The 51,102-nt window shown below is 52.0% G+C and overlaps 1 protein-coding gene across 3 annotated transcripts; it reads right to left on the bottom strand.

The window, feature by feature from the left end:
* Positions 1-1,023: 1,023 nt before the first annotated feature.
* RAP1A (RAP1A, member of RAS oncogene family) lies at positions 1,024-49,492 on the bottom strand. 3 transcript variants are annotated; one of them, XM_064174007.1, is made up of 10 exons: positions 49,399-49,492; positions 48,699-48,793; positions 24,947-25,017; positions 18,788-18,871; positions 16,133-16,201; positions 14,113-14,169; positions 12,177-12,317; positions 8,986-9,129; positions 4,728-4,843; positions 1,024-3,064 (listed from the first exon to the last, which is right to left on the bottom strand). In XM_064174007.1, the coding sequence occupies exons 4-9, from the start codon at positions 18,842-18,844 to the stop codon at positions 4,757-4,759; spliced, it is 555 nt and encodes a 184-aa protein (XP_064030077.1). In that variant the 5' UTR covers positions 18,845-18,871; positions 24,947-25,017; positions 48,699-48,793; positions 49,399-49,492; the 3' UTR covers positions 1,024-3,064; positions 4,728-4,756. The 3 variants fall into 3 exon arrangements, with proteins under 3 accessions (XP_064030077.1, XP_064030079.1, XP_064030078.1); XM_064174009.1 differs by lacking the exon at positions 24,947-25,017; XM_064174008.1 differs by lacking the exon at positions 48,699-48,793 and having other exon boundaries at positions 49,399-49,490.
* Between the last annotated feature and the right edge of the window lie 1,610 nt (positions 49,493-51,102).

The following is a 51,102-nucleotide window of genomic DNA, read 5'->3' as shown; positions in this document are numbered from 1 at the left end:
TGCGATCGATGCCACCACCCAGCGCCGCCCCGGCCCCAGCCCCTGATGCTCTCCCACACTCCCATCTAGCGGCAGCCGGGCTCAGAAGTCTCCGCTGCCCTTCCACGTCTTGCTCCATCACTTACACCAAGTTTACTCCTCGTTTCAGAAGCCAGGCTGCCCTTCCGCCTCTCCCCCCAGCCAGCTGGGCAGGAGACAGGCGAGCAGAGCAGAGGTTCCCCGGGGAGGAGCTCGGGGTGCAGCCCCCAGCGGGGGCCCCTCAGACACCCACACCTCTGCTTGCTGCTGAGCAGGCTCTGAGGTGCTCCAGGCAGTCCCCGCTGCAGGCAGGACTTAGCTTCCCCCCCCCGCGGCAAGGGCTGGACGGGGAGGCTCTGCAGAGCAGCTCTGCTGGCAGGGGGGAAGCTCCTGGAGGCAGAGAAGGGTTTTGGTCGGAAAAGACCTTTCAGATCACCCAGTCCAACCCTTCCCTAACTCTACCAAGGCTGGTGCTAAGCCATGGCTCTCAGCACCACAGCTCTGAGGGACGGAAACACTTCTAGGGAGGGGGATTCAATCATTCAATCACCTTCCTGGGGACTCAGCCACCTTCCTGGGAGCCTGTCTCAGCCTTTTGAGAACCCTTTTGATGGAGATTTTCTTCTAATGCCCAACCTAAACCTCCCCTGGTGCAACTTGAGGCCACTTCCTCTTGTCCTGTCACTTGCTACGAGGGTGATGAGACCAAACCCCACCTGGCTCTAACCTTTCAGGGTGCTGTAGAGAGCAATGATGTCTCCCCTCAGCCTCTTCTCCAGGCTAACCAACCCCAGCTCTCTCAGCTGCTCCTCCTCAGCCCTGTTCTCCAGACCCTTCCCCAGCTTCATTTCCCTTCTCTGAACCCACTTCAGCCCCTCAGTGTCTTCCCTGGGGTGAAGGCAAGATCCTTCTCCTGCCATGAGCTGCTGAACTCGCCCCCTTCACTGCAGCCAGAAGAAAGGCTGTGGTTGTGTGTGCAGAGAAGAGGCCTCCAGCAGCAGCAGGTAGCTGAAAATTCCTTTATTACTAAAATATCTTTACATTTAGCAAAGGTAACCAACCTGCCAGCCCATGCTTCTGCTCCTCCTGAAAAGGGAAGCACAGAGGAAGGTTGAAGACAACCAGGCTGGGGAGCTAAGTCTGTCCTTGTAGCTTCTAAGATGTTTGGATGTTTTCACGTTGTCACCATCCAAATGCTTGCATCCAGTCTCGTTTGGGCTGCACTTAGAGCTTTGGATCATCCAATACAGGTTTAGAAAAGCTCTTTCTGGGCAGTTTCTTTCCCCTGCTTCCTGATAGAAGCACACAAAGGCTGCAGGGACAAACTGGTCTCCAGCTGTGGCATTTCCACTTCCCCTTTCAAGGAGCAGGGCAAAGTCTGGTTTGACTTTTTCTCCACTGTGAAGATCCATTTTTCTCTTCTCACTTATTCAGAAGCAGGAGCAAGTCCTCCAGCACTGCAGGGATTCCAGGATGGGATTTGGAGCCTGAGGTTCCAGAGGTGGTTCTTGTACTTGCATATAGACAGCAGGATGGAGGCCAAGCACCTGTGGCTCTCTTCGCATCCTGCTCCTTTTCAACTCGACAGAGCCAACAGGTGTTTAAAACTAAAGCCAACAGGGATCTAAAACCAACCCAAACCAACCCAAAATGCGCCAAGAAGAAGCTCCCTCAGCTGAACTGCAGGTGGGGGAACCTTTGTCAGCTTTCAGCTGACATCTGCTGTGTGGAAACTGGATTTAAACAGAACTACCTTTCAAGCTCCACAGCCTCATGTCCAGGTGCTGACCAGGAGAGATGATAGTCTTGGGCTCCTGCCCAGTGGGTGGCACTGCCAAAAACCAGGGATTCCACCCCAAAGTACACAGTGGGGTGAAAGCAGAGGTCAGAGAAGTCAAACCTTGATACAGGATGAAAGGAAACTTGCAGATAGAAAAATCACTGCGCAGAGGAACTATTTTGCAGCTGAATCCAATCTTCAACCAGTCAGGGAGGAGGTCCAAAAGGACACTGGAAGGAGCCTGCTGTGGTTAGCCACATCCAGCGAGGAGGGGAGTGAGAAGATGGCACTGGGGGAACACCACCAGGCTGCTGGGACTGCTTAGAGCAGAAAACTGGATCCAGCCAAACGAGGAGAGGAACTCGGAAAACATGAGGAGAAAGATCAAAAAGAAACCTGGAAAACCATAACAAAAACCACAGACCCCAAACTGAAAATGTACTAAAATTTAATCATTCATAAAAGCTGTAATTTAATCTGTGACAGGAAAACACAAGAAGCAATATTAGAGTTGGTTTAGTATATTATATATATATATATATATATATATAGATGCTTTTAAAGCCATAGAAATCAGTTATCCCAGCTTGGTTTTTTTGTTTGTGGGGGGTTTTTGTCCCTCTAAAAGACCTTTCCTCTCTCTCTTTGTCCAAAGCACAAACGTTTTTCATTAGGCAGAATGAAGAAAGAGATTCTGTAACTTTTAAATAGCTAAAAAAAAAAAACCAACCCAAAAATGAAGACTTCAAAACCAAAACAAATCTCAAAACCCTCCCCCTCCCCCCCCAAAAAAAAAGTTATTTGTTGCAGTGAGTTCAAAGGAGATCTTCAGATAATTATCTCTGGTTATAGATATCAAACAGTGGGAAGAGTTTTAGTGCTTGATGGGGAGAAAGGATGCTAAAAAAGGGTCAGTATGGAACTGGAATGATGGCAGCAGAAGCTAACATCTGCAACGCATCCATGCTCCTCTGGAGGATCACAAACTAGAGTCAGTCAGGTTTATTTTCCACACCTGTTAATTGCTATTGCAAAGGAGGAGTATGATGGGCTTAGGTTTTTCAAGAGAGAGCCACAGAATCGTTTTCTTTGTTGGGTTTTTGTTTCCTCAGGGGCTGTCTGCAAACCATTTTAAGAGCTAAATTCTTCTCGTGGGATATTGAAACAGGAGAAGCTCCTTCAGATATGTTCTTAATTTCTCTTAAGGTTTTGAAGTGGGGGATGCTGGCACTTTCCAGTGAGGCAACAGTTCTTCATTCCTGTGATCTAGAGAAGGGGAAACAAGATTTGTGCTGTTAGGCAGGGCTAGGAATGGTCTCATTAGGATGGGTTGGATGGGGTTGAAGGGGGTTTGGCCATAATAGGATTTCATGTGACAAGTGTAATTAGATGTGACACCATCCCCCCAACGTCCCAATGCCTTGGAGAATCAGAGAATGAAAGAATCAACCAGGTTGGAAGAGATCTCTAAGATCATCCAGCCCACAAACAAGCTGAGGAGGAAGCAGGAGCAAAGAGCCACAGCTCACTGCACAGCACAGCTGGGCAAAAGGAGCACCAAGTGAAGCACTTTGGAGTGCCTCCTTTGGGAGACAGCAAAGTCCTGAACATGAGACTAGAAGTGAATTATGTAGATGCCAGCCCTGCCAGGGGAGCCATCTGGCCAGATGCCTGCACCCTTAGCAGAGCCCCCTTGGAGTGAACAGCAGAAGGAAGGAGCTACCCTGCTCCTGCTCCTGCCCTCAACAGGCAGAAAGGAGCAGAAATGCCTCCTGCTGGCATTTGGCTTCCCAACTCATTTAGTTTCCTCTGGAATTGACACAGGAAGCCTACAGTGCCTTTGGAAATGGACATGTTGGTGACTTGATAGCTTTGGTCTGGGCTGATCCAGCCTTGTCTTCATGGATCCAAAGATTCATAGAATGGTTTGGGCTGGAAGGGACCTCAAAGCTCATCCAGTTCCACCCCTGCCAGAGCACACAGGAACACATCCAGGTGGGTTTTGAATATCTCCAGAGAGAGACCATTTCTCACTTCCTTGGGCCATGATGGGCTGTTGAGCTCACACCCAACCCTGCCTCTGCCTGGTGCTGAGCAGCACACTCCTGTGCCAACGCTCTGCCAGCTCTAGGGCAGCCTGGGTGATGTTTCTGTCCAAAACCTGAAGCTACAGAAACACAGCTTTCCTCTCAGGAGTGCAGCAGAACAGCTGTAAGCACACAGAGCATCCTGCCAAGATACACAGGAAGATTATTTATAGCTGTGTCCAACCTTGGGCTGGTTTCTTGCTCCTGTTTTTGGTTTCTTTGGGTTTGTTTCTTGTTTTTTTGGTGGGCAGCTCTTGGTTTCTGTGCCACTGATCTCCATCTCCCCACTGATCTTCATCTCCCCACCCAAACCCCCTAGGAGCTGTTGTCCCCACTGCTCCTAGGACTGCAGCAGCAACACAAGTTACACAGATGCCACTGAACTTCAGCAGAAGAGGAAGCAAAAGGGAGCTGTGGTGTCACAAGACAGAGGGAGAACCTGCAAGAGTGAGAAGGAAGTTCCTGCTCTGTTGCATTCATCAGCCCAAGGCAGAGGAGAAAGGGAGAGCAGCAGATTTTCTCCCCCAGGTCAGTCAGCACAACTGACTTCTTGAAGCCCAACAAGTGAAGCTTGTGGCTCTGTGCTGGACTCTCTCAAGCAGTTCTATGTCCCTCTTGAACTGAGGGGCCCAGAACTGAACACAGTACTCCAGATGTAGACTCACCAGGGCAGAGCAGAGGGGCAGGAGAACCTCTCTGGACCTACTAACCACAGCCCTTCTAATCCATCCCAGAATGGCATTTGGGAGCAGGGAGGAAGGAGTGGAGAGAAAGGAGCGAGTCCTCTTTGCTGGGAGCAGCTCCTGGTGCTGAGCTGTGGGCAGGATTCAGCCCCCTCTTACCTGGCTCAGAGCTGCTGCGCCGTGGGAGTCTAAAGCAGCAGACATGATTTCTTTTTAGGCTTCTTCTTTTCCACTGGTGTTTTCCTATTTATCTGTCTGACCAGGTCATAAAAGATCTGAAAAAGATGAAAAACACAAACTGAGAAATCCAAGTGGTAAAACACTCTGCAAGTGATAAAAACTCAGGCAGGTTGGCAAGCTGATAACCCTGTCCTGGAGGCTGCAGTCTCATTGATGCAATTAAACATCTGCATTTACTCAGACCAAGAGTCATAGAATCAGTCAGGGTTGGAAGGGACCACAAGGAGCAGCCAGTTCCAACCCCCCTGCCATGCCCAGGGACACCTCACATTAGATAAGGCTGTCCACAGCCTCATCCAGACTGGTCTTAAACACCTCCAGGGATGAAGCTTCCACCACCTCCCTGGGCAACCCATTCCAGGCTCTCACCATCCTCATGCTGAAGAACTTCTTCCTAACCTCCAGTCTGAATCTCCCCATTTCCAGCTTTGTTCCATTCTCCCCAGTCCTATCACTACCTGACAGCCTCAAAAGTCCCTCCTCAGCTTTCTTCTGTTCATGGAATGAGAGCAGAGAGAACAGAGAGCACAGAGACCAGAAAGAGCACAGAGAGAGGAGGGAGCAGGGAGAGCAGACAGAGCAGAGAGAGCACAGAGAGAGGAAAGAGCAGAGAGAGAGGAGAAAGCATATAGAAAGGAGAGAGCAGAGAGAGCAGAGAGCTCCCATCAGGGAGCACAGAGAGCAGAGAGCTGCCATCAGGGAGCAGAGAGCTCCCATCACGGAGCACAGAGAGCAGAGAGCTCCCATCAGGGAGCACAGAGAGCAGAGAGCTCCCATCAGGGAGCAGAGAGCTCCCATCACGGAGCACAGAGAGCAGAGAGCTGATCCCTCATGGGATCAGGGAGCACAGAGAGCAGAGAGCTCCCATCAGGGAGCACAGGGAGCAGAGAGCTCCCATCAGGGAGCACAGGGAGCACAGAGCTCCCATCAGGGAGCACAGGGAGCACAGAGCTCCCATCAGGGAGCACAGGGAGCACAGAGCTCCCATCAGGGAGCACAGGGAGCACAGAGCTCCCATCAGGGAGCACAGGGAGCACAGAGCTCCCATCAGGGAGCACAGGGAGCACAGAGCTCCCATCAGGGAGCACAGGGAGCACAGAGCTCCCATCAGGGAGCACAGAGAGCACAGAGCTCCCATCAGGGAGCAGAATGAGCTGTGAGCTCCTGCCCTGTCCAGCAAAGGTTTCAAAGAGCACAGCAAGGAAATGGCAACAAATCCCTCGCTTTGAAAAAGAAGAGGAAAGCTGGGAATGACAAAAGGATCATCTCCCCCCTGGTGCAAGCTGGGCTGCAGGGAAGAGCAGCCCTTTTCCTGGGCTTTCAGCCTCTGCAAAGTCATGTCCAGTCACCTACTGCATGGGAAGCACTCTTAATTCTCCTCCTTGCCAAACACCTTGGAGCTGTGAATCACTTCACCTGCCTGGTCTATAATCCTTTGAGTTTCTTAATACAAATCACCAAGGGGAAGCAAAACATCTGCCCTGAACTCAGGCATTTCCAGCAGGAGAGGAGCACAGAGACCTCTTTGAGCTGCAGAGCAGGAGCTGCTTGTGAGGACTTCTGCTGAGAGTTGTTTTCCCAGCAATTTATAGCAGAGTGAGCTGTGCAAAAATGCTTGGAGCTGGGTCACAGCACTGAGGAGAAAACATTTAAACCTTCAGCAGGCTCCACCCTTGTCCCTGTTTGTTCTTTTTCCTCCCTGGAGTGGCTGACAGCTTACAAATGCTTGGTGGTGGCAAGGAAATCCAGAGCAGAAAGCAGCAGTTGGTAGCAAACTGCAACAACTGGAAAACTGAGGATTGGTTTTTGGGCTGCCAACTCCATGAACAAGCATGAAAGGAAAGTGAAGGTGGCTTCAGCAAGCTCTCAAGTGAAATAATTGCTATGGGTTTTGGCTGCCAGTTCCATGAACAAGTATGAAAGGAACGTTCATGCATGAAAGGCTGTTCAGTCTGGAGGAGGCTCCCAGGCAACCTTCTTGTGGCCTTCCAGGATCTGAAGGGGGCTACAAAAAAGCTGGGGAGGGACTTTTTAGAGTGCCAGGAAGTGCCAGGACTGGGGGGAATGGAGCAAAGCTGGAGGTGGGGAGAGTGAGGCTGGAGGTGAGGAGGAAGTTGTTGAGCAGGAGAGTGGTGAGAGGCTGGAATGGGTTGCCCAGGGAGGTGGTTGAGGCCCCATGGCTGGAGGTGTTTAAGGCCAGGCTGGCTGAGGCTGTGGGCAGCCTGATTTAGGATAGGGTGTCCTTGCTCTGGCAGTGGGGTTGGAACTGGCTGATCCTTGTGGTGCCTTCCAGCCCTGACTGATTCTATGCTTCACTTCCAGGAAATGCAGAGAGTTATTTTTTAGCTTTTTGCCTTGATTTTAACAGAGTTAGAAGCCCAAAAGCAGATAAAGAGGCAAAACCAAAGCCCAGAATAATGCAATTGCTTCCCCAGTCTGTGAGCCAGCAGAACCACCAAATAATCAGCAGAGTGAGTTGCTTGCTTCATGAGTTTTCTTCCTTCTGATTTCCTCAGCTTTTATCCTCTCCGTAACTAAACACCTGGCACACCACCAGAAAATGAAGATCACAGAAACCCAAAACCTAATCCTCCAGATAGTAATTTTCTTCTCTGTGATCTGAGTCTCACTGGAGGCAGCAGACAGGACAGGGGAGGATGGAGGCAGAGGGTTGACACAGTAGGGCTGGCTGGATGCAAACCAGGGCTCTGCGTTCGCCCCAGGACAGCTCAGGGCTTGCCTGCAGAGAATTCCCTTTCCCACAGACCCTGGGAGAGCTTTCAGGCAGCTTTGGCTAAGGAGAGGTCAATCCCTGCCACAGACTCTGGAAATAGAAACAAACCAGAGTTTGTTACACCCTGTGGTGATCCCTCCATGGCTGAGCCAACAGTTTCTCCATTAACAGCCATGGCTTCACTACAGCTCAGACACACACAGAGCCCTCCCTCCTGGCAGCACTCTGCCTCATGAGCTATATTTACCAGCTCAGATTAGAGCAGGCTGCAGCCAGGCTAATCCCAGCCTCAGGAGCTGCAATTCCTGCAGCCAGACCCATCCCAGCCTGGGGAGCTGCAGTTCTGCAGCCAGGCTCATCCCAAACTCAGCAGCAGTTCCTGCAGCCAGGCTCATGCCAGCCTGGGGAGCTGCAGTTCTGCAGCCAGGCTAATCCCAAACTCAGCAGCAATTCCTGCAGCCAGGCCCATCCCAGCCTGGGGAGCTGCACTTCTGCAGCCAGGCTCATCCCAAACTCAGCAGCAATTCCTGCAGCCAGGCCCATCCCAGCCTGGGGAGCTGCAGTTCCTGCAGCCAGGCTCAACCCAAACTCAGCAGCAGCTCCTGCAGCCAGGCTCATCTCAGCCTGGGGAGCTGCAGTTCTGCAGCCAGGAGCTCCCTCCTCTCTCAGCTGCAGTTCCTGCAGCGCTGCGCAGGTCCCAGCAGCTGCCAGCTCAGCGCTGGGTGCAGTCCAAGCTCTGCTGCTGCTGTTTATCTCACAGCCTCCTAAACGGCCTCAGTTATCTCCTGGCACCAAACCAGCCACGCTCAATGGGGTCACCTCAGCTTTTGTAGCTGCAAACCTGGTTCTTGTCACAGTCAGATAATAACCCCCTGGTGCCTGATGTCAAGCAGAGCTCCCTGCCCAGGGAGGTGCTGCAGTCACCACCCCTGGAGGTGTCCAAGAGACATGTGGATGTGGCACCTCACTGCTGGAAGGGTCCCAGAGCCCTGGCACAGGCTGCCCAGAGAGGTTGTGGAGTCTCCTTCTGTGGAGCCTTTCAAGGCCTGTGTGGATGTGTTCCTGTGTGCCCTGAGCTAGACTGTATGGTCCTGCTGTGGCAGGAGGTTAGATTCGATGATCTCTTTGGGTCCCTTCCAACCCCTAACATCCTCTGATCCTAAGCCAAGAGCCACCCACTTCAGTGGGCCTTACTGAGCACCCTCTGCTATTCATGTCCTCTGACACAGCCTACAGCAAGTCACCTGTGAAGTCACTCAACCTTTCAGAGAGAAAAAGGAGCAGATCTCTTCAGAACCAACAGGGAGCAGCAGCAGAAGAAGCTGCAGCCCAAAGCTGCCTTCGGCTGAGTGTCAGACTCGCCCCGAACCTTCCCGATGCAGGCCTGCAGGAAGGACTGTTGGTGCTGGAGCAGGAAGGGCAAGGGCACAGCTGCTGCATTACCTCATTAACGTTGATCTTAGACTTTGCAGAGGACTCTAGGAAGGCACAGTTGCACCACTGCCTGGCGAGGTTCTGCCCCTGCTCTTTGCCGACCACGCGCTCCTCCTCCAGGTCACACTTATTGCCCACCAGGATCATGGGAACCTGCAGAGGAGACAAGCAACAAGAGATGCAGCAGTTAGCAGGCAGCATGGAGTGCTACAGCTGAGGAAGACACCTGAGGAGAGAGCAAAAAAAAGCACCAAATAGCAGTATGAAAGGCAGTAAAAACAGGGAGCTGAGCTAGGCTGACAGATGGCCCTAATGGAGCAGGGCCCTGAAATGAGCAGGGGGCTGGAACACCTCTGCTGTGAGGACAGGCTGAGGGAGCTGGGGTTGTTCAGCCTGGAGAAGAGGAGGCTGAAGGGGAGACCTCATTACTCTCTACAACTCCCTAGAGGGAGTAATTAGTGATAGGAGGAGAGGCAATGGCCACAGGTTGCAGCAGGGGAGGTCTGGGTTGGAGATTAGGACAAATTTCTTCCCTGCAAGAGTGGTCAGGGATTGGAACAGGAGCCACTTCTAGCCCCACAAGATGATGAGAGCACAACACAGCCCCAGCTGCTGCCTGCCCCTTCTACAGGACCCGTCCCCAAGGATCCTCCACCAAATCAGGTTGCTCAGAGCCTCATCAAGCCCTGATCTCCAGGGATGGAGCCTCAACTACCTCCCTGGGCAACCTGTTGCAGTGTTCCAGCACCCTACTGGTGCACAGCTTGCTCCTAACATCCAATCTGAACCTGCTCTTCTCCAGTTTCAAACCATTGCCTCTCATCCTATCACTGCAAGCCCCTGTAATGAAAAGAAGAGATATTTGGCTGGGTAAGCAGCAGAGGGCTGAGAAACATGAAGCTGTAGTAAGGTTGTTTCAAAAGCTGATCATTGCTTATCACAGAGCCAGGAATGGAGGTTGATGAACAACCAACTGGTTCGTGGAGGAGGCTGCAATTGAAACCTGTTAACCACAGATCATTTGAAAGGTTTTAAAGGCACCTTCTGAGGCTGCAGACAGGAAGGAGAGCAGTTCCCCAGCTCAGCAGAGCACGGTGCCAACCTTCAGAAGGTTCTCAGGCTTCAACAAGTAACACCCCCAACACAAAAGAAAGAAAAGCACTTTAACAATTCAATTCAACCACTGCCCAAAGCAGCAGGCTCTGCTGGCTGGTGGAGCTGAGCAGCTTGCAGTGCAGATTGCCCTGCTGCTGCTGAGCAAGCTGCTGAGCTCCAGCCCCAGCCAGTAAAGCATTTGTGCTTCCAGGGAGCTGGGTGAGCATCACCCCTCCCAAAATGAAACTCTGTTTTGCATGAATAGAAGCTCAGCTTGTTAAACCAAGGAGGGAACCCAAGCCACAAGGAACAAGGCAATCAGGCTATGGGACAATGAAGATGCAAGAGAAAGCGGCAGCCTGGGAGCTTGCCCTCAGCCCCGGAGCTGCAGGCTCACACTGATGGCTCAGAGCACTTTCCTCAGCAGCAATTTACACACAGTGCACAGAGCTGACCTAGGATTTGGCCTAAATACCTGTCCCAGCCCTGTCCACCGACCTGCTCCACTCCCCCAGCCCCAGAACAGAGCTGAGACTGCTTCTGCTGCTCTGTGGCCAGCACAGCTCCAAGGCACCAGGGCAGGAGACAGCTTTGAGCTGTCAGAGGGGAAAACTCAGGACTTTTGTTTTGCACACTGCTCAGGGCAAACCCCTGAAGAGCAGCTGCTAGGCACAACCCAAAAATACTCCTTTTCAGCTTCTCCTGGAGGAAGGCTGCAGAGAGAGTTCCCACACATCTCCACAGCCACGTGGCAACCACAGCAGAAGCCACCAGCAGCCTGCCCTGGGCCATGTGCTTAGAAAGCCAAACTCCCCAGGGAGCTCCAGCTCCAGCACCCAGGGCCTGGAAACACACCAAGTGGCAGGCAGGACAATGCAAAGCACCTGCATGTTATTTTCCCTGAATTTAAAAGGGGTCTGAAACCACTCCAGGCTCCAACCTCGCCAAGCAAGGCTCTGAGACAAGGTTGCAAGCTGGTGTCATCAGCCAAGAGGCCTTTCATCAATCCAAGCATGCAACTGGGTGAGCTCCTCTGGCTTACAGACTCTGCCAAATGCCATCTCCACACAACAGGAGGCAGGACAACTACATCTGATGACTAGAGCTGGAGTGGAGGTGACTGAAGAGGCTCCCATAGAATCAAGCAGGTTGAAGACAGCTCCAAGCTCAGCCAGCCCAACCTAGCACCCAGCCCTGCCCAACCAACCAGCCCATGGCACTAAGTGTCCCAGCCAGGCTTGGCTTCAACACCTCCCCAGCCACTTCCCTCACACAAAGACATGAAAACAGAGTAATGTTCAGGGATGTTTTCAGACTGAGGCTGCTCAGGGAGGTAGTGGAGTCACCATCCCTGGATGTGATTCAAGGTCATTTAAATGTGGTGCTTGGGGATATATGGTTTAGGGGTGAACTTTGTAGAGTAAGGTCAATGATTGGAACTGATGATCCCAAAGGTCCTTTTGAACCTGAATGATTTTATGACCTCCCTGGGCAACCTGTGCCAGTGTCTCACCATCCTCACTCTAAAGAATTTCTTCCTGATCTCCAGTCTAAACTCCCTCTCCTCAAGCCTCAATCCATTCCCTCTTGTCTTAGCACTACAAGCCCTTGTCAAAAGCCCCTCCCCAGCTCTCCTACAGCCCCTTTCAGATACTGGAAGGCTGTTCTAAGATCATAGAATCAGGCAGGGTTGGAAGGGATCACAAGGAGCAGCCAGTTCCAACCCCACTGCCATGCCCAGGGACACCCTACCCTAGAGCAGGCTGCACACAGCCTCAGCCAGCCTGGCCTTAAACACCTCCAGCCATGGGGCCTCAACCACCTCCCTGGGCAACCCATTCCAGCCTCTCACCACTCTCATGCTGAACAACTTCCTCCTCACCTCCAGCCTGACTCTCCCCACCTCCAGCTTTGCTCCATTTTCCCCCACTCCCTGACAGCATAAAAAGTCCCTTCCCAGCTTTTTTTTTGTAGGCCCCTTTTGGATACTGAAAGGCCACAAGAAGGTCACCTGGGAACCTCCCTGAAGCCTTCTTTTACTCCAGGCTGACCAATCCCAAATGTTAACCTTTAAGCAGGAGGAAAGAAGAAAAGATTCCACTCACATCTTCAGTGTCCTTAACCCGTAGGATCTGCTCCCGCAGGTCCTGTAAGTCATTAAACGTGGACTGTGCTGTTATGGAATATACTAGTGCAAACCCTTGGCCATTCTTCATGTAGAGATCCCTCATTGCTGTAAATTGCTCCTGGAATGGAATCATTTTAAGAAGTAATTAGCCAGTGAATGCAGTTAATGAATGTTTCCAACCTTTCATTGTAACGGAGACACAACACAGCCCTCGTCCGGCAGGCATCAACACTCTCACCCCGTGCAGAAAGCCACTGCAGCATGCAAAGTTAATTCAAGCATTGACACCTCTCTTGCCCTTTTTTTTTACCTCCTCCTAATAGAGCAAAAAGCTTCTTGAAATAAAAAATGGAGAAAGGAAAAAAAAGTAATAATCAAGAATCATAGAATGGGTTAGGTTGGAAGGGAGCTCAAAGCTCAGCCAGTTCCAACTCCCTGCCATAGGCAGGGACACCTCCCACTAGCACAGGTTGCTCAAGGCCTCATCCAACCTGGTCCTGAACACCTCCAGGGAGGTTGTGGAGCACAGAAGCACCCAATGTGATCTTTGATCACATTGGGTGCTTCTGTGCTCCACAACCTCCCTGGGCAACCTGTGCCAGTGTCTCACCACCCTCACTGCAAACAACTTCTTCCTAACATCCACTTTCAATCTCCCCTCCTCCAGCTTTGCCCCATTCCCCCATGTCCTGTCACTCTTTGACAGCCTAAAAAGTCCCTCCCCAGCTTTTTTGGAGGCCCCTTTTGGATACTGGAAGGCCACAAGAAGGTCAGATCTGGACTGGAAAAGTCAATTCCTCCTCTAGGAGCATGAAACAGCCCTGGGTGTCCCAGAGTCAGTTTCAGTGTGAGCAGCACTGCATGGGAAGTCTCTGCCTGCTCACCTCTGAACACAAAGATTTCTGTACTCATCTCTAGCATGAAAGTGGCTTAAAGCTTCAATGCAGGGAAACAAAGAACAGGTTGGCAAAGCTCCCCCAGCTTTGTGCAGGCCTGTGGCAGGGGCTCCAGCAGAGCCCTGCAACAATGACTTCTGCTTCCACCCCTTCACATGGATGCTGAGCATGCTCAAAGCTTTCTAAATCAAAGTAACTTTAGGAAGCAAGTCCTCCCCCTCAGATGTGCACTCAGCCATCACAGGCTCTGTTTACTCAGTGACAGGACTTTGCATGGTGATGACACTGATGGGACAAAGGGAGCCACTGCATGGTCCTGGTTGCTCTCAGCCTGCAAGGTCAACACAGGCCTCCCAAAGCAGCACACAGCAGGGCCAGGGAGGTGCCACCTGCTAGAGGAACAGTCTTTGAAAGATACAAAGCCTTTACTGATGCAATCCTCCCCAGGTAGGCTGATGTGAGGTGCTGGGAGTTGATCCCTGGGCGTTGCTGGAGGTGGCTTCAATCTGTGTCTAACCTGTGGGAGTGGTTGCCCAGGGAGCTGGTGGAGTCATCATCCCTGGGGGTGCTGAAGAAATGTATGGCCATGGCACCTGGGGACATGGTTTAGTGGCCATGGTGGTGTTGGGTTGATGGTTGGACTGGATGATCTCAGAAGGCTTTTTCAACCAAAACAATTCTGTGATTGTGGCCACTTGCTAAATTAAATCAGCCTGGTGACAGCAAGATGATGGTGGATGGCAGAGAAGGGCTGAGTGCCACAGGATGCACCAACCTTTGTGTCCCAGCACCAGGACACCAGCTGGGGACAGGGTTGACATTGCTGGCAGGGCTGCAGCAGGCTCACTCACCCCACTGGGGATTGGGTTACTGAACAAAATTACTCTGTTTAAATGACTGCAGCTGATCTGTTGGTTTTGCTTGGGCCAGGATCATTACACAAGCTCTACTCTCTAACATCTCATCTCATTCTGAAGAAGCAAAGTGCACATCAGTCAAAACAGAGCTTGTACTTACTGTCCCTGCTGTGTCGAGGATTTCAAGCATACACTGTTGACAGTCTACTTCCACTTGCTGGGGAGACAAAAAAAAGAGGAGACAAAAGCTGTTAAAACTGTCTGACATGGGTCACAGAATCACTGAGGCTGGAAAAGACCTCCAAGAGCATCAAGTCAGGCAAGAAGATCCTGAGCTGAGTTTTCACTTCTGCCACCAAGGCCTCTCGAAGCAAGCCAGGCACCTGCACCTCCCCAGCACTGACAGAGGCCCTGCTATTAGAGGATTAATTATGCCCCAAGCCAGGCATTTGGGTCAGCTCACTGATGCTCCAGGGCTCTGTTGATCATAAAGACTTAAATGAGCAGCTCATTGTAAACATCTCCACTTAAGTGAGACAAATCAAAAGGGCCTTCAGCTTCCATTTTATTCTGCTGTTGGAGTAAGGAAGGAAAGCAAAAGCCTCACAGTGAGGCTTAGCAAATCTTCCAGGCACTGAGAAATGTCTCAGATGCAACCAGAGCAATACCAGGAGAGTCAAATAAATTTAACAGCAGGGCTCATACCACAATTTACATTCAATTACCACAGGCACAAACGCTGCAAGGTTTTGTCTTCTGTTTTGTGCCTTTAATTATGGTAACATTTATGCTAATCTAGAACACAATGAGTTACTTGACAGCAATTGAGCCAAGAAAGAAGCTCTGTTGATAGAATGACATAATACCACAAGCATCAGGGATCCTGACAAGGACTTCTGCTCAGCAATTACAAGCCTGCATCCAAAACAGCCATGAAGAATTGCATATGGCTTCAAAGCGAGCAGGAGGCACTGGAACTAAACAGCAGAACAGCCATTCCCTAAGAGAAACAGCACCAGGCCCACAGCAACACAACCTGCTGTGCTTGAATGCTGTGGAAATCCTTCACAGCAGCTTCTCCAGAGAGCACACACAGAGCAAATGCTGATAGCTGTAATGTTTTGAGTGAGTAATTCTGTTGTTGAGTTGCAGCAAATAGATCTGACCGAGAGTCTGGCCCTAGCCTGGTTGAGCTGTTCCTGTCCCCAGGCATCAATCAGAAGCACTGGCAGCACAGGCTGCCAACCACCACATCCCAGCACAAGTGGAAATCAGTGAAAACACAGCAGGCTATCTCTGGGCAGCTCTGGTAACCTCCAGGGAAGAACCAGCAGAGAGCTGAAGCCACAAACTGCCTTAATTTGAGTCGCTGGGAATTGGAAGTGAAAGCTCTTGGTTGTATGGAGTAACAGAGGTTTAATCCTCCAGATAACCAGGACTAAGTGAGGAAGCACTCCACTTAACACCCAAATCTGTCATTTCCTCATAATTCAGTTTGTAGCTGCCCATACACTTTGCCCTGTCCACCCTGCCCCTGAGCTCTGTGAAGTCAAAGGCAACAAGCTGCATGCAGCAGCTCCAGGGCTGATGTTTGCCTGTGCTGCTGTGTTATGCAGCCACAACATTTAGAACAGAATCCTAGAATCAGTCAGGGTTGGAAGGGACCACAAGGAGCAGCCAGTGCCAACTCCCCTGCCATGCACAGGCACACCTTACACTAGATCAGGCTGGCCACAGCCTCATCCAGCCTGGCCTTAAACACCTCCAGCCATGAGGCTTCCACCACCTCCCTGGGCAACCCATTCCAGGCTCTCACCACTCTCAGGCTGAAGAACTTCTTCCTAACTTCCAGCCTGAATCTCCCCATTTCCAGCTTTATTCCACCCCCCCCCCAGTCCTATCACTACCTGAGAGCCCTCAAAGGTCCCTCCCCAGCTTTCTTTTAGCCCCCTTAAGATACTGAAATGCCACAAGAAGGTCACCTGGGAGCCTCCTCCTCTCCAGACTGCACAACACCAACTCCCTCAGTTTCTCCTCATAGCAGAGCAGCTCCAGCCCTCTGCTTATCCTCCTGGCCCTTCTCTGGACACCTTCCAGCAAGGAAGACCTTTCCTCATTCTGATTAATCAAGAAGCAAGCTCTGTGAGCCATCAAATCAATCACAAAGGCTGGTAGCTTACCTTTCTGTAAGAATCTTCTATTGTGGGGTCATATTTTTCAACAAAAATTCCCTGAACAAACTGTACAGTCTGGGGAGAAAGGAAAGAAGAACAACAAAAGAAGATTAAATGAGTCGAGCACAATTAGTGTAACATTTCACAAGTAGTATGTAAGGAAGCAGTGAGAGGTGGAAGGTCTGGATGGTGGAAGGTTTGTGCACACATAGAATCAAGCAGGTTGGAAGAGGGCTCCAAGCTCAGCCAGCCCAACCTAGCACCCAGCCCTGCCCAACCAACCAGACCATGGCACTAAGTGCCTCATCCAGGCTGTTCTTGAAGACCTCTAAGCACGGTGCCTCCAGCACCTCCCTGGGTAGCCCATTCCAATGCCAATCACTCTCTCTGCCAATAACTTCCTCCTAACATCCAGCCTAGACCTGCCCTGGCACAGCTTCAGGATGTGTCCCCTTGTTCTGTTGCTGGTTGCCTGGCAGCAGAGCCCAACCCCACCTGGCTACAATGTCCCTTCAGGTAGTTGTAGACAGCAATGAGCTCTGCCCTGAGCCTCCTCTGCTGCAGGCTGCACACCCCCAGCTCCCTCAGCCTCTCTCACAGGGCTGTGCTCCAGGACCCTCCCCAGCCTTGCTGCCCTTCTCTGGACACCTTCCAGCACTTCAACATCTCTCTTGAATTGAGGAGCCCACAACTGGACACAGCACTCCAGGGGTGGCCTGAGCAGTGCTGAGTACAGGGGCAGAAGAACCTCCCATGTCCTGCTGCCCACACTGCTCCTGACCCACCCCAGGATGCCATTGGCTCTGCTGCCCACCTGGGCACACTGCTGGCTCATCTTCAGCTACTATCTATCAGTACCCCCAGGTCCCTTTCCTCCTGGCTGCTCTCCAGCCACTCAGTCCCCAGCCTGTAGTGCTGCTTGGGGTTGTTGTGGCCCAAGTGCAGAACCCTGCACTTGACCTTGTTAAATCTCATCCCCTTGGCCTCTGTCATGACATGGCCAAGCAATCAACACCCCCAGCTCTACAGAGCCTTCCCTGGGTGCGAATTAGAACAACTAATGTAAAGATCACCCAATATAGAAGACCTGAACTTCAATCAGAGGCACTGGCAACCTGTGGAAGGCTGAGGAAAAGTACCTGGTGGAAAATCCACATTTCAAATTAAAGCTCATTAGAGTTGCAGTGGAGCTGCTCTGGGTTCCGTGCCCGGAGCGCAGGCATATTGCAGAGCAGCAAGAGAAAACTGGAGTGCTTCCAGCTACTCCATTTGTATGAAATCATTACAGGAGGAGCCATCACTCAAGTCAAAGAGGAAGCCTTTTCTTTCCCCTGTGTCATTATTTCAAAGGAAATTTACTCTAAGTATTTCCCACCAAGCTGTCGTGGGGATGTAGTCTCTTCTCTGGGCATCCGAGCTCTGCCCATGCCCTGCTTTGCCTCCTGGCAGTTCACAGCTTCACTTTCAGAGATTCATTCATAGAGTGGTTTGGGTTGGAAGGGACTTTAAAAGATCCATCACTCCCACTAGAACAGGTTGCTCAAGGCCTCATCCAAGCTGGCCTTGAACACCTTCAGGGAGGTTGTGGAGCACAGAAGCACCCAATGTGATCTTTGATCTTTGATCACATTGGGTGCTTCTGTGCTCCACCACCTCCCTGGGCAACCTTTGCCAGTGTCTTTCAACCCTCACTCTAAAGCACTGGTGAAGCTTTTTATGCTACCCTCTCATTAGCAACAGGCTGAATGAGCAGCACCTTGGCAGAGAGGAGTTAAAACAAGGAGGATTTGCAGTGGAACAACACCATATTGTAATCTCCTACTCAGACTGGGAAAACACACAGCAGCCTCTTTGTTAGTTTAGTTAACAGAGATCAGAGAAAGAACTTTTAAAGTGACCCCCATATACTATTTTAAATCCCACCTTGTCACCTCTCTTTGCCAATGCCTGTCAAGAAGAAGTCATCTTCAAAGCAAAGACTTGGCTGCTAACTGGCACTTGCTGTGCCCTGTTATAAATGTGATGGATCCAAAGCAGCGTAGCCTGCAGATCCAGAGAGCTGATTCTGCCACTTGATTCTGCTCTGCTGGGACTTCACCTGCAGTGCTGTGTCCAGCTCTGGAGCTCTCAACACAATCAATCATAGAATCAAGCAGGTTGGAAGAGACCTCCAAGCTCATCCAGCCCAACCTAGCACCCAGCCCTATCCCCAAGCTCAGCTCAACACCCCCCAGCTCCCTCAGCCTCTCCTCACAGGGCTGTGCTCCAGGCCCCTCCCCAGCCTTGCTGCCCTCCTCCAAACACCTTCCAGCACCTCAACATCTCTCTTGACTTGAGGAGCCCACAACTGGACACAGCACTCAAGGTGTGGCCTGAGCAGTGCTGAGCACAGGGGCACAAGAACCTCCCTTGTCCTGCTGCCCACACTGTTCCTGACCCACCCCAGGATGCCATTGGCTCTGCTGCCCACTTGGGCACTGCTGCCTCCTCTTCAGCTCCTCTCTCCCAGCACCCTCAGCTCCCTCTCTGCCTGGCTGCCCTCAGCCACTCTGGTCCCAGCCTGTAAATATCCCACAGCATTTAACAAGCAGCATCTGCACTGAGCCAGGCTCATTTCAAGGTGTGTGTGTGAGTGTTTCAGAGGTGCTTCCCCAAACTCACCAAAGCAGACTTCCCCACACCTCCTGAGCCAAGGACCACCAGCTTGTACTCACGCATGGTGTGGTCTGTCCACGCAGCGATGGCCTGGAAAGCAGGAGAGAAGGCAACAGTTAAAAATGAACCAGGTTCAAAGACTCTGCCTTCTGAAAGCAGTCACAAGCTCCCCTTCCCCACCTCCTCCTGAGGGAAAAGGTGTCTTCAGCAACAGCTGTGGGGTTTATTTTTCCACCTGGGCACTCAAGTTCATGTGGTTGCTCTGGCAAGAGATGCTCTAAGCTGGCCCAGTTAGCCTGCGGGTGCTATGGGAGGAAGAGGATGAAGACAGTTGAAGAGGGACAGGGATCTGCTGGAGAGAGTCCAAGGGAAGGGCTACAAGGATGATGAGGGGACTGGAACACTGACTGATGAACAGAGGCTGAGGGACCTGGGGCTGGAGAAGACTGAGAGGGGATCTAATAAACATTTACAGATATCTGAGGGCTGGGGGTCAGGAGGGGGGGGACAGGCTCTGCTCACTGCTCCCTGGGATAGGACAAGCAGCAGTGGATGGAAGCTGCAGCACAGGAGGTTCCAGCTCAGCACAAGGGGGAACTTCTTGCCTGGAAGGGTCCCAGAGCCCTGGCACAGGCTGCCCAGAGAGGTTGTGGAGTCTCCTTGTGTGGAGCCTTTCCAGGCCTGTCTGGATGTGTTCCTGTGTGCCCTGAGCTAGACTGGATGGTGCAGGAGGGTTGGACTGGATGATCTCTTTGGGTCCCTTCCAGCCCCTGACATCCTGTGAGCCTGTGACAGCATGGCCCATACCCACCACAGGCTCCCCCTGCACTCTGCACCCTCAGTGCCTGCCTGCTGCACCCCAGCATTTCATAGCACAAACCACCGAGTATCAGACAAGTAACTGAGGTCAGAAAGCTGCAAGTACCAGAGCTTTACTTCTTCTCATCATCCAGCCCCAGCAGGGAAGGATTTGGGTCAGAATTTTCTGCCTGGAAAAGGTCAGGGCTAGCTGAGGGCTGCCAAGGCAGAGCCTCTCTGCTCACCCAAGCAAAGGCTCTGCCTTTTTATGGACATCTTGCAACTCCCTCGCCTGGGTGCACGGCACCAGAGAACTCCTCATTCTGCTTGAGATTCCCTGACAAATAAGGCAAATGACAGAGCTGGTGCTAAACATTTTACACTGTGTTTACACTAGAAGCCAGGCTGGGCTGTCCTATCAACCGAGCTGAAGCAAACAATGACCTCAGCAGCTAATTATCTTCCCCTCTTCCCTCCGACCAGGAGTTCGCCTTTGCGCTTCCTTCCCAAGTAAGGCTTCAGAAACATGACTGCAAGGAAGCTCTGCTCCTCAAAGCCACTGCAAACCAAGGCTGCCACAGGCTTTCTGCCTTCCCAGGCTACAACCTGAGGATTGCCTTCAAATTAAAACCCTGCTCCAAGGGGTTTGCCAGAGCCATGTTGCACCTTGGTGCCTACCGCCAGCGACAGCCTGGGGAGAGCAGGGATTGCAACTTCAGCTTTGCGACCGCGGACAACTCCCCGACAAGCTGTGCCTGGAGTTTATAGAATCATTCAATCAGGGCAAGGTTTGGTTGGTTGAGGGTTGGGTTTTTTTTCCTCCCCTATCATTTCAATTCCCAAGTGGAAGCTGTGAAAGAGTCAAGAGGCAACCCACGTGCTGCCCCACACGCACCCATAGGCAGTCCCCATCGGTCTGGAGCAGCAGCTGAACGCATTTAGCGCAGTCCTCGCCCTAACGTCCCACTTTTAACCCTCACTCCTCGACCACAGAAATGTTTGATGGCCTAAATGTGACAGGAGTACAGGTTTAGACAAAAATAAACCACCCCACGTGCAGCTTGGAGAGAGGCAAACTCTGCAGCCTGCTTAGCACAGCTTCCAGCTCAGGCTGCAGTTGCCTAACCGCAGAGAAATTGTGAAACGAAGTCAAAGCAAAAAGGGAGTTTCCAGAGTGGGAACTTTGAATGTCTAAAAGCAGAGCAAGCAATGTCTGTGCACTCTGCTACGTTGACAGCTTCTTTTTTAGGTTAAAATTCTGGCAGCTGTAAGCTCTTCTGCTTGAAAAGATCCCTGAGCAGTGGCATTTGCTTCCCTTCTATCCAAAATCCTGATGTGTTTGGATGGGAAGAAGAGGGGAATTCCAATCAGCAATGGTTTTCCTCAGGAGATTCCTTAGCTATTAAAAGGCAAGAGATTATTTTTCTTTCTTTCTTTCTTTTGTCTTTATGAAGTACAAATGAAACCTACTGATTCAATTGATCTTCATCTTCCTCCACCTCCACAGCCTGCTCCCACCTATGCGAACCCAGCAAGCGATGGAGCTAAGGGTTAAATTTAGCTGTGAACTCTTTCACTTCTTATTTATAGTAATAAAGGACTTGTGGGAAAGTTTCAGCTGGGAGCAGTACAAGATCAACCTCTCATTTTGACTCTCCACTATTTGCTGATTTCATATTTTGAGGGTTCTGTTGCCTTCTTTTTTTCCCTTTTCAGATGCAACAGGAAACCAAGATCCTGCAAGGCAGGAGCCTTGTTACTGTAATCCCCCCACACCCCTTCATTATCTCCTAGCCCTTTCATGAGTCCCTTAATGTTATCTGTTTATTGATGATCTGGAGCAGGCAATTGAGTCCAGCAGCAGTAAGTTTGCAGATGACACCAAGCTAGGAGCAGCTGTGGAGTTGTTGGAGGGTAGGAGAGCCCTGCAGAGGGACCTGGCCAGGCTGGATGGGTGGGCAGAGGCCAAGGGGATGAGACTGAACAAGGCCAAGGGCAGGGTTCTACACTTTGGCCACAACAACCCCAAGCAGCACTACAGGCTGGGGCCAGAGTGGCTGAGAGCAGGCAGGCAGAGAGGGAGCTGGGGGTGCTGGGAGAGAGGAGCTGCAGAGGAGGCAGCAGTGCCCAGGTGGGCAGCAGAGCCAATGGCATCCTGGGCTGGCTCAGGAGCAGTGTGGGCAGCAGGACAGGGGAGGTTCTTGTGCCCTTGTGCTCAGCACTGCTTGGGCCACACCTGCAGTGCTGTGTCCAGGTCTGGACTCCTCAAGAGATGTTGAGGTGCTGGAAGGTGTTTGGAGAAGGGCAGCAAGGCTGGGGAGGGGCCTGGAACACAGCCCTGGGAGGAGAGGCTGAGGGAGCTGGGGGTGTGCAGCCTGCAGCAGAGGAGGCTCAGGGCAGACCTCATTACTGTTTACAACTGCCTGCAGGGAGGCTGCAGCCAGGTGGGGTTGGGCTCTGCTGCCAGGCAACCAGCAACAGAAGAAGGGGACACAGCCTCAAGCTGTGCCAGGGCAGGTCGAGGCTGGATGTTAGGAGGAAGTTGTTGTCAGAGAGAGTGATTGGCATTGGAATGGGCTGCCCAGGGAGGTGGTGGAGTGGCTGTGGCTGGAGGTGTTGAAGCCAAGCCTGGCTGGGGCACTTAGTGCCATGGTCTGGTTGGTTGGGCAGGGCTGGGTGCTAGGTTGGGCTGGCTGAGCTTGGAGCTCTCTTCCAACCTGGCTGATTCTATGACACTATTTGCTGATTTTATATTTAGAGGATTTTGTTGCCTTTTCTTTTTCCCTTTTCAGATGCAACAGGAAACCAAGATCCTGCAAGGCAGGAGCCCTGTTACTGTAACCCCCCCACCCCCCTTCATTATCTCGTAGCCCTTTCACAAGCCTGTTAATGTTATCTGTTTATACAACACCAACAGAGCGCTCAAGGAATTACTCTGCTGCATCCAGGCCAACCTTTCATTTGGCAGCTGTTTGTGCCCACCTCAATAGAGTCAGACACAGCAGCATTCATTTCCAATCCCGGAGCTCTGGGTTAGTGCAGTCACATGCTGTGAGGTGACAGCCACCTCTCCAAGTGGCATTCAATTACGGGTGTTAAGCGTTTCTTTCAAGTCAAGGAAAGGATTTAATCACTAAGGAGTGTAGAGAAAGAAAAATAACAAGGCTTGTAGTGCTGTCATAAATGTTGTGAAACTGCTCTCATTAGTCCTGAATGCTGCAGTGGGGAAATGAAGCAGAAGCTGAGGGTTGCTCCTTGCTCCTGCTCCCCCCTTTGCCAAGCACACGGAGCCACCAAGCTACAGCAGGACAGCCCTGGGGCATTCAGCACGTTTGGCACTAACTCAGCACTGCCCTGAGCACCTCAACACCTTCTTGGCCACGATGATGATTAGGGGGCTTGAGCATCTCCCCTATGAAGAGAAGAGTGAGAGCCCTGGGGTTGTTTAGTCTTGAGAAGAGAAGCCTGAGAGGGGATCTGATCAATGTCTATAAATATCTGAGGGGTAGGGGGCAGGTGAATGGGGTCAAGCTCGTTTTGGAACAAGATCCAATCATGGATGCAAACTGGACCACAGAAGGATTCACCCCAACAAGAGGAGAAGCTTCTTTCTAGTGAGGGTGATGGAGCACTGGAACAGGCTGTCCAGGGAGGTTGTGGAGTCTCCTTCTCTGGAGACTTTCAAAACCCACCTGGATGCATTCCTGTGTGGCCTGCCCTGGGTGATCCTGCCTTGGCAGGGGGGTTGGATGGGATGATCTGTTCTGTTCCATCTCTGGCTTCTGTTCTAGTCTATCTCTGGAGGTCCCTTCCAACCTCTAACACTGTGATTCTCCCTGCTCTACCAGGCACTCCAACCTACCCAGCACCTGTACAGCCACTTTGACACAGAGTCATCTATTAGATTTCATCTCTACTGATGAACAAACTTTGCTTCCACACTGTGAAACACCTGACCCCTCTTCTTCATTCTTTAAGAGGAGCATCTCTGTTCTGCTGCTGTCTGTCTTCTGCTGCTGTTCAACTGCCTGGGAGTGACACAAACAGACACTCAGCTATTCACAGCATCAACCTCAAGATGCCCATTTCCCTTCTGAAGAAAGGGTGAAGGGCCCTGCCCTGTAAGAGGTGAAGGAAAGCTGCAGCATATCTGTTTGAAGGACAGAGGGACGAAGGGCAGCGTGGGCAGGACGGCAGAAGGCTCTCACAAGAGAAGCAGCAGATGGATCCAAATGCAGGTGAAGATGTAACCTGAAACGTGGCCTTGAGCTCCTGCTCAGCTCCATCTTTATTCAACCAAGCACTCAGACACTCTCTGAACTGCACAAGTCCTCTTTTGCCCTGTTGCAACTGAAAGGCTGAGTCAGGGTTCAGGGAACCAGAACTTTCAGGGTATTTCCCAACCAGCGGAAGCAGCCAGGCAGAGGCTGTGTGGAGAACAGTCCAGGCCCTTCAGGAGATAAACCTGATGCAAAAATTGGCTGCTTCTGTTCAAAACGTTTCACCAGCTCATCAAGAAGTTTATCATTTGAGTGGTGGGGGAGAGAGAAGCATACACAAAGATAAGTAAGCATGGCACTGACAGACAGTGGGTGCAGGCTGACCTGAACTGTGACATCCACCCCAGGAGATGCAAATGCTCAAGTACAAATTTACACCTCTGAAGAGGGCAGTTTTCATTTCTTAGTTTCTCCTTCCTTCTCCAAACACTGACCCAGCTATGAGTAAGAGGAGGTGCAGATCTGCTGCTCAGTGGGAGGAAGGCAGTGGTAAGAGCCTATGCTCTGATGGCTCTGCAGAACTTGAAGCGTTTGCCACTGCTGATGCCAAACTCCATTAAGATGATAACAGGAGGCTTACAGAAAGACAAATCCAAGCAGACACATTCTTGACTCAGCCTTAAAAACTGCAAACTGCAGTCACAGAGTCACAGATTGCACTGTGTTGGAAGGTACCCTCAGAGGTCATCTTGTCTAACCCCCCTGCACTCAGCAAGGACATCTCCAACTGGAGCAGGCTGCCCAGGGTGACATCGAGTCTGATCTTGTCTGCCTGCAAGGATGGGGCCTCGATCACATCCCTGGGCAACCTGTTCCAGTGTTTCACCAGCCTCACTGTGAAGATTCAAACATCAGTTTGTATGTTGTACAACTTCAGAAGACATCAGGAAAGACAGAAAACAAAACTCCAGGGTTTCTTTCCCCCCCTCCTCTAGGAAGATTCAGCCACGGAGAAGCAGGATTCAGAGACCATTTTAACTTCAACACAGCTCTGAACACTCAGCACTTCTCAAATCTCCCCCAATGCCAATGCTTTTACAGTTAGCAATTTCATTTTAAACACACTGAGAACATTCAAAACTCCTACCTTGGCATAAAAGATCTCTCATCAGTGTCAGCAGCCCTAATGAAGGTTTTCCACAGCTCCCTGGTAAGGGACTAGAAGAAAAGAAAAAAAGACAAGACCAGAATGCATCATTTTTCAGCTGATGCTCCTGCAAACTTCAGATCTCCTCTGAGTGCTCTCAAACCCAAACCTGCCTGCTACAATGTCTGCTCTTTGCTTTATCAATGGAGCTTACTGAATCAGCCAGGTTGGAAGAGACCTCCAAGATCATCCAGTCCAACCTAGCACCCAGCCCTGGCCAAGCAACCAGACCATGGCACTCCACACAACTTAGAATCATAGAATCAGTCAGGGTTGGAAGGGAGCACAAGGAGCAGCCAGTTCCAACCCCCTCCTTGCCATGCCCAGGGACACCCTACCCCAGATCAGCCTGGCCACAGCCTCAGCCAGCCTGGCCTTAAACACCTCCAGCCATGGGGCCTCAACCACCTCCCTGGGCAACCCATTCCAGCCTCTCACCACTCTCCTGCTCAACAACCTCCTCCTCACCTCCAGCCTCACTCTCCCCACCTCCAGTTTTGCTCCACTTCCCCCCAGTCCTATCACTCCCTGACAGCCTAAAAAGTCCCTCCCCAGCTTTTTTTGTAGCCCACTTCAGATCCTGGAAGGCCACAAGAAAGTCACCTGGGAGCCTCCTCTGCTCCAGCCTGCACAGCCCCAACTCTTTCAGTCTGTCCTCATAGGAGAGTTGCCAACCCCCCCAGCCAGAGCAGTATCACCCAGGGCAGGTCATACAGGAACACACTCAGGAGGGTTCTGAATGTCTCCAGAGAAGAAGACTCCACAACCTCTCTGAGCAGCCTCCTCCAGGGCTCTGTCACCATCACAATAAAGAAGTTTTTCCTCACGTTGAGTGGAGGTTCCTGGGTCCCAGTTCATGCCTGTTGCCCCTTGTCCTATTGCTGGGCACTACTGGAAAGAGTCTGGCCCCATCCTCTTGCCCCCTATCCTTTAGCTCTTGCTGAGCACTGATCAGATCCCCTCTGGGGCTGCTCCTCTCCAGGTTCCACAGCCTCAGGGCTCTCAGCCTTTGCTCCTCACAGAGATGCTCCTCTCCATTAGCAGCCTCACAGCCTCCAGTGGACTCTCTCCAGTAGTTCCCTGTCCCTCTTCTGTGCTCTTTTCAGACCTCAGCAGCTTCTCTGCTGTTTTCTGTACATCAGGATTTATGAAGCTGCCCTTTCTGCCCACAATCCCCTCCCCCTGCTATGCAATGACCTCTTGCAGAAAGCTCACACAATTCCAAAGTCCACTTTTTCCCTCTCCTTTGGCACTGCCTCCTATCTCAACACCATGGACTCCATCCCCTACCCTCCCTTGATCTCTGACCAGTCACTGCTCAGCCAGCCCAGGGGTGGCAACTTTAAACAATTCAATGTCCAGCACCTACTGAAAATCAACAGGACCTGGGCTCCTACATCCCTTCTCTCAGCTCTGACACCCTCCCTGCCTCCTGCACCACACCATGGCCGTGCTAGTGTGGGAAAGTATAACCTCAGAAGTGAGAGGGGAAATGTGTTTCTGAAGAAGAAGCTGCAGGTAACAGATCAGCAAAGACCTTAAGAACTGAGTCAGTGCTAAATGAGTCAGACGGCCACAGCTGGGCTGAGAGGTGGGGGGAGGCAGGGCAGAGGGGAAGAATCTGCTCCTCCACAGCTCACACTCACTGCAGTGAAGCCGCTCAGGCAGGCACTGGCAGCTGAAGTGGGGCTGGAAATGGCACCAAGGGCACTGGTTGGCATCCACTGTGCTCTGAGCACACGTCCAGCACTCAGGTTTGAACGTCCACAGCCACATTCTAACAGACTCCATCCATTCTGACGAGCTGCAGTAACCAAACCCTCACCCAAAGGCTGTCTGCTACAGATCTCCAGCACTCAGGAGCTTCCCCTGCTCCCCAGGTTTTTGCTCCTCTCCTGCAGTTTGCTTTTCCCACACCAAAAAGTCAACTTCCTCTGCTGCTGAAGTCAAATCCTGTGGAGTTCTCCTTAACACACTCTGCAGAAGGCTTCACTTCCAAAAGACAAACTGAGGTCAGCCTTACCCTGTCTGAGGCTGTGTCAAGCCTGCAATTCTGGGAGATGAAAACCTGGTACTTTCCACCACCAAGAAGGCAGGAGGCTGTGTTCAAGGCAGGCAGGAAACAGAAGCACCAGGCACTGATGCTATCAGGGTCCCTCTGAAACGCATCTGGCATCCTGTCCTCCACCTCTCCAGCCCACACAGCCCTGCCGTGCCCCGGCCCCCACTTCCTCCTCCAGCCACCTGGGATGCAGTGGAACAGGCTGCCCTCCTGTCACACGTGTGCCACTGCTGGAAGAGAACCTACAGGCCAGGAAAAAAGGGTGGAAGAGACAGCCTGGAGCTGCATCCAGACAGGGCACACAGCATCTCACCAGATGCTGAGAGCAGGACAAGTTCCAGTGTCCCCATTCCCCTGCCCCAGTAACCCTGCTGGTTCCTTGCCCACATGTTTGAGGCTGCAATACCTGTGGTACCTCCAAGTCGTTGTTCAGCAAGACTGACCTGCAGCAGCAGGGACACTGCAAACAGCAGCAGGGACACTCCAAACAGCAGCAGGGTGCAGCCATGGCTGCAACCACCAGCAAAGGCTCCTCTGCTTTCTGCTTTCAGCCTTTCGTGGATCCAGCGCCAGCAACTCCAAAGCCTCTGTTTATGACTCAAAGCCTGCAGCTCTGTGCTTCCCTCTGGATTTGGAGCAGCAGATCCAGCATCCCTGAGCCTGCCAAGCAAGTGCTGTACTGCAGGAAGCCTCGGATTTTGTGTTTCCCTGCCCAGCCTGGTTCCAGCTCCCCCAGCTGGAAACCAGCTCTGTGGTTACTTTCTGTTCCCAAGGGCGTTTCTGAAAGCTTCCAAGGGAAACCTGTTCCCTTTTCAATGCTTGCATCCCTTTTTCATGCTCTCACCATGGGAACTTTCAATGTAAAACTACTCATTTGATTTCTTTTCTCCAAAATGCTTCTTTTCAGCATCTCTGCAAGAGAAGGTCTTGGAAGGAACTGGATGATCTTTGAGGTCCCTTCCAACCTAAACCATTCTATGATTCTTCCTAACACTCCAGAGCCGTGGGCACGTGCCAGAGCCACAGAAACCAGAATGCTTTAGGAAGAGATTTATGGAATGGTTTGGGTTGGAAGGGACCTTGAAGGTCACCTAGATGAGGAAGCTGTCATAATCCTAGTCAGATACTTGTCCACAGTAACAGCAGTGAGTCTCCAGCACAGCAGAGTTCATTCAGGCAGCTCTAGCTGCAAGCATGTGCTCGGAGCGGATCTGCACACACCTGCAGCAAAGAGAGATTTGCAGCCCAAGTGCTGACACAGTATCAACTGTGGGACTGGGGACAGATGACAGCTCAGCAAAGCAGGCTGCATTCTCATCTAAAAGCACCAGGGACAGCCCTAGTTTAAAAAAGAGTTAAGAGAAAAGGAACAGAAAAAAGCAAGGCAGCAGCCGAGCATGCAGCAAACCACAGGCAGCAGTTCCTAGAGGTGGCCTCTCAAGGTGCAGCTTCTCCAGACGTGGGCACTGCTCCCCTGACACCTGCTCCCCAGAAAGATGCACTGGGATAGAGAAAGATAGGGAATGATGTGCCTGGGATAGCAGAGACAGAGGCAGGGAATAGCTTTGGTTGGAAAAAGACCTTTCAGATCCTAGAACGGTTTAGGTTGGAAGGGAGCTCAAAGCTCAGCCAGTTCCAACCTCCTGCCATAGGCAGGGACACCTCCCACTGGAACAGGTTGCTCAAGGACTCATCCAACCTGGCACTGAACACCCCCAGGGAGGTTGTGGAGCACAGAAGCACCCAATGTGATCAAAGATTGCCTCCCTGGGCAACCTGTGCCAGTCTCTCACCACCCTCACTGCAAACAACTCCTTCCTAACATCCACTTTCAACCTCCCCTCTGCCACTTCAAACCCATTCCCCTCATCCTGTCATTCCCAGACCTTGTCAATAGTCCCTCCCCAGCCCTCCTGTAGCCCCCTTCAGATCCTGCAAGGCCACTCCAAGGTCTCCTCCAAGACTTCTCTTCTCCAGCCTGCACAGCCCCAACTCTGTCCTCACAGCAGAGCTGCTGCAGCCCTCTCAGCATCTTGGTGGCCTCCTCTGCACTGGCTCCAACACTTCCATGTCCTGCTTGTGCTGGGGGCTCCAGAACTGCCCCCAGGACTGCAGGTGGGGTCTGAGGAGAGCAGAGCCAAGGGGCAGAATCCCCTCCCTTGCCCTGTGCCCACACTGCTCTTGCTGCACCCAGCACAGGGTTGTGTCTGGGCTGCACTCACCCTGCAGGCTCCTGTGGAGCTTTGCATCAGCCCAGACCCCCAGGGCCTGTTCCTCAGGGCTGCTCTCAGCCATTCCCCACCCAGCCTGGAGTTGTGCCTGGGATACCATCCAGTCCAACCATTCTCTAACTCTAAACCATGGCACTCAGCACCACACCTCTGCCTCTTTGAAACACTTCTAGGCATGAGGATTCAACCACCTCGCCAGGGAGCCAGTTCCAGTCTTTGAGAACCCTTTCAGTGAAGAAGTTTCTTCTGATATCCAACCCAAACCTCCCCTGGTGCAACTGGAGGCCATTTCTGCTTGATCTATCACTAGGGAGCAAAGATTAACATCCATCCCACCTCCTTCCAGGAGTTGCAGAGAGTGAAAAGGTCTCCCCTGAGTCTCCTTACTCAGCTTTAAGGAAATCAAAAGAGCACAGCCTCCTGCTGGGTGCTGGCCTGTTCATCCCCCACACTTCCTAGTGGAAGCCCAAACCTTTCCCACTCCCAAGGGAAACATGCAGGCAGCATTTCACAGCTCAGAGAGAGAAACCTGCAGCTGCCCACAGGAACTCCAGCACCTCCCCTCCAGGGCTGTGCCAACCACTGCCCTCCCATCTCCCCGGGAGAGGGGCAGGCTCCTGGCATGTTACAGCCACATGGCTGGGTTTATTTTTATCCTGGCAGTGAAAGACTGAATCATGCCAACAAACCTGTTTAATGTTGAACTTGTAGATGTTCTTCATGCCAGATTTTCAAGTTCCTGTAAACTAGGCCATGCAAAAGGAGGGGGAGGAGTATTTTCCTTTGAGTGTCTACTAAACATTGCTCAATGCTCCAGCAGAAACCTTTCAGTACTCACAGCCATGCTTGCAAAACAAACTCAAATCCAGCACTTCTGCACAGAGAAGATTTATGATGATCAGAATCAACACCAAAACTGAGAGAAAAAATGGTCCTAGAATCATAGACTGGGTTGGGTTGGAAGGGACCTTAAGGATCATCTACTTCCAGCTCCCTGCCGTGGGCAGGGATACTTCCCACTGGCCCAGACTGCTCACAGCTTCATCCCACCTGGCCCTGAACTCTTCCTGGCCTGGAGCCTCCATAACTTCTCTGGGCAACCTGTTCCACTGTCTCCTCACTCTAAAGAATTTATTCCTCATCTCCAGTCTCCATCTTCCCTCTTCCAGCTCAAAGCCATTGTCAATCCCAGCCCTTATCAAAAGCCTCTCTTCAGCTTTCCTGGAGCCTCCTTCAGATACTGTAAGGCCACTGCAAGGTCTACTCCAAGCCTTCTCTTCTCCAGGCTGCAGAGCCCCAACTCTCTCAGCCTGGCCTCACAGCAGAGCTGCTGCAGCCCTCTGAGCATCTTGATGGCCTCCTCTGGACTGGCTCAAACAGTTCCACATCCTTGTGCTGGGGGCTCCAGAGCTGGACACAGCACAGCAGGTGAGGTCTCAGCAGAGCAGAAGGTAAAATCCTCCTCTCCCTTGACCTGCTGGTCCACGCTGCTTTTGAAAGTCTGAAAACCTCACCTGGAGTCCTGGGGGCAGTTCTGGAGCCCCCAACACATGAAGGACATGGAAGTGTTGGAGTCAGTCCAAAGAAGGCCACCAAGATGCTCAGAGGGCTGCAGCAGCTCTGCTCTGAGGACAGGCTGAGAGAGTTGGGGCTGTGCAGCCTGGAGAAGAGAAGGCTTGGAGGAGACCTTGGAGTGGCCTTGCAGGATCTGAAGGGGGCTCCAGGAGGGCTGGGGAGGGACTATTGACAAAGTCTGGGAATGACAGAACGAGGAGGAATGGGTTTGAAGCAGCAGAGGGGAGATTGAAAGTGGATGTTAGGAAAGGGTTCTTTGCAGTGAGGGTGCTGATACACTGGCACAGGTTGAGGGTGGTGAGACACTGGCACAGGTTGCCCAGGGAGGTTGTGGAGCACAGAAGCACCCAATGTGATCAAAGATCACATTGGGTGCTTCTGTGCTCCACAACCTCCCTGGAGGTGTTCAGAACCAGGTTGGATGAGGCTTTTAGTGACCTATTCTAGTGGGAGATATCCCTGCCTATGGCAGGGGGTTGGAACTGGATGAGCTTCTTGGCTCCTCCAAGGACTGTGGGCTGCAAACCACCAGCAGCACCACACGGGTCCGGTTGCCCAGCCCAGCCTAGCCCTGCCAAACACCACTCCCCACCTGCTCTCTAATTAGTTACTTGTTATACACCATGTTCTTAGGCATTAAATCTCTCCACACAGCTGAAAGCACATTAAATGCTTCCCCTAATATGAATCAAAGCTGTCGACAAGGATGCAATTGTTAGAGGAGAGCCCCAGCAAAGCGAGGGGCAGAGGGCTGCTGGGCACCAAAGAAAGGTTGCTTGTGTGCCAACTGCACCATGAATTAGTAGCCACCTCCCCTCAGAATTAGCCCAGCCAAACGCTGCCACAGACCTATCCTGGGCACTTAGCACCGAATTTACTTACATAATCAACAGGGCTGCCAGGGACTCACTTGCCAAGTCCCTGCCCCGAGGCAGTCTCTGTCTTTAGGGCACATAGAAAACCTCTTCCACCTTTCCTGAGGCCGTGGAGAAGGGTGATCAGAGAATCACAGAATCCAGAAGGTTGGAAGAGAGCTCCAAGTTCATCCAGCCCAACCTAGCACCCAGCCCTGCCCAGTCTACCAGACCATGGCACTAAGTGCCCCAGCTCCTCTGAGCCACATCCAAGTCACCACTTTCTGCACAACTCCACCTCTTCCACGTAGTGCAGTGAAGGTTGCTGCTGCTAAGGGGTCAGGGCAATAAAAGCCTGAGCTAAGAGTAAAGTCCTCTAGCAACAGAGAAATTCTCTCTGCCTTCAGAGTTGTGCAGAACTGGAGCTTCCAGCAGAGGAACTACAGCTCCAACAAGTCAGAGGAACAAGCAGCTTTGAAAACAGCAATGGCTTTAACTTGGGGAAGTGACTTTGTGCACAAACACATTGAGGCTGATCTTCCTCAGCCTGGCATCTCTCCTATAACCAGACCAGGCTAAACTTGCAGTCTTAAATGCCATAAAGTTCATTCTCTGGCAGTGGCTGCTGACTTCTTCAGCTGGATCTGCCCTGCTACAGGAGCTAGAAGGAAGGAGGCACAAGTGCTCTGGGCAGCTCAAGCCTGCCATGCTGAAACAGCTAATTTAGTCTTTGTCCCCTTGGTCTGCATTTCAGAAAGTTGCTAGGGATGTCTGCCAGGCAGACAAAGAGAAGGGAAAGGAAGCCAGAAGCAAAACTCAAAGCCCAGCACACACTGCAGCCCCAAATTAGAACAGCAGCTACTTGTCACTGCCTGGAGCTGGCAGCTTTGCCTCCCACCCAACTGCAGCACTGCTGCAAACTTCACAGCTTCAGCAAATGGGTTGGGTTGGAAGGGACCTTCAAGAGCAGCCAGGTGGCCACAGGCAGGGACACCTCCCACCAGCCCAGGTTGCTCAAGGCCTTGTCCAACCTGGCCTGGAACACCTGGAATGTCAGGCTGGAGATGAAGAGGAAGTTGTTGAGCAGGAGAGTGGTGAGAGGCTGGAATGGGTTGCCCAGGGAGGTGGTTGAGGCCCCATGGTTGGAGGTGTTTGAGGCCAGGCTGGCTGAGGCTGTGTGCAGCCTGCTCTAGGGTAGGGTGTCCCTGGGCATGGCAGGGGGGTTGGAACTGGCTGATCCTTGTGCTCCCTTCCAACCCTGACTGATTCTAGGATTCTATGACCTCTAGGGAGGGAGCATCCACAGCCTCCCTGGGCAACCTGTGCCAGTGTCTCCCCATCCTTGCTATAAAGAACTTCTTCCTAATTGTTCTAGGTTGGGAACTACAGGGGTTAAAAAGCCTCTAGGGACTAGAAAATGTTTATTCAATCAGTTCATTCTGCTCTCTCTTTATAAAGTCAGGGGGAAGCCAGCTCGTGCTCCTTCCCTCCCCCTCCAGCCCTGTGTCAGGTGGGAGCTGCTTTTACTGGGGCAAACATGTAAGGAGTAGGCTGTTTGGGGCCCTCCAGGGGCTTGTGTTTAGGCCTGTGGATGGCAGAGGCATTGGGGAGAATCAACCAGGTTGGAAGACACCTCCAAGGTCATCCAACCTAGCACCCAGCCCTGCCCAACCAACCAGACCAAGGCACTAAGTGCCCCAGCCAGGCTTGGCTTCAACACCTCCAGCCACAGCCACTCCACCACCTCCCTGGGCAGCCCATTCCAGTGCCAATCACTCTCTCTGACAACAACTTCCTCCTCACATCCAGCCTAGACCTGCCCTGGCACAGCTTGAGGCTGTGTCCCCTTCTTCTGTTGCTGGCTGCCTGGCAGCAGAGCCCAACCCCACCTGGCTACAGCCTCCCTGCAGGCAGCAATGAGCTCTGCCCTGAGCCTCCTCTGCTGCAGGCTGCACACCCCCAGCTCCCTCAGCCTCTCCTCACAGGGCTCTGCTCCAGGCCCCTCCCCAGCCTTGCTGCCCTTCTCCAAACACCTTCCAGCACCTCAACATCTCTTTTGACTTGAGGAGCCCAGAACTGGACACAGTAGAGCCACCTGAGTCTTTTCAGCAGAGGTTCAGAAAAGATCTCAACAGCTTTCTCGGTATTTCCTTCCATCCTTCCTCATCAGCCAAACACTCAATGTCCAAGGGGCACAAATGTTAGGCATAGAAGCTGCTCATGGCACTTCCTCCATCTGCTGTCTACCACTTGCCACTGATTTTTGTTAAGTCCTATAAAGACATTTTTCATTTTCTTTAGTGGAAACAAAAAGAAGGGAAAATAAAACTCAAGCAAACCAAACAACATTCTGACCTTTTAAATAGAGATTAAATTCCAGGCAGACTCTAGGAGGCTCAACTATAGCAAAACACCAACTCCATTATGTTTGGTAAGAGTAATTTGTGTGCTGATAGTAGCTTGGCAACGTCCTTAGCAGTGTTCTTCCTGGTTTACAGGACGAGGGTAAATAAGTGACATGAGGCAGGTAGATTGGCACTGCCACTGCTGCTTGCACTTCAATTCTTTCATCTCTGCAATGCCAGAGCCCAGAAACTGCTCACAAAGCCTGGGCACTGCTCACTGTTAGGGGCTGGAACTCAGTTTGTGCCTATTAAGGGAGGTTCTTCTGCCCCTGTGCTCAGCACTGCTCAGGCCACACCTGCAGTGCTGTGTCCAGTTCTGGGCTCCTCAAGTCAAGAGAGATGTTGAGGTGCTGGAAGGTGTTTGGAGAAGGGCAGCAAGGCTGGGGAGGGGCCTGGAGCAGAGCCCTGTGAGGAGAGGCTGAGGGAGCTGGGGGTGTGCAGCCTGCAGCAGAGGAGGCTCAGGGCAGAGCTCATTGCTGTCTGCAGCTGCCTGCAGGGAGGCTGCAGCCAGGTGAGGTTGGGCTCTGCTGCCAGACAGCCAGGGCCAGAAGAAGGGGACACAGCCTCAAGCTGTGTCAGGGCAGGCTCAGGCTGGATGTTAGGAGGAAGTTGTCAGAGAGAGTGATTGGCATTGGAATGGGCTGCCCAGGGAGGTGGTGGAGTACCCTGGAGGTGTTTCAGAGGAGGCTGCATGAGGCACTTAGTGCCATAGGTTGGTTAATCAGAAAGGTTAGGTGCTAGGTTGGACTGGATGATCTTAGAGGTCTTTTCCAACCTGCTTGGTTCTGTGATTCTGTAAGATGATCTCCAAGGTCCCTTCCAACCCAAACCATTCTGTGATCCTGAGGAGCCAACCAGGCTAACTTACAAACTCCAGAGAAGACAAGGAGCCTTTAAACCTTCCTGACCAAGCTGCAGCCAGCACTTTGTGTGGAGCTTGGATGTGACCAGGCAAACTGATCACAGAATGGTTTAGGTTGGAAGGGACCTCAAAGCTCAGCCAGTTCCAACCCCCTGCCATAGGCAGGGACACCTCCCACTAGAACAGGTCACTCAAGACCCGAGGTCAAATCTGCCTATGCAGGGCAGAGATTGTCACTGCCTGCAAAACTCTTTCCAGCGTTCCCTGTGCGTCAGCCACCAGCAACGCAGACCCTGCCTGTTCCCACGCAACTGCCTGCTAATTAAACACCTCTTTGAACATCCACTTTTTGAATGAAAAGCCTCACTTACCATCTGGCCACTTATTAATACTACATTGGTTATCAGCTTAAATAACCCCCTAGAGCCAGCAGTATCCATGTAACCAGCACCTGAGTACACTTACTGATGGATGGGTTCTAGCAGCAGGATTTACACTGCGCCTCTTGAAATGCTCTTGTGGCTCATCCTAAGGCTCCACGCAGCAGTAAGTGTGGCCAGCAGGTCAGAGAGGTTCTCCTCCCTCTCTGCTTTGCCCTGGTGAGATCACATTTGGAATGCTGTCTCCAGTTTTGGGCTCCCCAACTTAAGAAAGAGAGAAGGATCTGCTGGAGAGAGTCTAACAAAGAGCTATGAGGGTGATGAAGGGACTGGAACATCTCTGCTGTGAAGAGAGACTGAGAGCCTTGGGGCTGTGTAGTCTGGAGAGGAGAAGGCTGAGAGGGATCTGATCAATGTCTGTAAATAGGGGAGAAGGCTGAGAGGGGATCTGATCAATGTCTGTAAACAGGGGAGAAGGCTGAGAGGGGATCTGATCAATGTCTCTATCTGAGAAGGCTGAGAGGGGATCTGATCAATGTCTATAAACACGTGAGGAGTGGGTGCCAAGATGAAGGTGCCAGGCTCTGTTCAGTGGTGCCCAGTGATAGGACAAGGAACAAGAGGTACAAGCTAGTACCCAGGAGGTTCCACCTCACCATGCTGAGGGTGCAGAGCCCTGGAGCAGGCTGCCCAGAGAGGTTGTGGATTCTCCTCCTCTGGAGACTTCCAAAACCCACCTGGATGCATTCCTGTGTGACCTGCCCTGGGTGATCCTGCTTTGGTGGGGGGGGGCAAGGAATGGACTCAATGATCTTCAGAGATCCCTTCCAACCCCTAACATTCTGTGAGCTGGTGTAGAGAATTAACTTCAAATAAAGGAGTAAGTAACAGGTTCATTCTGGTTTATAAAGAAATGAGGTTATTTAATATGCTGCTTAATCCTTCAGTACTGAGCTCAGTCCTTTAATGCTGCTTCCAGGAACCTGGAGGCAAAGGGAGGTGGAAACTGCATTTTCTTTTACAACAAAAAGAACATTTTCTTCTATGTGAAGATTTTAAGTGAAGGACTAAGGCCCCTTTGAGACCTTTTGAGCAGCCTTCCAGTACCTGAAAGGGGTCCACAGGAAAGCCAGGAGGGGATTTTTGACAAGGGCTTCTTGTGACAGGATGAGAGGTAATGGCTTTGAGCTGGAAAAGGAGAGATTGAGGAAGAAATTCTTTGGAATGAGAGTGGGGAGACACTGGAACAGGTTGCCCAGGGAGGTGTTCGAGGCCTTGAGCAACCTGGTCTAGTGGGAGGTGTCCTTGCCCACATCAGGGGGCTGGAAGATGATCTTCAAGGTCCTTTCCAACCCAAACCATTCTGTGATTCTATGAATATTCAAACACTGCAGTGCTGGAGCCTGAGGGGCATCAGAGTGAGAAGTCTCAGGGCAGGAGAGCTGAGAACCAAACTGCTGGCACAGATCTGACCTCTGCACTGGTGTGGGGGGAGGCTCTCTGAAGGTTTTAAATCCTCCTGAATCTGCTAGGCTTAAAAGGGTAAAATCACTTGGACAACTCATCCTGGAATTTCCTTTGTGGAAAATAAAAGGTGCCACTAACTCCAAGAGGAAGCAGCTCTGATAGTTTAGGTCTGTTCCATAGGAGGCATTTCAGCATTTTCTAGGTGGAACTTGATTGCAATCAGAATTTATTACTTTACAGCTGTCTTTAAACAACAAAATCACCTCATGGGCAGTTGGACTTCTGCTCCTACAAGAAGAGCTATGATGTGTGAGGAAGGGAGGATGCATCCTACAGCAGCTAACAAGATGAGCATCATAGAATCAGTCAGGGTTAGAAGGAACCACAAGGATCAGCCAGTTCCAAACTCCCTACCAGAGGCAGGGACACCCTACCCTAGAGCAGCCTGGCCAGAGCCTCATCCAGCCTGGCCTTAAACACCCCCAGGGATGGGGCCTCAACCACCTTCCTGGGCAACCCATTCCAGGCTATCACATTGGGTGATTCTGTGCTTCACAACCTCAAGGTTCTGTTCAAGGCCAGGCTGGATGAGCCCTTGAGCAACCTGTTCTAGTGGGAGGTGTCCCTGCCTATGGCAGGGGGTTGGAACTGGCTGAGCTTTGAGGTCCCTTCCAACCTAAACCATTCTATGACACCTGCTAATGGCAGGCTCAGCTACCTAAGCTTGCTTCAGAGCTCAACTGATTTGTGCTTGAGGTTGTGTTTGTGAGGAGGCTTTAGAGCAAACAGTTCCTTTAACAGAGCCTACAAAGGTCTGAAGTCCCAGAAAAAAGGCAAAGCCTCATGTTCTCAGAATCCCAGCACTCAGAAAAGTGCCCTGGAGCACTAAAACCTCTGTTTGATCATTCTAAAGGAGGTTCCCGACAAAGCTTTGCTCTCAGTTTGAGTGATCAATATGCCAATGCAGTGTATTCATGAAAGACAACAAAGCCTAAGAATATTGTAATCCTTACAACTTTCTAAGTGATCTGTTGAGTTGAAAGCCCCTAAATGCATGAATATTTCATGAGAGGGCTGCCTGGAAATGTTGCAGCCTGCATCTTTAATCTTAATGTTATTTTCAACTACAATTAGTGCTCTCATCCAAAGCAGCAAGCACTCATTGGCTAAATCCCTTTCCTCTTCACCTGGGTTCATGTGATGGTTTGGGTGTTCCCTGCCACCCCTCCACACTTGGGAAAGTCACCCAGACTAGGCTCAGTCGATCTGGAAACTGAATGAAGCTTTATCTTCACAGCTTAGCACAAGACACAAGCAGATAGTTACAACTACACAGCAATAGGCTAGTTAAAGGTAATCCAGAAACACAACAGCACTCCCAAAACCAGAGTCCCCAGGGGGGGCTCTCAACCACCCTTCCACCTTCTCCCACTCCTCTGCCTTATCCCAGCCTTTGCCTTATGTCTAAGGTGAGTTGGAGGGTTGGCCAGGGGGGTTAGGAAGCAGACAGATTAGTCAGGGAGCAAGTCAAGGAGAGGGAGAAGTTCATGCAGCCCCAAGAGCCAGAGAGAGACTCTGTATGTTTTTGTTCTTGTTCTTACCCATCTCAGCAAGCCTGGGAGTGCAGCCATCACCACTGCTTCCTTTTCACAGCCTAGCATCTAATTCTTCTCACCAAAATATCCCAACTAGGCTCAAACTGGCACAATTTATTTCACAAACCCATCAAGCTTTGTGTTCCTCAGACCTCCTACCTCCTGAGAGTGATCCAGCCCAGGATCAACACAGCAAACCTCAGGCTAAAGACAGAGATGTGCTGGAATGAGGCTACTAAGGCAAAAAGGAGACTCGTGCCAGAAATAACCTTACCCACTGAACTCTGATTTACTTTAAACTACCACGTGGGAGGTGGTACATGAAAAGATCTCCTTCTGCATGTCAGCTGTCTGTAATGAGAGCTTTCCTCTTCTCAGCAGCCCCTCCCTACGACTTCAAGTTTTATTTGCATTAGAGGAAAAGAGGATCACAGAAAAAGCAACATGAAAGGGGCACTGCAACCACCACAGCCAGCTGAACTGCTCCCTGCTTCCCAGGGGAAGGGGCTGCTGCACACTGAGGTCTTCAAAATGTGGGAGATCACAAAACCCTACAGTTGGTTCATTTGGGAAAGACCTTGATGGTCATTGAGTCACTGAGGAGACCTCATCCTGAGTACTGTGTTCAATTGTGCCACGCTTGTGTGTCCAGCAGATCAAGGGAGGTTCTTCTCTGCCTCTGCTCTGCCCTGAGCAGCTCATCTCTGCCTCTGCTCTGCCCTGCTGAGACCTCATCTTGAGTACTGCCTTCAGGTTTGGGGTCCCCAGTTGAAGAAGGACAGGGATCTGCTGGAGAGTCCAGAGGAGGGCTACAAGGATGATGAGGGGACTGGAGCACTGCCTGAGGAGGAGAGGCTGAGGGACCTGGGGCTGCTTAGTCTGGAGAAGAGAAGATTGAGAGGAGACTGAAGCAATGTTCATAACTATCTGAGGGATGAGGGTCAAGAGGGGGGGGACAGGTCCTGCTCACTGCTCCCTGGCATAGGACAAGCAGCAGTGGATGGAAGCTGCAGCACAGGAGGTTGCAGCTCAACACAAGGAGCAACTTCTTGTCTGGAAGGATCCCAGAGCCCTGGCACAGGCTGCCCAGAGAGGTTGTGGAGTCTCCTTCTGTGGAGCCTTTCCAGGCCTGTCTGGATGTGTTCTGTGTGCCCTGAGCTAGATTGGATGGTCCTGCTGTGGCACGGAGGTTGGACTGGATGATGTCTTTGGGTCCCTTCCAACCCCTGACCCAACACCACCACAGCCACTAAATCAAGTCCCCAAGTGCCATGGCCACACAGTTCTTGAACACCTGCAAGGCTGAGGACTCCACCACCTCCCCTGGGCAGCCTCTTCCAATCTCTGACCACTCTTGCAGCAAAGAAACTTTTCCTAACCTCCAGCATGAACTTCCCCTGGTGCAGCTTGAGGATATTTCCTCTCCTCCTAGTAGTTGTTACCTCAGAGAAGAGCCCAACCCCCACCTCACTGAAGCCTCCTTTCAGGGAGCTGTAGAGAGTAATGAGGTCTGCCCTCAGCCTCCTCTTCTCCAAGCTGAACACTCTCAGCTCCCTCATCTGCTCCTCCCCAGTTCTGTTCTCCAGACCCTTCCCCAGCTTTGTTGCCCTTCTCTGGACCCACTCCAGTTCAATTCCATCCATACAGTCCAATTCCACTTGGACAACGACTGACAGCAGTTGTACTCCTAGAAGCTCCAAGCACTCACAACCACACAACTGCAGCTCAGATCTTCTCAGGAGCAGATTTCATAGCTACGAGTTTCCATACAACATCCTGATTTAAATGTCATCACTCCAAATCTTTTCAGTATTAGAACACTTCAGAGCACATCACTGGATCCAAGGAATATTTGAACAACAAAAAGCCCCAAACATTCCCAGTTAGCATTGAATTTGCAGTTTTGGCCACTGGCAAGTGCAATGCAACTGTCTGCTGCTCTGCAATGCTCCAGCAAGCAGCAGTTATGCAACACACTGAGTGATGACCAAAATGTGCTACCAGCTGCAGAGCATCTCCAAAAAGCAGAGCTTTAAGCCCAAGAACTCCTCACAGGCCAATAATTACCTCTTGCAGAAATGTTTGTCCCACTTCTAAGAATCAGAATGGGTTGGGTTGGAAAGGACCTTGAAGATCATCCAGTTCCAACCCCCCCTGCCATGGGTACCTTCTACTAGCCCAGGTTGTTCAAGGTCTCATCCAGCCTGGCCCTGAACACCTCCAGGTGATCTCTGATCACATTCTGTGATTCTGTGCTCCACAACCTCCCTGGGCAACCCTGTGCCACCACCCTCACTCTAAAGAATGTCTTCCTAATCTCCACTCTCAATCCTCCCTCCTCAAGCTTCAATCCATTCCCTCTCATCCTGTCACTCCAAGCCCTTGCCAAAAGTCTCTCCCCTGTACTCCTGTAGCCTCCTAAGGTCTCCCTGGAGCCTTCTCTTCTCCATACTGAACACTGCAAACTCTCTTACACATGTAGGAATCACCAGGACAGCATTTCTTTCCTGATGGCTTCATGTAAGTGATGAATAAAGATCTGTTTCAGCCATAACACAACCGCTGCTGTGGATACATCCAGCCCTCCATTCAGTGCCCCAGATGGATTTCAATCCTTTCCCACCTTACCAATATTCAAAATAAAGAACAAACCAGAAAGACTCAGGCCACCTGCTCAACAGGATTGCTATTGCCTGGCTCCTTCTATTTTCAGGCAAACAAAGTGAAAAGGCTGAGCAAAGCCAAGGCAACCAGCTGCAGCCCCGGGCTGGAAGCAGCCCCAGGCTTCCTCTTTTGCTCTATGCCCTCTTACCTGCTTCTTCCCCCATATAAAGGATTTGGGGCTGGAAGCACCCCCAAGTTTCCTCCTTTGCTGGTTGTATTCTTACCTGCTTCTTCCCCACAGAGGGTCAGACTTCCCCCCCCATATAAAGGATTTGGGGCTGCAAGCAGCAACAGGCTTCCTCTTTTGCTCTTTGCCCTCTTACCTGCTTCTGCCCCATGCAGAGTCAGACTTTTGCCCCCCTATACAAAGGATTTGGGGCTGGGGGCACCCCCAAGTTTCCTCTTTTGCTGTTTGCCTTTTTAACTGCTTCTTCCTCGTGGAGAGTCAGACTTTTCCCCCCCCCATTTAAAGGATTTTGGGCTGGAAGCAGCCTCGGGCTTCCTCTTTTGCTGTGCACTCTCTTATCTGCTTCTTCCCCACAGAGGGGCAGACTTCCTCCCCTCATATAGAGGATTTTGGGCTGGGGGCACCCCCAAGTTTCCTCTTTTGCTGTTTACCTTCTTACCTGCTTCTTCCTTATAGAGAATCACACTTTTCCCCCCCCTATATAAAAGGTTTTGGGCTGGAAGCAGCCTTAGGCTTCCTCTTTTGCTGTGTGCCCTCTTCCCTGCTTCTTCCCCATAGAGGGGCAGACGTTTCCCCCCACACACATTAAGGATTTTACTCAGCAAAAGGCAACAGACAGCACTCAGGCCTGTTTTTGTCAGCATCTGGATTTCTCAATCCAAAATAAGAAGGCACAACCACCCAACAACTTCAACCTGTGCTTTCACCCAGGTTCAGGTCAAGCCACGACAGCTGCAGCAAGGCAGCGCCTGTTCAGGTAGAGCAGGTATTTCCCAACATCCAGCACCCAGTTCCTGCTGGACCACTCACAGCAGCACACATCAAAACATCATCTTCATGTGGCCACATTCAGATTCAGACAGAGCTGCCAGACCTGCCTCAGCCCTGGTGAGAAAAAAAGCCCTTTGTGATGCCCTGAGTGCTGCCAGCACAGGGATGAAGGGCACCGACCCTGCTGCAAACCCTCCCTCTAAGCAGAGGTACCAGTGCTAAACCCCCCAGTGACTGACTGAGACCAGGGGAGGTTTCTGGTGTCCCATTTCTTCCCACACACACCTGAAAGGCTCTTCCCACAGCAGCTGAATGCCATTTGAGTTTCAAGACACCACTTCTGATTAGGAATGTAAGGCTCAGTGCTGCTTCCTCCAGCACCACCCATCTCCTTCCCACAGCCTCCTCATTTCAATATCATCAAATGGACTACTTCAGACAACCTCAGCTCTTGCACGACTGCAAAGGGAGAAGTCCTATGAGGAGAGACTAAGTTGGGGCTGTGCAGGCTGGAGAGGAGAAGGCTCCCAAGTGACCTTATTGCAGCCTTTCAGTATCTGAAGTGGGCTACAAGAAAGCTGGGGAGGGACTTTTTAGGCTGTGATAGGAGTGGGGGTGATGGAACAAAGCTGGAGGTTAGGAAGAAGTTTTTCAGCATCAGGCTGGTGAGAGCCTGGAATGGGTTGCTCAGGGAGGTGGTGGAAGCCTCATCCCTAGAGGTGTTTCAGGCCAGGCTGGATGAGACTGTGGCCAGCCTGATCTAGGGTAGGGTGTCCCTGCCCATGGCAGGGGGGTTGGAACTGGCTGCTCCTTGTGGTCCCTTCCAACCCTGATTGATTCTATGATCCTAAGTGATCTCTCACTAACCAGCTTCTGTCCCATTCAGAGATGTCAAAACTTGTTTCACACCAAACCTGGAAGTGAAATGGCATCAGGAGGTCTAGCAGCAGAACAAAGGGCTCCAGTGGAAACCCCCAGTACCAGCAGCTAAGCAGGTCCTGGCTGACGTTCCACAGCCACCAGGGTCTACAGAGCTTCCCACTTTCTTCAGAAGGGAGCTCAGCACACAGGCATTAATCACTGAAACGATCACGGGACACAAAAGGAAGCTTCTAATAATGAGCCATTTAGCTCTGAATGGTTTCAGTCAGCCAGCAGCCACACAAAACCAGCTCACATTGATATATTCGACTTGGAGCACAACACAGAACTTGAAGACACTGGAAGACACTATCTACAGAAACCCACGGTACCTGCTCTGCCCTTTCAGGGCTGTCACCCAAAGCAAACCCACTCTGACCTTGGAGGATGGTTTTTCATGGTCTGCAAATCCAAACCAACTCAAAGCAGACTCAACTGAAACATTCTGTGCTGAAAGATAAGCACCAAATAGGTCCAAGGAGTCTGTATTACTTATGGTACAGGATTGTTTTGCAGAGAATCAGGCAGGAGGAACATCTGGCCAACATCCTCCTGGTCATCAAACATCACACTAAGGAGCTCAAATCCTTCATTTGTTTTCTGGTCCCCAAATGATGCAGCTCTAAAAAGGCACCTGACCACTCTGGAAGCTCATAGGCAGGAGGAAAACAATAGAGTGAGGGACACTCCAGAGCAGAGCAGGTCATCAAACTACAACCACATTGCACCATGAACTGAAATAAACTCAACTTGATTACATCTGCAACAGCAGCAGTGGCAAGCAGGTTGTATTTTCAGCCTGCTGAGTAACAGCCAGGAGCCAACAGAGCTGCAGTCTCCTCCCAGCCCGTGCTTTAGGAACAAAAAGCCAGGTCCTCCTTTGCCCTCTGCACTTAGGATATAATCCAAGGAAAAACCTGTCTGAGAGGGGAGCTCTTTAGGCCATTGATTTCTATCCAGAGAGCAATCTAGGAAGCCAAATAATCTTAGTCCTGGCTGCCACCAGATTTCAGTACTGCAGTGAATAAACCAAATCATCTCCCGCAAGCTTTTAGCATCTGAACAAGCCAGGCTGCATCAAGGTGAACTTTCCTCTCCAACTTTCCAACAGTTTTACTTATTTCAGCCATTAGCTGTCATGTTTCCAGGACCAGATTTGGCAAAGTGGGAAGATAAAACTAAAAACACGAGCCTGAGATTTACGAGCACCCCTCTAAGAAGATGCTGTCAGTAAAATTCCATTTCATTTCCTACTGCCTATTAAATGAGTAAAACCAAACCAGTAACTACTTCAGAACTCAGCATAAAACAAATCAGAGCTGTGCTTCAACCACCATCACCTCTTAAAAAAGCCCCAAACAACCCAAACCCATCTCAAACCAAGGCCAAAACAAAAATGAGCCAAACACTGCCCCAAGACTTGACTGAGTTTTAGAACTCTCTTGGAGCTGCTTCTACAGAATTAACCACACAAAGCTACCAGGAGTGTTTGGTGTTAACATCCATCTGGATCAAATTAAGCAATTAAACAGAATGGCTTTGGATGGAAGGGACCTCAGAGAGCATCTACTCCAACCTCCCCACCATGAGCAGGGATACCTCTCAAATAGGTTTGGCTGCTCAAGGCCTCATTTAGCCCAGCCTGGCAAGGAGGAGGTATCCACAATCCACCTGGGCAACCTATTCCAGATGCTCACCACTCTCATACCCAAGAACTTCTTCCTCAGATCCAGTCTAACCCTGGATCCATTTTCCCTTGTCCTGCTGCTAGATACCCTCATAAAAAACCCTCTTCAGCCCTCCTGTAGGATCCCTTCAGGTACCAGAAGCTTCCCATATTATGCTAAAAAGAAAGTTAAGTTTTGACCAGGACCTAGGGCCAGACCCAGCTGAAGGAACCCAGCAGCACTCTGCTAAGTGGATTCCAGCAAGGTTGAAAGTTAAGACTAGACCAAGGAAGTCCCAAATGTCAAACAACCATGAGTGAAAAAAAACCAAACTACCACCACCAATTCCAGATGCTCACCACCCTCACACCAAAGAATTTCTTTCTCAGATGCAGTCTAACCCTGGATCCATTCCCCCTAGTCCTGCTGCTAGATACCCTCATGAAAAATCCCTCTTCAGCCCTCCTGTAGGATTCCTTCAGGTACTGGAAGCCTCTCCTATTATCCTAAAAAGAAAGGACCAGGATCTAGGGACAGACCCAGCTGAAGGAACCCAGCAGCACTCTGCTAAGTGGATTCCAGCAAGGTTGAAAGTTAAGCCTAGACCAAGGAAATCCCAAATGTCAACCAACCACGAGTGAAAAAAACAAACCAGCACCACCAAAGAGTTCCAATCTAAAGAACAGAGAGCTGAACGTCACAGAAGTTCAAAAGCCTCACTTCCTTTTCTCTAGGGTAAACAGCTAACATGTTCCTGTTCTCAGAATATTAGGATTCCTCTTGAAGGCTCTTTTAAAAGCCTCCTGGAAAGCTGCACAGAAGCAATCTGCTCCCTAAAACCCAAGCAAGAGTTCAAAGTGCCACCGAGTACACAAAACACTGCACTAGAGACTACAAACGAAAGCTTGGAGTTGTTTATGCCCCCGACTATGATTCACTACCCGATTCAAGCTTTTATGTCAGAGTATGTCCACGTGTTGGGCTACTGCTGGGTTAATTCCATTCAGTTTTGGTTAAGAACAGAGCCACCCAAGGCATCACAAGCTGCCTGTGTCTGGCTGCTGGCAGCTCACGGTTTCAAAAGTAAACCACTTGGATAAAGTGCGTAAACACAGGTCTCCAAATAAAAGCATTAGCCTGCCACTGGCATTACCCTCTGCTAGTAATTTAGTCCATTTGGCACGTTAGTCCTCTCAAAACCTTCAGCAAAGCTACTTAGCCTAAAAAGAGCCACACCAGAGCCAGGCCACGTGATGGCAGGCACCGCGCTTGGCTTCCTCCCCGTCCGCACCAACACAGCTCTTGGCTCTGCCAGCAGCTGCCTGTGCCTGCCCAATGTCAGCCAGGTTTGCACTGCACATGCTGCCTTCACCAGCCTGACTGCACCTTTCTGCTGCCTTTACAGAGGCCAGGAGAAAGGTCTGGGCTCCTCAATTCAAGAGAGATGTGGAGTTGCTGGAAGGTGTTTGGAGAAAGATGATGAAGCTGGGGAGGGGCCTGGAGCACAGCCCTGGGAGGAGAGGCTGAGGGAGCTGGGGGGGTGCAGCCTGCAGCAGAGGAGGCTCAGGGCAGAGCTCATTGCTGCCTGCAGCTGCCTGAAGGGAGGCTGTAGCCAGGTGGGGCTGGGCTTTGCTGCCAGGCAGCCAGGGCCAGAAGAAGGGGACACAGCCTCAAGCTGTGCCAGGGCAGGTCTAGGCTGAATGTTAGGAGGAAGTTGTTGTCAGAGTGATTGGCATTGGAATGAGCTGCCCAGGGAGGTGGTGGAGTGGCTGTGCCTGGAAGTATTGAAGCCAAGCCTGGCTGGGGCACTTAGTGCCATGGTCTGCTGGTTGGGCAGGGCCGGGTGCTAGGTTAGGCTGGAGGAGCTTGGAGCTCTCTTCCAACCTGCTTCATTCTATGATTGTATTCTATGATTCTCCTACAGAGGCAGACTGAGAAAGTTGGGAGTTATTCTGTCTGGAGAAGAGAAGGCTCTGAGAAGACCTTATTGTGGCCTTCCAGTATCTTAAGGGGGCTACAAGAAAGCTGGGGAGAGACTTTTTAGGGTGTCAGGTAGTGACAGCTCTGAGGGGACTGCAGCAAAACTAGAAGAGGGTAGATTCAGATTGGATGTCAGGAAAAAGTTCTCCACCAAGAGGGTGGTGAGACACCAAAACAAGGGTGCCCAGGCAGCTGGTGGAAGCCTCATCCCTGAAAGTTTTTAAGGCCAGGCTGGAAGGGGCTTTGTGCAATCTGGGCTAGTTGAAGGTGCCCATGGCAGGGGGGTTGGGACTGGATGATCTTCAAGGTTCTTTCCAACCCAGACCATTCTGTGATTCTAAGAAGTCAGACAAGCATTTCTGCAACAGGGAGGTGTCCAGGCCCATAGCAGGGGGGGTGCTGGAACCGGATGATGCTTGCAAAAGGTCCCTCCCAACCCTGACAATGCTGTGATCTGCTTTTAAGAAGTGCAACTGGCTTGTGTGTGGCTGATCCTAGCCCGAGAGAACACAAACACTGCTCTGCTCCTGGCGCGTCGCGAAGGCTGCGCACGAAAACAGCTTATTTTTAGCAGCAGTGTGTGCGAGCGCAGCACTTCCTGTGCTCCACCTTGAAGAACGACATTTGTACTCTGGTTTCCAAAACTAGGATTTCACAACTGCTGCTGCCCAGGAGGGACCAGCTGCTGAGAAGTGCCAGGGACCATTTCCCAGGTTAGAAGCTTTGTTTGCTGGGTGCCTTCGGGCAGCAGCGTCAGCGAATCGATGGCACTCTGTCTGCCCCACGATGAGCAGCAGAAAGTTAAGTGGGTTTATTTATTACACTGATCTTTTCCGTGGCAACAGGATGTGAACACGGCATTCCCAGCCTAATGAAGTCAGCAGAGCAACGTGGTGGTGATAATGATGATGTCAGAATAATCAGAGAGCATTCTGTGCATGGGACCTCCGAGTTGCAAAGTTGCAGGCGGCACAAAGGCAAAGCAGCTCCAGCTAAAACCTCCCTTTAAGTTGCCTCACTTCAGTTAACTTCTCACTAAAGGCACAGCCATGGACTGCTACCACACTGCTTTCTGTTCCTCCACAGCTCCATCCATCACTGCCTCAAAGCCTCACGAATTACAGAAGCACAGAATTAATCAGGTGGGAAAAGACCTTCCAGATCATCAAGTCCAACCTATCGCCCAGCGCCACCTAATCAACTAAACCACGGCACACTAAACCCTTTCCTCTGCTAAACAGCACTGGGGGCTCCTGACACACTGTTCCAGGAAGGCAAGAAGAAAAACCAGAGTGAAACATCTGAGAGCCACAGCGCTCAGCTAAAGAGCAGGTTCCCCCCAGCCCTCCACACACATCATCTGCTGTCTCTTCTCACGTGTGGCAATAGGAGTGCTCAGAGGGAATTACACCACGACAGCAATTAGTGCTGGGCCAATGCTGCACAGGCAGATGAGTGCCTTCAACTCAAATGACTATTTTAAGAAATATTATCTCCTTTGTTAAGCCACTGAAAGGAAAAGAACAGTTTGTCATGGTTTGCCCTTGCTGTTTGCAGCTCTCCTCCGAGCTGCGAGCAAAGCAAAAGCCAAAGAGCTAATCCCAGCTGCGTGCTGCTTGCACGTCCAAACCCCAACCCAACTGCTGAGAGAGCTTTGCAGAAACTCAGCTCTGCAGCAAGTCCTTGCACCAAAACCACCTCTGTTGTAGTACTGCAGCTCAGATATCATAAGCAAAGACACTAACTGACCTTAAGTATCTATACACAAAAGTTTCCCGACGCAGAGAACACTTTCTCTCTATGCTGCTTCTTAAAAGCAACTGAAGGAAGCACAAGAAACCACCTGGGAGCTGAACTGCTCCGTGATAACTCTTCCCTGGGCTCGGAGAACCAGAGCATTGCTCCACATGGATGGTAAGGGTCTGCTCGGCACCTGCCTGGAGCATCACACTGTGCCCTTGGCCTGCCTCGTCCCTGCTGCCGTCCATGCGGGGCAGGGCAGCGGAGCGCCTCCCGCCCCGCGGTCCCAAGGAGCCCTCCCGCAGCCCCTCCGGCCTCGCTCTCCATTTACCTCGGCTGGTCGTGGAGGACGGCAGCTCTGCGCGCCCCGTTACATCTCGGGGAGCAGCTCCCCCCGAGCCCGGGCCGCCCGGCGCACACCTGACTCTACGAAACACCAGAAGAATGTGGGTTATTTCCCGAGGCTCGGTGACACCCTGCGCTGCGCCGAGGGCCAACCGCCCCCGCCTCGGCCCTGGCCGCCTTCCCTCGCCCGGAGCCCGGCCGCCCTCGCCGCCTGCCCCGGCACAGCCGCAGAAGACGGATGATGGCCAGCCCGAAAGCCGCCGAGAACGGGGCAGCCCCAGCTCCACCGCAGAACCGGCGCTCCGGCAACGGGCAGCCCCGCACCGCCCGGGCCGGGGCCCAGCCTGCCGCGGGCAGCCCTCCCGCCGCGGCCAACGCCAGGGCGAAGCCGCCTCCCCCTGGCTGCCGGCTGGGCTTCGCCGCGCCCCGGGGGAGGGAGCGCTCGGCCCGTCCCCGCTGACACCGCCTCGCTCGCCGGACCCTCGCCGCCGGACCCCCACCGCTCCCGGACCGTCCCCTTGACCCGTTCGCTCCCGCTGCGCGGACGCGGCCCCGCGGCCTCGCCACGGCCAGGCCCCAACACGGGGCTGAAGGGAGACCGGAGCCAGCCCACCGCTGCCGCCGCTCCGCCGAGCGCCGCCGCTCCCTGTACCCTGCTGCCTTCCCCCGTTGCCGGCCCCGCTCACCAGCCGCCTTCCGGGCCGCCTCCCGCCGCCGCCGCCGCCGCTGGGATCCGGGCTCGGCTGCTGTGCGCGGCGGCAGCGCCGCGTCCGCTCCGCCCTCACCGGCCGCGGCCCGGGGAGGAGCCAGCGCAGGGCCGGGCGGGGGCGCGGGGCCGGCGGCAGGGAGGGGCCGGTGACCGCGGAGCACCGCGGAAAGTTTCGGGCGGTGACACCCGCGGAGCCGGGCAGGTGCCGGCACCGCTGCCCTCCTCCCCGGGGACCCTTCCCCGCCGTCCTTCCCCCGCCCCGGGCGAAGGTCACTGCCAGGAGAGTCCTGGCGCCGCCACCGCGGCCATGGCGGCAGCTGGGCCTCGGCCGCCCCCCCGCGAACAGCGCCGCGGACCCTGCCGGGGGCAGCAGCGCCGCAGCCGGCCCGGCAGAGGCTGGCTGGTGGAACGGGGCCAAGCAGAGGCGGCGGTTGACGGCGAACAGAGCGGCGGCCATGCAGATAATGGGGACAGGAACGGTTCCTTATCGAGGGGGAAGGGGCGGTGGGGTGGGCTGGGGGTGGGTGGATGCCGCACCGAGGGCAGGACTCGGGTGGCAGCTTAAAAAGCGCTTCCCCCAAGAGTTCAACTGTTTCGATTTGGTTTTATGTTAAAGGCATGAAAAGATGTAACGCTGAAGTAAAAACCACGGAGAAGGAGGTGCAGAGAAAGGGAGCAGCAGCAGCAGCCCTGGATCCTGGTGCTGGTTTTATGCTTGTGAGCAGCAGCAGCTGAGCAGAAGGGATCAGGGCAGAAGAAGCTCACCCCTGGCACTCATCGTCCGTGAGGCTGCTTCCTTAGTGCTCACATAAACTACAGCTGATAAAGTACATGCAAACTAATGTCAACAGCTAATCCATGCCAATGAAACGCTGAATTTTTTGCCCCAAAAAGGTTGAAGTGCCCCTTGAAGAGCTGTGATGCTCCCAGGGGTTGAAGGCCCAGCTCTCCGTGAAGGTGCAGAGGCATCTCTCATCTTCTCCAGCACAGTGTCACCTCCTTATGTAAGCAGGGACTGGGCAAGGACCACAGACACCCTCCCTGGGAATGCTGAAGGTGAGGCTGCAGAGGAAGGGCTGTGCAGGAGATGGTGGTGCTGGTGGTCTCCTCACTCACAAAACACCAGCAGGTTGGGTGAATTCTGAGGCTGGAGCATGAATGTTTTTGCATTCACACTGCTTGGGCTTACAGAGGAGGAAGCTAAGACAAAGGGATTAATTGATTGCCTTCTCCACAATCCCCGGATTGGCAGTGGCCAGGAGAGGAATTCAGCTCTGAGCCTCCACTCACCCTCCACTGCTTGGCCCATTCTGCTGCTTCCACTCCCACTCTGCCTGAATTAGAAGTACACAGTGCAGAGAATTTTGCTTCCAGGTACAACTCATGGCTGCTGGCAACTGATCTGTGAATCCTTGTCCTTCATGGCTCAAGTCCTTGGGTGGTACCTCCTCCCCCAAGGACCACCATGCTGGGAGCAAGCAAGTGGATTGCTGTGTCTTAATTCATGTAACTGGAGACAGGATAATCTCAGCAGAGGATTTTCCATCTCTTCTCTCTCCACAGGACTCAGCAGCAGGGCTCAAGTCACTCTTCACTGTGGGGCAGCCAATGTGGTGGCATCATCAGCCTTCAAGGATGCTTAACCCTGGTGATTGAGCAACCTTTCCTCCAGATGCAAACA

This window comes from Pogoniulus pusillus, chromosome 39 (genome assembly GCF_015220805.1).
Source record: "Pogoniulus pusillus isolate bPogPus1 chromosome 39, bPogPus1.pri, whole genome shotgun sequence".
In the NCBI taxonomy this organism is placed as follows: Eukaryota; Metazoa; Chordata; class Aves; order Piciformes; family Lybiidae; genus Pogoniulus; species Pogoniulus pusillus.
The sequence above is the reverse complement of the archived record's forward strand: the minus strand, read 5'-3'. Positions and strand labels throughout refer to the sequence as shown.

What these genes read in the sequence shown, in the direction of transcription:
- RAP1A (XM_064174007.1), bottom strand. Translation starts at nt 18,844, where the DNA reads ATGCGTGAGTACAAGCTGGTGGTCCTTGGCTCAGGAGGTGTGGGGAAG. An exon ending in GTGTGGGGAAGTCTGCTTTG is followed by an intron (nt 16,202 to 18,787) that starts GTGAGTTTGGGG and finishes CTTTCTCCCCAG; the next exon opens with ACTGTACAGTTTGTTCAGGG. An exon ending in GGGTTAAGGACACTGAAGAT is followed by an intron (nt 9,130 to 12,176) that starts GTGAGTGGAATC and finishes TCTCCTCTGCAG; the next exon opens with GTTCCCATGATCCTGGTGGG.